This window comes from Zootoca vivipara, chromosome 9, assembly GCF_963506605.1.
Source record: "Zootoca vivipara chromosome 9, rZooViv1.1, whole genome shotgun sequence".
Classification (NCBI taxonomy): domain Eukaryota; kingdom Metazoa; phylum Chordata; class Lepidosauria; order Squamata; family Lacertidae; genus Zootoca; species Zootoca vivipara.
The window spans coordinates 60,058,775-60,112,218 of NC_083284.1; the positions used below are offsets into that span (position 1 = coordinate 60,058,775).

The following is a 53,444-nucleotide window of genomic DNA, read 5'->3' on the forward strand; positions in this document are numbered from 1 at the left end:
AAACGCCGGCTCCCTCGGCCTATAGAGCGAGATGAGCGCCGCAACCCCAGAGTCGGACACGACTGGACCTGATGGTCAGGGGCCCCTTTACCTTTACCTATCTTTAAAAAAACCGGCAACCCGGAAACAACCTTCTATGAAATAGAAACAAGCAATTTGCTTTGTATCTATCTGTCAATCATTGATGTTATGAAGGCCAGAATTAAAGCCTCCAGGTGGAATATAAAAGAAAACATTGCAATATTTTCACCAGATGGAGGTTGTGAAAAACACACCTGATGTTTTCTGTAGCCTGGCTTATCAGCTGCATCAATGGATCCTATATAGGAAAAACATCATGGGCATATCCACACTACAGACTTAAACTAGTTTAACAGTCCTTCTCTCATCCTAGGGTGGCCTGAGAATTGTTGTTTGGGGTGGGTGGGTAGAAAACTAGGGGGGACCCCTCACCACCATGACTACAATCTGCAGAAATCATTGGGAGAAGTCATTCTTTGGGGATGTTCAGGAATAGGAATGCTTTGCATGTATAAAAATTCAATTATCAACATCTCTAGTTAAAGGATCTCAGCTAGCAGGTGCTGAGAAAGCCGTGGGCTGACTCCCCAGAGAGCCTTTGGCTGTCAGGGTAGACAATACCAGGCAATGTGTCTTAGTGTAAGGCAACTTCATATGTTCATGTGGCAGATGTGACATAGGCTGGGAGTGTAGAAGATATTGCTACGGGGAAATTGAACCTGCATCAATGCTGGAAATTCAGATCACATATTCAGATCACAAGGCCCGGTGGCCACCGTCAATTAGCTTTGTGCGCAATCAGTTTCAAATCAGCTCAGTTGCTACATTTAGTCTACCCTCTCCAGATGCAGCCAAATAAGGCATGAGGAACCATCAGTCTCTATGACAAGGGGTTAACACTTCTGATGGAGTCAAAACAGCCATCTCCTTTAAGTTGACATAGCACAGCATTCGGCTGTGGCGCTTGCATCAATCACAGCACAATCTAACTCTCATAGCCCCACCGTGGTAACTCACATACACAAAAGGATGTGAAGACCTCCTAGAGCAGTTGCAGCCTCACAGCAGATGACTGTGACCTTCCTCTGGATGGCTCTGGAAGTGAGAAACTGCCCAGGTTCACTGAGAATCAGCATCTGAAGTGGTAACGGGGTCACAGTCCCAAGGACAGAATGAGCAAGTTGTTAGCCAGGTAGGGGTCTAAGACAAGAAATGGTCAAGATTATGAGATGGCAGGCTGGTTTGAAGATGGGTTGGAGGCAAGCAGGATCAAGGGTCCTGAATGTTGAAGGAAGGGTAGCAAAAACATAGCTAAGAAGTTCGTATATATGGCTGACACCCTTCTTTGGAAATTAAATCAATGTCCAGACTTTAACATTCAAAAACTTTACTTGCAGAAACCTACAGATGAATTGGACAGTGTTCTCGAAGCTACGAACATGAGTCTGACCAAACTGCGGGAGGCAGTGGAAGACAGGAGTGCCTGGCATGCTCTGGTCCATGGGGTCACGAAGAGTCGGACACGACTAAACGACTAAACAACAACAACAACAACAGATGAATTAAAACATAATATTTACAGTCACATGTCTATCCAAGCATGGGCTTACAGTCTCTTCTAACTTCCAAACAACAGTCTTTTCCTCTCTTCAGCACTCAACTTTCTGTGTCTCAGGCCATGCCTTGCAGCTCCTATGAGAGATTTCCATTTTACTGTCTTCTTCCGCTTTGCTCCCTTTCTTTCAAGCAGAGAAGAAGCACTCCCAACACTCTGTTCAACTTAGCACTGTTCACAGCGGATTCTCAAACACAGTCATCTTGCTTCACATAAAATGGAGTCTCTCCTTCACTAGATACCTCCCACATGACCGACGTTAGCCAGTGACATGAGAACTCTCTAAAATTCAATTACCAACCAATCAAATTCAAACACATGGCAATGCATACAAGCATTTACAATTTCAGTGAATTAAATTACGGTACTTAGCACTGAATCAGCAACTACCGGGAAGAAGAATGGCTAGCACAACTTAAGGCTGGCAGCGTTGTATCACTAGAAGACTCCTTGTGTAGAATGAAGGTAATGGTCTAGGCCAGGCACCCCCAAACTTCGGCCCTCCAGATGTTTTGGACTACAATTCCCAACTTCCCCGACCACTGGTCCTGTTAGCTAGGGATCATGGGAGCTGTAGGCCAAAACATCTGGAGGGCCGCAGTTTGGGGATGCCTGGTCTAGGCTCACTTAGTGGGGTTCTTAGGTAGAGCCTCCAGTAGCCTAATTTGACCTGCAGCTTGTCAGTACTGCAGGAGATAAGAGAACTGAAGGATGCCAACCAGTAGTCCCTCTTATCTTATATCGTTTCAGCCTTGCATAAGACTCTGAGGGGAGATGAATGGGATTGTGAGGTGTTACCAAAGTGAGATGGGAGGAGGCAACAGCAGGCCTGAGATGGTCCTAAGGCCCAGGGGGAGGGTTTGGCTCACCCAAGTGGTCATCCTGGTTGCGATTTGGCTATGCTCCTGGGAGGTAACTGGCAATGGATCCCCTGCTATCAAGGCTGCCGTGTGGCACTTGCGCCATGTAAATAAACAACTACAGACACCACTTCCTTGTCAAGGGATGGCAAAACCCGGTCCATGCTCGGAATAGCACCAAGGAGCAGGGCAAATGAGGAATAAGCAAAGCGCTGACGATGTGTATTAAAGGGAATCTAAGCAGAGCTTGTAGATGAATGCTTGTATCAAATTCTTGCTGATCATGCATAGTGGGAGCGATAACATTCTACTCTGAGAAATGGTCTCTAGCGAACCACAAGGAAGAGATCCATCAGGAAACGTTACCAAGCAAAGGCATTAATACACCGTGTGCCATTCATAGCAGTCCCCTTTGATTAGAGAGTGGCATGGGGGAAATGTTTGGTAATGATTCAAGACTTTCTGATGACTCCAGGGTCAGCCCTGAAAGGGCTGAAATGCACCAGGGCTTTGTAGCTACAGAAGGGATTAGGAGAAAGATTCTTGGATGGTCCCAGGAATGCAAGGCCACTGGCACACACATGCTGCCATGATTTGCATGATTGCAGGATCTCCAAAACAGAGGAGCCATATTATATTTTTTGCATTCCCTTGGGGGGGGGGTCATATGTTGGTGGCCACATGCCAGTTTTGTTTGGGGTCCTTAGCCAGGGGTAGGCAGGTTCAGAACCAAATGGGGTCAGTTGCCTTCTGTGTCTCTCTTCCTGCCACCTTCATTTTTCTTACTTCCAGCCATGGTGTCATGTTTTCTAGCCTCAATCCCCTCCGGCTTAGATGAAGAAAGACGTGGCTGGGGAGCTCAGGTACCCAGTGACCCTGATCCACTCCAGGATCCATATCCGGAAGATGTGACTTTACCTGATTCATCAAACTCAGAGGTGGACCCGCCTCTGAACCTACCGGTACATGGCATTCTTCACTGTCCCTACACAGGAAGGAGCTGACAGCTGCAGAATCAGGCAATGACCTTTTATAAACAAAGAAAGCTCCTTAGAGGGGAAGGAGTTAACAGCAGGGCCACACCAGCCCTCTTTCTAAGGCTTTTAACACAGGCATAGGCAAACTTGGCCCGCCAGATGCTTTGGGACTACAATACCCATCATCCCTGACCACTGGTCCTGTTAGCTAGGGATGATGGGAGTTGTAGTCCCAAAACATCTGGAGGGCCGAGTTTGCCTATGCCTGCTTTCACAAGGGAACGGAGTTTCAGCCAACACCTTACATGGTGATCTGTCCAGGGTCCTGACAGATTGGCCTTGTTATTATCTACATAGTACTGTACAGGTGAAACTCGGAAAATTAGAATATCGCCAAAAAGTGCATTTATTTCAGTAATGCAATTTTTTATTTTTTATTTTTCTTTTAATGTTTACAAATGCTTTCTTTTGGAAATTCCACAGTTATAAAACAATTTTTTTTACAATAATACAAAAATAAACATCGATATTACATTTCATTAATCACATTCTATTTATAATTGACCCGCCTAAAGGCAAATAATTACAATTACAACAAATAAAGGCTTGACATATCTTGCTTTGCATGTCATGCATCTATCTCATATATTGGTTTTCACCTTTTAAGTTGCATTACTGAAATAAATGCACTTTCCGATGATATTCTAATTTTCCGAGTTTCACCTGTATACCTTGACTCTGCTGCTATGAGCCTGACATCCCCTTTCTCCCATTCTCACTCCCCCTCCAGGGCTTTTAATGCGAAGGGGTAGGACTTCATTAATTTCAATGGGTCTACTCTGAGTAGGGCTTGGTTGGCTTCCTCCCTCACAATATAAATCGGTGACCCTATTGATGGGTGAAAGGATAACAAAAGGAGCAGTGGAAAGGGTAAAAATTCATACAGGTGAATACGAAATGGATGCAATACATAGCTGGTGTTTTAACCTTGTCAGGAACACAATTAACCCTACTCTTGCCCGCCCCCCAGGTAACAGCTATTTAACATCGTGTTAAGTTTTTGCTCTAAGGTTCACTTGGAATCATGCCAGTGATTCCAGCACTCTCCCACCCCAACGTGCGGTAAAAATATATTAAGCACTAATGCTGCAATGGACATTTGCTCTATTGGTCCCCCTGCTTTGCTGCTGCTTTGCTGACTTGCACTTTTGAAAGACAACTGCTTTCCTGATCGATAATCTTCTTGGGAAGGGGGAAATGCAGGATGGTTCTCATAAATTGATTTCTAACCCTGCATCTTCAGCAAGAAAAAAACAAACTGTCACTATGGAAATGAGGGAAATGTTCGCACCTGGCCAGGTTGCAAGTGGCTGACCTGATCTCGGAAATGAGGGAAGTGTTTCTGTGTCCTGACCAAAAGGACTAGACAAAAACATTTGATAATGATTCATAAATCTCCCTTCCCCATAAAAAAGGATACTTCAATTTGGTCTGGTGTTCCTTGCATTAACGTTCACTCATATTCCTGGGTGCTTGACAGAGGGGGGACAACAACAACAACAACAACAACAACAACAATTTATTATTTATATCCCGCCCATCTGGCTGTGGCTTCCAACAAAAGATTAAAATACAATAATCAAACCATCAAAATATAAAGACAAAAAATAATAAACATAGCCACAAAACCAGGGATAGGACTGTAGCTGAGTGATGGGAATATCTGCTTTGCATGCAGAAGGGCCCAGGTTCAATCCTAAGAAATTCCAGTTCGCGCTGGAAATGTCCTCTGAAACTCTGGTCAGTGTAGACAATACTGAGATAGCAGCAAGTACAAAACAGGAAGTAGGATTAAAACTGTATCTAAAAAGCTCTGTGGAGGGAGGGGGTACTTGGTGCTAAAAGAACAGAAAGGTAGGTGCCAGGCAAATGTCTCTGGAGAGAGTCTGCCACAACTGGGGCACCATCCCCAAAAAGGACCTCTCTCTGCTCACCAACAACCCCACCTCAGATGATGGGGAAGCTCACAAGAACCCCTTCACTGAAGATCTGAATGAATGGCTAGGCTTCTAAGAAGGCCTACTGTCCACTTATTCAAAAGTTCCTCATGGTAGGCAGGTACATTTAAAATTTAACTGGTTGTCATTTGCCCTTTTGGTTGATGAAAGCAAGCATTATTTAACTAGCAGAGGTCCTGCCAAATATGTCTTCCTGTGTCACCATCGTTCAGCCCATACCCTGAGATCCAGCTCCGAGGGCCTTCTGGCGGTTCTCTCGGTGAGAGAAGTGAAGCTGCAGGGAATCAGACAGAGGGCCTTCTCAGTAGTGGCGTCCACCCTATGGAACGCCCTCGCATCAGATGCCATGGGTGGGGTACAAATAGTAAAATTGCTATTATTAGTAGTAGGAAATGCTGTATTCGTGTCTCCCTCTTTGGGCTCTTCTGATTTCTGTGTGCCAGTAAACACATGGTCTAACTTTCATGGCATCTGTAATTGGCAAATATGCCACGGCAGTCATCCTCTTCCCTTCTGCAAACTGCTGGAACTTCTTGCATATTATTCAGGGCCTTTTTTGTATGTGTGCCGAAACATCAGTGGAGGCCTTCAAGGAACTGGAAAGCATTTTAATTTCCCTCCCTTAGCTATTTTAAGCAAGCAGGTCTTTACCCCATCACCACACCTCTGGCCTCTGATTTCCATAACAAGGAGATTCTAACTAACTGCTGCTAATATCATGGATGGGTCTGCATACATTTCCTTGCCTTTCAAATCCATTGCAAAAGGGTGAAAAACACTGGAGAGCAGCTATCTCCTGCTGTACACAGAGTAGATCTGCAAATTCCCTTTTGTGTATTATACATACGCATCTGGAAGCTGTCCTCCCGAATAACAAAGAAGAAGTAGAAAGGCCCAGAGGATTCTGGGAAAGATCCGGGGGGGGGGGACGGGACTAATCTGAACCAGAGGGTAACAGTCAGCAGGATATGACAGCGAGAAGCAAGGCATGGATTTCATGCCCTACGTATTAGAGGAAGGGCAACACACAGTGTGAATACATCCTGTAACGCATAAGAAGAAAATAAGAAGAAGAAGCTTTAGAAGGTCACCTGGCAGGTATATTTATATTTATGGAAGCTGAACGATTGCTATTGCTCAATGACAGCTGCCCTCGCCGCTGTGTTAAGATGACGAAAGGCACTTGGGTAAACATGTAACAGTGGATACTATTTTTGTTTAGGAGAAAAGGCTGCCGATTGAGCCTGTCCACAGCTTCCGTTGAAACATCTGGAGCACTTGGCTTCCTGCCCTGATACATTATTGCCATCTGGGCCTTTTTAGATGCTGCAGACTCCATTCACTAATTGTGAAGCTGCTGATAAATCGACTGGCCCTCATAAGAAGGGAAAATTGCTCAGACCAATCATGTCGCCATGCCTTGTTTTATCCAGGGAAAGTGTTCTCAGATATCACAAAATCAATACAGAAGCGTTTATTAGTTTAGTTAACATTGCGTATTTCCCCTCCCCTCCCCAAGCATTGGGAGGAAAAGGGAACTGGATTTAAAAAAAAAACAATGGGGGGGGGGAAATGTTGGGAATAGAACATTTTATTGAAAACTGCAGTTGCCAATACCTTTCAGGTGCTGCCTTTTCCAGGAAGCATTCTCCTCCTCTTCTATCCCATTCATTGTGATCCTTCACTCAAAACATCAAGCCTTGGCATGGGTGAGTCATCTCCAAACTTGCAGAGATGCAGGTGGGATTTGATCCCAGAACCTACTAGTTCACAGTCACTATGCAACACAGACTCATGTATGGGAGCAGAAGGCTCCATAAAACTCTACAACAGAGAGCTTCCATAATTTGCGCCACAAAATTTAATCTATGGAAGCTTCCTCTGTTTTAAATAGTTCTGACGTAGACATAAAATACCCCGAAAGAGCAAGTGCTTTCAGTCCGTAAATTAATTTGTTACGTCGAGGGGGGAAAGCGAATTTTAAAATCTCGCAGTAGCCCCACAACGAATGGTTTGGCTTTAATCTTTAATTAAAGAATGCAGGGGAGTTAAACGGGCATGAAACAATTTTGTTACTCACTGTATGGGGAATGGATGTTGGTGCTAGCTAATTTTGGGCCATGCTTCATACAAAGTGATGTGGTGTGATTTGTGATGCAACTGCTTGCAAATCCGCTTGCCAGGAAATTGACGGGGCTGTTATTTCCCTGCTGATTCAAACATGATCACCACTACAGAGAGAGATGGAGAGGAGTTTGCAGAAACGGCTCTCTTCTTTCTCCCCTAGTGCTGTCAGACGATTAAAGGTTATGTTAATTGATCAGCTGATTGATTTTAAATTTGTAACACAAAATAACCGCAAGGGAATCCTCCCACTACCACCTTCCTTATGTTTTTTTGTTTTTTTGTTTCTGATGGTCATCTAGTCCTCTTCTGCTGACAGCCTGGCTCTGTAGACCTGCGTTGTTCAGGATGTGCCTGCACTTCCTGAAATAAATCTAGTTCTGAAGTCTGTGCAGCAGTCGTGGCCCCACTAAGTGAGGTGCTGTAGAAATGCAGGTCCGTAAAGGTTTATAAATCCCTAATTAATATTTTCTGATGTGGCCACAGTGCCTCTGGCAAGTGCTTGGTAGACAAGACATGTAACAGGAAAATACTAAGGAAAATTTTACCTGCAACATCCAAAGGTATCCGCCACCCAACTCCACTTTCTCCCAGGAAGATGCAGTTAGTCTTGTTGGCCCTCTTACTCAGCTAGATCTTTTCATTGCTTTTCCTTCTTCCCGCTTGAAACCTGCCTCTCGCTCCTGCCTGATGCCAGGCCCTTCAACAGCTCTAGATAGCTAAGGGCAGCCCCAACCCAAACCATGCCAATCCAGGACTATCTCCGATGCTGTTTTTCTTAAAAAAGAGGTGCTGGAACTATTCGGGTTTTTTTGCTAAATTAGTAGTGTGAGAAACCATCAGATTGCTTCTTCACACAATCAACTCTAGGACAAGCAATTAACACTGGGCAGAAAGCCAAGGTCTACTTCTGCCTTAGTAACTGCACTCTCATTGGTTGATATCAGCACTGAGACCTGTTATCAGTGAAAGCTAGCACAGTGTGTGGTGTGGTGAGTGTGGTCAGTGTAGGAGGAGAGGTGCTGTATCGGTTGAGAGAGAGACAGAGAGGAAAGGATTTATTTTACTTTGTTTTTGAGTTCTAAAGCTGTACATAGAAACTCTGGATTTTCTTTATTTTAATAAATCCTGTAGTTTACTCTGCGTCCAGACGTCTAGTCATTTGCGTTACCGCCAGAAGCTTCCGGAAAAACCTGCGCAAACTCTGCTGTGTTCAGGCTGAAGTTACACCTGACACTTAAAAAACACTAAGAGGAACTCACCATGAACTTCTCCCTTGTTCTCAGATAATGACAATGGTGCCCACCTGAGAGGTGCTGGGGCTGAGCTCTGGTGAGCTCAGGCTGAAAAAAAGCCCTGACTATCTCCACCCCATTTGGATAAAGCCCATATTTCCTCAAATCAGCCCATTTGGTTGAAGATTTCGCTGAATCCAGTGCACAGCCCAGCTCATACAAACCAGTAGCTATTGTCCTTTCTTAGGAGATGGAGGATAAAGACGGAAAACTCCGGTTTTATAATGTCAAAACCATCCTTCTAAATGCTTCCCTCTCAGTATACTGGCTCCCCGTTAGTCTGTTTTGTATTCTTCAAGTGGTTGGTTTTCTGTAGATGTATTGTTTGTTGACGATTCCTTCCCCATAGACTGGCAGAGTGAGCTTTGTACATTACATGCTCAGATTCAATTCTGGCTTCCAGGAGACGTATTTAGGAATTACCTTGGCTCTGCAAAGGGCTGTTTCTGCTGTGACAGCAGGTGGTAGTTTAGTGGCAATTTTGGAATCAAACATTGCTGTACATTATGTACAGTACAATGGAGCTTACAGAACCATTTGTCTTGACAAAGAGAAAAGGCAACCCAATGGGCCGAAATTCACAGTTAGCTCATGCGGCGCTATAATAACATGTTCCTGTTGTCCCGTCCCATAATGTAATCCTTCAGCATCATAATAATTCCATTTTAAAAAACAAACACATTTCTCATGCTTGAATAAACTCTTTGTACAAGGCGCCAAGACAAACTTGTGCTTGGAGAAAAAGATTCCGTTTCTAATCAGTATGTGAAATCCAGCGGCTATGTGGAACTGCAGTTGCTCGTGTCTGGCCCTGGTTAGCTTTGCCTTTTTCCGTTCCATGGTTTTTTCTTCTTTTGAAGACGTTTGCCTTTCCATTCTTGACGCCAGCATCAAACTGAGATGGCAAAAGGATATTGCAAACTACATGTTATGCCCATGTAATTTGGCAGTAGCAGAGGATGGGGTGGGGTGGCAGCCATTACTGACTTCCCAGCTGTTGCTGCCTTCTGGGAGGAGAGCGGGGGGGGGGTCAGTACTATGCAAACACACCAGTGGAGCCAACATGTCCTCTAGTCCTGGCTCAGGACATCTTACCGCACCATCCAGTCATGAATTACTACCTCCATCTATTGCCCTCACCTCCAGCATAAAAGGTAAAGGGACCCCTGACCATTAGGTCCAGTCGTGACCGACTCTGGGGTTGCAGCGCTCATCTCGCTTTACTAGCCAAGGGAGCCGGCATACAGCTTCCGGGTCATGTGGCCAGCATGACTAAGCCGCTTCTGGCGAACCAGAGCAGTGCACGGAAATGCCGTTTACCTTCCCGCCAGAGCGGTACCTATTTATCTACTTGCACTTGACGTGCTTTCAAACTGCTGGGTTGGCAGGAGTTGGGACCGAGCAACGGGAGCTCACCCCGTCGCGGGGATTCGAACCGCCAACCTTCTGATCAGCAAGCCCTAGGCCATCTATTGCCCTCACCTCCACCATGGTCCCATCCAAATTTGGCTTCATTCTGCTGCACGGCAGCCAGGCCTCAGCCCTGGGTCCACACAAGGAAATTGCATCGGAAACCCCAAGATATATGGACTGGTCCCTAGAATTGCAGGATTCATACATGTGCCTTTCCCATCGTCTATAAAATACATTTTATTTTACTTTTCCTGGGGGTTTTTTAAAGCAAAGTTTTCCAGTGCCTTTTTTAAAAAAAAGTCATTTCAGCAAAAATGCTTTTAAAAGCAAACGTTTACAGCTTAATGCTTTCCCTGTGCAATTATTAACATCCCCTTCCTGGTTTTATTTCATTTTCATCCATTAAACAAATAAAATGTAAATCATATAATCTAATTTCGGTAATGGGATTTAATGCATGGTAGGTAGGGGAAGAGCAGAAAACATTTAGATGTGAATACAGAAGTAGATAGCTCCAAAAATTAATGCGTATTTTCCTGTATGCAGAATCTTTTTCATTGCCCATTCCATCTTCGCTCTATCATACACTGTCTTATTCATGTACACGCACTTACCCCGTTCGTCCTACTTGTGTACTCATTTACAGAAAATGCTCACAGGGTATACTATTCACATACTACTCTCAAACCCAGACAATATTCACAACACAAGCTGTGTACACCTTACTAGCTTAAAACACAGCTAGGTTGTCCTTTTTTCTCAATTCAGATCGAAGCTGGTTTTGGGGTGAAATGCATTAAAATATAGTACAATTGTACCTCAGAAGTCGAACGCCTTGCGAGTCAAACGTTTTGGCTCCCGAACGCCGCAAACCTGGAAGTGAGTGTTCCGGTTTACGAACTTTCTTTGGAACCCGAACGTCTGACGCGGGTTACGCGGGTTCCAATCGGAAGCCGTGCCTCATTTTCCAAATGGTTTGGAAGTCAAATGGACTTCCAGAACAGATTCCATTTGACTTCCGAGGTATGACTGTAATTCTTAAGGAATGACAGACTGGATATAGAGTGTGGCTAACGTCACAGATATGGATGAACAGATATGGATTGTGGCTAACGCCAGCTGTGGGAACGCAATGGATGGCAGAGTACACAGCCAGGCATGGTATAGTAGTTGATGTAAATGTTACTCCCTTTCCATTAACTTCATAGACCAATATGTCTGTAGACACTGTCTGCTGGCATTTCCCTCTCCCCACTTAATTCTGAGCATTTGGAATGGTCACAAACATTCTGTAGCACCCGAGCCAATGGCTAGAGAGGGCTCATGTTCATCATAATGTTAGCCAACCACTACAGAGGTTTCTAAGAACACAGTCTTTGTTTATCCATTTTTTAATTTTAAAAATGATTACATAATGGAGAGGGTTTAACGTGACACAATTCTTTCTCTCCACTCCCCACTCCAAACTCTATATATTCTGTTCCTCAGATCAACATTATGATCATGAAGAGTTGAATGAGCTAGATAGCAATGAGTGAATGCTCACCTCAATTCTGAATTGGCCTGGTAATTAGTAAGGTGGTTTTTTTTGGGGGGGGGACCGTTGTCTGCTTTCTGAGAATTCTCTCCCACCGGGAAATGATGGTGTGGTGACAGTGCTATGTGTAAGTGGATGATCGCATAGTCTCCTGGAAAATGCAATTCCCAGCGTCAGCCATGGCTAAGAACCAGCTAGAAATTCAATACACTCCCCACCTCAAAGCAAACAAATCCAGGAGCAGGTTCCAGATCTACCAGAAGTGGGAGTGGAAATATATAAAAGGTTTGCAAGAAACAAATGAAGATAATTGGCCCTAACAGAGCAATTATTCACCAAGTAAAAGAGAGATGGGTTAAGTATTCTGGCCACATACTTCGTTGCAATCAACAGACATTTCGCTGGGAGTTAAGAGGTTAACGTAAAAGACCTTGATGTACGTTTTCCTTCAAAGCAACCTTGTCAGAATAACATATTATATTCTGAGCCAAGGACAAACTTCTGGAGAAAACAAGGCTCAATTCACAATACAGCAGAGGGGGCTGTTTGTGAGGGCAATTGAGGGCGGGCATCATTGCATGCGTGACATCAGAAAGTTGGGAGGAGCTGGGGGCGGAGCCAAATCCAGCGGCCATGCTGTTTCAATGGCCGGCAGTGCTGCCACTGGGGAGAGACTGCTTTGACGCTCCTTCCCCTGTGCGGGAAGGAAACAATCAAATTGTCTCTCAATTTGACCCTTTTACATGGTTTTGTATGTATTGTGGCATTTTATGCATTGTGACTTGCAGTTATTTTTATTGATCATAGTTTAGTCATTATTTATTGTAAATGTTAAGAGTGAATTTCTGCTTAATTATTATTTGCTGTTGTTTTGAGACTTAATTTTATTGTTTACTATTATATTCTGACATCAGGAACCACAAGACAGAGAAACCAGTAGGAGAACACTTCAATCTCCCAGGACATTCTATACAAGATCTCAAAGCAGCTGTTTTATTACAGAAAAATTTCAGGAACAGACTGGAAAGAGAAGTTGCTGAATTGGAACTCATTACCAAGCTTAAAACCATGGAGCCACCTGGGATGAATAAAGACATTGGATTCTTATCTCATTATGCATGATCAAGCTTTCTTTAGCGCCTCAGCCCTTGCTTCCCCCCCCCCAGGACCAATTGCAGTCATCAGCAGCCGTTAACAGCCATCTACAGGTTTACCACTCCCATCAGCCCATCACCCCCACCCCCTCCCTCTGAATAGACATAAGGGTTTGGTGGATTCTGTTTCAGTGTATCTGACGAAGTGTGCATGCACACGAAAGCTCATACCAAAATAAAAACTTAGTTGGTCTTTAAGGTGCTACTGAATGATTTTTTTTTTATTTTGCTTTGACTCAGACCAACACGGCTACCTACCTGTAACTATTATATTCTATTAGTTGTTTTTTATTGAAAATTACTTTATTTGATATAAGTTGTTCCATTTTAAAGTTACGTTTTTATTATGACTTTCTGCATTGGATCAGATCTATCTGTAGGCGGGTTTTGATTCTGCAGTCCAACATATGGACAAGATAGCAAAGTCTGCCTGGAAACCAAAGCTCAGAAGATAGCCATGAGTGCAAAGAGACCGTAGAGCAAAGCACAGGGGTAGGCAACCAGAAACTGCTGGCCTTCCATCGACAACGCGGAAGTGAATATTTTGGAGGCTGAGAGGCTGCACCATCCAATAATGAGGAGAGCTAGCACAGTTCCGAGAAACCCCCTGCAAGAACATCAAAAAACCTACTGGTTAAGAAGAGCGGAATGAGAACACTTCCAAGAGCCTTCCTAATCACGGATGCATTGATAGCCAAGGGCCAGCGGCAAAGACAATATAACATCAAGCCAAACAAACAGAAGATGAGGGGAGCAGGCGGGAGGGCATTTTTCATTTCAGATGAAAAACAGCTTCATAATTTGCAGCTTTAAAAGACTAAGCAGCAAGTAGTAAATTAGTCAGCTGCTACCTCGTTTGTTAGAATGGAAAAAGACAAACAACCGCAGCATTTTCATCCCACAGCGAACCAGAAGCTGGCAGCAGATAAAGAGAAATGTGTGCACGGTGTAATATTTGCACTGTGCAATCCAGGGCAATGGGCACACACACCCTTGCAAATTGATGCCGGCTTTGTATCAATTGGACTGACTTGTGGAGGGAACTGGAAGTTGCAGCTTAGGGAAGGGTCTGTGAATTCACTCGTGCCACTGCCCCCCCCCCCCCGGCAGAGAAACAGTTGGCGCTTTTCTCCGGACAGAGGGAATGACGAATGAACTGGCCGAATCCTGCCATAATGATATGCCTACTATGTTAGCTTGTTGCAGGAACAAGCAATTTGTTTGTTCTTATATTTACATCGTATCCCCTTGTCCTCGGTGCAGCTTACAGCAATTTCATCAGTATCTACTGGGCAGCTTGAGGAAACAAAGGAAGGGAAAATGAAAATGATACAGAATTCATTTCCAGTTACAGGCAGGTAGCCGTGCTGGTCGAAACAAACAAACAAAAAATTCCTTCCAGTAGACCCTTAGAGACCAACTAAGTTTGTTATCGGTATGAGCTTTCGTATCTGAAGAAGTGTGCATGCACACGAAAGCTCATACCAATAACAAACTTAGTTGGTCTCTAAGGTGCTACTGGAAGGAATTCATTTCCAGTCACTAACCATTTTCTTGGTTCTCCATTACTGTTCTTCTCTGTCTCCAAAATATAGCTCTCTTGAGATACACAACTTGTTTGGCTTCCATTTGTCTCGCTCTTCCCTACCAGTCACCCCCTCACCCCTGTCCCTGCCCTTACCCCCCACCCCAGAAAACAAATCACACTTTTAAGGAAAAGTCTATTTGGGCCCTTAAATATTTTGCAGTGAGGGACACAGGTGATGTGTCAGCTGACAGAGAAGCCTCCATCGATAGGAATGGTTCCAATGCCAGTTTGTCTTCATTGCTTCCTCCTCCTCTCCTGCTCACAGGAGAGTTGAGCCTAAAGATGCAAGGTGCTATTTCATTGCCTATCTTAACTTTATATATCTATACCTATATATCTATGTACATCAGAGGGGTGGAACTTCTGTTCCGTGGGCCCAATTAGAACCACCAGATCTCCCAGTTTGTCCTGTAAGACCATTTCAACCAAGCCACTCCCACCTGCTCTACACTCAAAATCTTGATTCTAAATCTGCAGAGGCAAAAATGGGTCACCTGACATTGTGACATCAGGTGATTGATAGGAGAGTGGTCCCACCCACCTGTCAAACTCAGTCCATTCAGGCTAGGGGAGAAAAGCTAGTGGGCTAGATCCAGTTTCCTAATCCTGATGTTCATGGAACTTTAGAGCAGGCATCCCCAAACCTCGGCCCTCCAGATGTTTTGGACTACAATTCCCATCTTCCCCAAGCACTGGTCCTGTTAGCTAGGGATCATGGGAGTTGTAGTCCAAAACATCTGGAGGGCCGCAGTTTGGGGATGCCTGCTTTAGAGTGACATACAAAGGGGGGAGGAGCCACAGGGATTTTATAGTTTAAATTGTGATGGGTTCACTGGACATTTTATTTGGCCATTTTCTAAAATGGGCAACAGGTCTGTTATGAAGTCTGCCAATTCTCCAGAGTAAGCCCATTGTGCTGTTGCTGTTTTTAAAAATACACATGCAGTGCTTTATACATGCAAATGATTACATAATTAACCAATTAACTCTGCATATTGCTGTAGAGCCTGCTAGGGTTGCCACGTTTTGAAGAGCAAAAAAGAGGACGCATTTGCCGACTTCTACTTTTAACTATGGATCGCTATGACGACTCTACCCATGAAAAAGAGGACGTGTCCTGGAAAAAGAGGACATAGGGCAACCCCAAGACAAGGCAGAATTAATGGTGAAACCACTGTTTGCCATAATAAGGGAAGAAGAATGCTTTAGTATATGGATTATTGCCAGGACAGACTTCAGCTGCTCAGTGGAGTAAGACGGAAACTCAGTATGATAAAAACAACAACAACCAAGTCCAACAGCAGCAAAATGTGTTTAGATGCAACTGCTGCTTTGTAAAACGAATCAACGGGATTTTTTTTCTGCTCCATTTCCTGGCTGCAGTTTATCCAGAGCTGCTTTTGCAGCTCCCACTGTTCCATCATTGATTAGGGTTGGAGGAAAGCAGGGGTCTCTAGCAAAACGTTCCCCACAATCCTATCCTAACCTGGGCCAGAGCCCCGAACAGCTGATGCATGCCAGATATAGTTACCTGGCTTCATCTGTTGGCTATGTAAGCAAAATCCAACCTTCCTTTAAAGAGGCAGTCTACCTCATTGTGTGCTGGGAAGAGGCAACAGAGGGTACCAGGGCTGGGTGATATATCAATATATTGTCCCAAACTGGTTTGAAATATATATCGTTATATTGGTTTCATAATTTTAAATCTGGCAATATACAGTGGTACCTTGGTTCTCGAACTTAATCCATTCCAGGAGTCCGTTCATCTCCCAAAACCATTTGAAAACCAAGGCTGGTTGCGGGAGCTTCCTGCACTCAATCGGAAGCCGCATCAGACATTCGGCTTCCCAAAAAACGCTCACAAACCGGAACACTCACTCCCGGGTTTGCGGCGTTCAGGAGCGGATTTGTTCGGGAGCCAAGCTGTTGGACAACCAAGGTACCAGTGTATCACAAAGCCTGGTGTGTGTGTGTGTGTGTGTGTGTGTGTGTGTGTGCAAAAATCACAATGCAGGAAAAACCGTGAAGCCAACCAATGCCTCTACATAGCTCCACCCTCATTTCAGACAACGTGATATATTGGTATATCGCGATGTTTAGCTGGTGATATATCACAATGTTGCAAATCAGATATTGCCAGGCCCTAGAGGGTACCTGTCACTACCATGATCTGAGTATCTAGAATGAATTTGGCTGGCCGCAGTTGGAAAAAAGCATGCAAACCTAAACAGATCCAGCAAAGCAATTCCCATAGCTCTCTGTTTCCCCATTCCTTCTCTTATCCTTTCTTGTTATTTCCTGGTGTCCTCTGTCTCCGTGAAGCTCACATTACCCCTTCCTTATCATTCAAAGCAAGCTGCCAACATTTGAGATGAAACTTCATACTTACTGTAGGGAGAAAAAGACTGCGTAGGTTGATAGGATCACCATGGGCAGCAGGCAGTAGCCCAGGACGCTTGCCACACAGCCGTAGGAAACACTTGTGATGCTCATCAGGTTAAGCAAAGCATGGATTGCTGTGCAACCAATGGCACTCATGCCATAGACGTAGCCAAAGTGGACTTTTCCCGCCTGTAGAAATGAAGAAAGAGAGGACGGAATCACCATGCAAATGGTAGATCAGCTGGAAAAGAAGTGGAGGGTCTTATTTTCTGCCGAACCATGGAGGCAACGGGGGTAGAATTTGCTGTTATGTGACTGAATCCCGCCTAAAATTAGGGACAGAGGAGATGCATCCTTAAGGATGCAGAGATGCATTGATGATGAGGGAAATGTGCTGGAAAGAGTGGGGCAACATTTCATTTGACACAACATCATCAATAATCATAATCACTATTGTTGTTATTATTATTATCTAAGCTTCCCGCGAATAAATCGGAATGAGTGCTCGATAAGTAGCAGGTGTAATCTAAATTCCCCGCATTTTGTGTGCAAACAGATCGGGATGGTGGCTCATCCAATAGCCAACATTGTCTAATCTCTCTGCAAACACAGGCAAATGCTCAATAAACAGAGTGTTTGGAAGTGCCCTGAGATATAATTGACGTGTAACACAATTCCTTCGACATGGAAAGCCAACATACCAGGGAGTCAGCTATACAAGACCCTTCCTTCCATCCTGACACCTAGTTTCCTACATGGAAGGTTTCCCCTGCCAAATAGAGGAACAACCAGTCACGTAAATTCTCGCCTGGGGTCTGAAGTGATGGAGCTTACCACTCCAGTGAGAACCAGAGTCTAGTTATTGCTGACCTTGCTGGCTTGTACCCGTTCTTTTTTGCCTTCTCCGTACTGAGCGTTCTGCAAAGTGTTCAACATCTGGGTGCCCCTTTCTGTTGCAGCAAAGATACAGCATACCTCTTCATGAAAAAGCATGAAACTGTCATAACTGGATACACAAAATGAGTCTGAGCGCCTGCGCTTGGCCGTTATAAACAAAGGAATACCTAGAAAGTTTTTGTGATACCTTTTATGAATCTCCAAGCTGATGACACCAATAGTACAATTGTGATTTCTTCCCTTAATATTGTAGCCAAAAAGCAGTCACTGCTGCATTAACCTATCAATAGCCACTGACCTTTTCATGGCACTTTTCTTCTTCTTCCTTTGCTTCACCCAGTTACCATTCCCCCCTCCTTTTAGGGTGCAATCCTACACAATTCAGGGGTCAGCAAACTTTTTCAGCACGGGGTTGGTCTACTGTCCCTCAAACCTTGTGGGGGGCCAGACTATATTTTGAAAAAAATATATGAACGAATTCCTATGCCCCACAAATTACCCAGAGATGCATTTTAAATAAAAGGACACATTCTACTCATGTAAAAACACCAGGCAGGCCCCACAAATAACCCAGAGATGCATTTTAAATAAAAGGACACATTCCACTCATGTAAAAACACCAGGCAGGCCCCACAAATAACCCAGAGGTGCATTTTAAATAAAAGGACACATTCTACTCATGTGAAAACATGCTGATTCCTGGGCCATCCGCAGGCCAGATTTAGAAGGCGATTGGGCAGCATCCGGCCCCTGGGCCTTAGTTTGGGGACCCCTGCTACACATCCTTACCTGGGAGTAATACCCATTGAACCTAATGGGACTGACCCGCGAGTAGACCCACATGGGACAGCATGTTAATAGCTATAGACTCCATAACAAAGACTGCTGTGGCAATTTGAGAGGACACTTTTATCTCTGAAAGAGAATTAACGGGCCACTGGCTTTTCCAGCACTCATATTTCCAGCACTCCTCCGACGGCTGCTGACATACTGTGGGTATATAATGCCATTAGTGTAACAGATTACTATCAACAACCTCGATAGTCATTAAAGGTTTTCAATAGGTTTAGCATTTTCAATTTGGGCAGGGAGGTTTGGATCTGCAATATTTCCTGCAGATACCGCACATAAACACAATGCCAGCAATAATCAGCTAATATTTTAACTTGTTTGTTCCAGAGCATTTGATTAATTGACACAGCCATACTTAGCAGCTTAATCTAAGATTAACAAATTGCTTGCGCCAGAGGCAGGAGACAGCAAGATAGTGGCTAAATGAAAACTCTCTTTGATATACTGCTTGGCGGAGGAGAGAGGTTTTGGTGCAATAAGAAAGGGATGGAGGTAGTTGGGGAGGAGAGGAGGGGAATGAAGCTGGAACAGATCAAGTCAAATTATCTTCCCGTTTCCCATGTTCCACATGCGTTTCTATCTCCTTGACCAGGGGTTCCCCAAACTAAGGCCCGGGGGCCGGATATGGCCCAATCACCTTCTAAATCCGGCCCATGGACGGTCCGGGAATCAGCATGTTTTTACATGAGTAGAATGTGTCCTTTTATTTAAAATGAATCTCTGGGTTATTTGTGGGGCATTCATCTTTTTTTCCAAAATATAGTCCGCCCCCCCCCAAGGTCTGAGGGACAGTAGACCGGCCCCCTGCTGAAAAAGTTTGCTGACCCCTGTCCTTGACTTTCATTAGAGGCTCGTTTGTGGGGTGGGGAAATTAACTGCTTTGGAACTTAATATTTCTGATGAGGTTTATGTATTATTGTACACAGAACACAAATTACTTTCTCAGATCTAACCTTTTCTGACTTAGGCCACAGACCACAACTCTGGCCTAGAAAAACTTGCCTTCTCCAAAACTGCCTGAAATACAGACCAAGATGGAATATGCTCAAGCCTCTCCGAGAGAGATTTTGCCAGAAATTGACACAGAAACCAGCAATCTGGAAATCTGAATGTCATTCAGCCCCAATACACCAACCGCTCAAGGCTGCTCGGTATCTTTTCGGTCTCTGTTTCAGGCGGTAGAACAGGTGTGGGGAACCTTTTGTCCTCCAGAAGGTGCTGGACTACAACTCCCATCAACCCCTGCAAGTATGGCCAATAGCCAGGGACGATGGATGTTGTAGTTCATCAACATCTGGAGGGCCAAAGGTTCCACACATCTGGGAAGGATCTACAGAGATATGAAAAACACTATTAAAAAATATAGCTCCCAATGCATTTTACCACTGATGATGGATCACTGCTCCACATCGCCCTCTGGTGTCACATTTTTATAACACATTTTAATGTTATAATGGACCAGTGCAGCGAGTCCCTGCAGGGGTAGATACAACCTAAGGCTATTCTTAATGGTGTGACAGTACAAGGCTCTTCGTCTTTGTCCATTTATCTGTGTTCACCAGTATCCACAATTCTGGAACAAAGGAAGCTGTTTTATCTAGCTTAGTATTGTCTACATTGATTGGCAGTGGCTATCCACAGTTTTACAAAGAGGGATCTCCCAGACCTACCCCGATATTTGGGGGATCGAACCTGCGACCTTCTGCATTCAGAGCAAGTGCTCTACCCCTGAGCTACAGTCCTTTCCCCTATGGTACATGCGACTGTCCCCCTTGGGATGGTTCATTTCTTCTTGTACTGCTACTAATTCCCTTCCTGCTGGCTTTGGACTCTGCAATATATACCATAGACGATAGCTTCTTCAGCAGCAGTAGCAGCCGTATTCCTGGGAGGAGTGGCAATGCTGTGGATGACAGGTTTTCTTCGAGCTGATTTACCCCACTCTTTTTGCACATGCTACCAGTAATTCCTAGCCTACACCAATTTATATAACCAAATGACCACATGAATGCCAGCACCATAGAGCGGTAGGTGTCATGGAAGGCTTAAAGGACACACCAGTCAGAAAAGTAGCCAACCATGCTTTTGTTTTGCAAACAGAGAACAGGAGACTCCCATAGCTGCCAAGTTTTCCCTTTTCTCGCGAGGAAGCCTATTCAGCATAAGGGAAAATCCCTTAAAAAAGGGGATAACTTGGCAGCTATGGAGACTCCTGAATCCACACAGCGCCATCTAACTCCAGCGCCACCTAGTGACTAGGCTGTATAATGACACTACCCTCCCAGTAAATTTCTGAATGCTCTCAGCCACATATCCAAAAAAAGAGAAAATAATAGATAAATGTGGACTCATTTCTAGGAGTGCCATAATCATTCATGCCACCAGTTCTCTGTGTGGGGCACTCAGGTGGAATTTGGCAAGGCTGACCAAAACTAATAATATTAATAATAATAATTATTATTAATACCCCGCCCATCTGGCCGGGTCCCCCCACCACCACTCTGGGCGGCTTCCAACACACATTAAAATATATCACAGATTAAAAACCTGCAAAAGAAAACTGTAGCGGAAAGGCATCTAAATGGAAGCAGGCCCTCCCCTGTGTGCCATAAACTCAACCTAGCTGGCAAGATGTGCCAATTGGTGGGGTGAAACATGTCACATTTAGTTCTGTTCCTTCAACAAGGTTACAACCCTCTCCTCCAACATGTCACATGTGTTTGTGAAATGGCTCCTATTTTTGCATGGCGAGGATAGGGAGTTCAAAAGTGCACTTTCAGTACTAAAAAGGACTTGAAGGTCCTACAGGTGTATCAACTTTTCTTGGTTTATTTTCTCTATGGTGGATGCAACAAAGAATAGCCATTACTCGGGTTATCAGCAGGAGATGATGCACACATTTTTCAATGGGTGCCACCACCATGTCTTCGACTCCAGGGGGAACAAATGTGCTACCTCCCAGAGATGGTTTGGCTACAGCTCCCACCATCCCTGACCACTGGTCCACACTGTCTGGGCCCCAAAAGAGTTGGAAGCCCAATGACAACTGGAGAGAACTAAGTTGGCTCCTCTCATTCTACTCCGTCCCTTCGCCGGGAGCGCTGCTTAATGAGTAGGAAAAAATGCAGCCTGGTCTCGGGGCTTAAACAACGGCAGCTTGATCTCCAGAACTCAGCACACTGAAGGTTTTCATCACATGGGAATGAACATTATTACCTGCTAATTGGTGCTGATCCAGCAGCTGTTTAAAAGAGTTGCCAACTTTTTGTTTCAAATGTTCTGGCACCTTAGCAGGGTCAGGCCCCGAGTGAATCAGAAAGCAGAAGTCATCAGATGCTGGTAAGTCAGAGGCAGAATCATGGACAAAAGTTTCCTCTTTGGCAGGCGCAGTGAGTCAACATTCGCCAATGAGTTCTAAAACGGGACGCACCAGTCTACATTTCTGGCTCCTTTTCTCTCCCATCTTAAACCCCCTTGGAGGGCAGTTATGGAAGAATCACACAGTCTCACATGCAGCCGTGTGTGAAATTGGGCTGAAACCTAACAACCTGGCATCCTAACATGCAAAAAACGGTAAAGGTAAAGGACCCCTGGACGCTTAAGTCCAGTCAAAGGCGACTATGGGGTTGTGGGGCTCATCTCGCTTTCAGGCCAAGGGAGCTGGAGTTTGTCCACAGACAGCTTTCCAGGTCATGTGGCCAGCATGACTAAACCGCTTCTGGCGCAATGGAACACCGTGACGGAAACCAGAGCACACAGAAATGCTGTTTACCTTACCGCCACAGCGGTACCTAATTATCTGCTTGCACTGGCGTGCTTTCGAAATGCTAGGTTGGCACGAGCTGGGGCAGAGCAACGGGAGCTCACCCTGTCATGGGGATTCGAACTGCCAACCTTCTTAATGGCAAGCCCAAGAGGCTCAGTGGTTTAGACCACAGCACCACCCGCATGCATGTTTTGGGGTACATACTGAAAAGGCAGAGGGCCTTCTTGGTAGTGGCACCGTCACTGCAGAACTTCAGATGTCAAGGAGATAAGCAAATATTGAATGTCAAGGAGATAATCAAATATTGAATGACTAATAAACGCCTTTTAGAAGACATCTGAAGGCAGCCCTGTTTAGGGAAGTTTTCAAAGTTTGATGTTTTATCGTGTTTTCATTATTCTGCTGGGAGCCGGCCAGAGTGGCTGAGGAAACCCAGCCAGATGGGCGGGTTATAAATAATAAAATGACTATTATTGTTATTAATCACCTAATTAGCACAACATATCGTGTTCTAAGCAAAAGCGCTGCTGACAACTATTAAGGGAAAAAATGTCCCAATAAGGTAGTTTCAGATAACTACGGTACCTAATTTTTAATTTTTTTATTTAAAATGGGTTGGGTTGTTGTTTTTCTTTTGTTGGCTCCTAGTTCATACACTGACAGCCCTATTTACTGATGCTCTTAGCCGCTTTCCTCTCCCACTTGCAATAAGCCCATTTTGAACAGGTCAAGAAGCACAGCAGCTGCCTCGCGTCTGAGTGGCTCAGAAGATTTCAAGTTCAATGTGCTGTGCTTTATATACTGGAAGGTGCCTGGGGAGGGCACAACCGCGCACAAGGCAGCTGAGAAAGCTTTCAGTTCATCAATTAAGTTGGCTAGCTAGCTGTAGGTGCTGCGTTCCGATGTCCTTTCCCACTATCCCAGCGATAGGGAGTCTGTGGCTCTCCAGATACAGTACACTGGACCTCCGATCATCCCTGAACATTGATCAGAAGCAGCTCACTTGAGCAGGGTGCAGCCACAGGGCTAGCTTCCTAGCAGATGAGTGGCTGTTGCATACCAGGAGGGAGAGGAGTGGCAGCAGGGCATGGTGCAAATGCACTTGCAGAGTCCATCTGCGTCATGAATTGGCTGGAGTGGTGCCTGGATACTGAGGAGGGGGCACTGGGAGAAGCGGGGCTGGAGGCTTGGAAGAAGGGAGCAGTGAACTGGGGAGGCTGTAACAGCCAGGAGACGAGAGTCAGAGGCAGGAGAAGCTGCAGGACTGGAATAATAATAATAATAATAATAATAATAATAATAATAATATATTATTTATACCCTGTCCATCTGGCCTGGCTGGGTTTCCCCAGCCACTCTGGGCGGCTTCCAACAGAAAAATAAACATTAAAGGCTTCCCTAAACAGGGCTGCCTTCAGATGTCTTCTAAAAATCTGGTAGCTGTTTTTCTCTTTGACATCTGATGGGAGGGCGTTCCACAGGGCGGGAGCCACTACCAAGAAGGCCCTCTGCCTGGTCCCCTGCAACTTGGCTTCTCGTAATGAGGGAACCCCAGAAGGCCCTCGGTGCTGGACCTCAGTGTCTGGGCAGAACGATGGGGGTGGAGACACTCCTTCAGGTATACTGGACTGAGGCCATTCAGGGCTTTAAAGGTCAGCACCAGCACTTTGAATTGTGCTCGGAAATGTACTGGGAGCCAATGTAGGTCTTTCAAGACCGGTGTTATGTGGTCTCGGCGGCCGCTCCCAGTCACCAGTCTAGCTGCCGCATTCTGGATTAGTTGTAGTTTCTGGGTCACCTTCAAAGGTAGCCCTGAATGTGGACAACAGGTGCAGGAGGTGGGAGAGAGAGGTCAGGTGGTTGCAGAGTCAAGGACTTTCATATCTCCTCCTTCTGCCTTCCACTCTCCTGCTCCACTATCTCCCAGGACCAGGAGAGGATCAAAGTGGGAGGAGCAGAAGCCACTTACATGCAGGTGTAGTCTTTGTCTGCTTGTGCGCAGGTCTGATGGGGAAGCCGAGATTTGGGGTGGGGCCTCTCCGTTGAGGCAACTGCCTCATTAGGTGCATACCAGGAGTAGCTGGGAGTTGTAGGAGTGGTGGAAATGCCTTTTGCTAACTTGTAAGCGTACTTCTGCACGCCCTCCAACATTTCTCCGATGAAAACAGGGGTGTCATTCCACCATCATAATAGTCAAAGTTTTATTATTTATACCCTGTCCATCTGGCTGCGTTGCCCCAGCCACTGTTGGGTGGCTTCCAGCATATATAAAAACATAATAAAACATCAAGCATTAAAAAACTTCCCCATACAGAAATGTCTTCAGGGGTCTTCTAAAGATTGTACAGTCGTACCTTGGTTTTCAAACACCTTGGTTCTTGGACTTTGTGGCTCCCGAATGCCGCAAACCTGGAAGTGGGTGTTCCAGTTTGCGAACTATTTTTGGAAGTCGAATGTCCGATGGGGCTTCCGATTGGCTGCAGGAGCTTCCTGCAGCCAATCAGAAGCCGTGCTTTGGTTTCTGAACGTTTTGGAAGTCAAACAGATTTCCGGAACAGATTCCGTTCGACTTTCAAGGTACGACTGTATAGTTACTTATCTCCTTCGCTTGGCGGGTCGCATAACTCCATACCTTCCAACTTTTATCCTGTGAAAATAGGGGCATCCTAAGGAAAAGCAGGACATTCCGGGATCAAATTCTGTAAATCTGGGACTGACCCTAGAAAATAGGGACACTTGGACGGTTTGCTTTTGACAATAAAGAGTTAATTGTGTCACCCTCTCTGCTGCCTCCCTGCTCTCCTCCACAGTAAGCAGCAGTGACCTGCCTGCTGGGAAGATAGAATAGTGGCCCTGCACACCTGGTGAGTCTCTTCTGCTATTGATTCTCCTGTCTGGGGCTGGTAAGAGTTGGAATCCAGCAATGCCTGGAACACTGTTCAACAATCCTTTGTGCTGATTTTCATTTAAATCTAAATGTCTCCCTTCCAAAAGTTAGTTGTTTCTGATAAATCTGACAAGTGTTCTGTCTCTTCCATTTATTTCAGTGTGATAAGCTGTGGGCAAAGGAGGGGGAAGTCTTTCGACACGCCTTATCGCGTGGGGCTTTTAATCGGACTCCTTCTCCCTACAAGCCCAAAGCCGTTTGCCTTTCTACTGAGGATATTGCTATGAGAACAGCTGCAGTTTGCACTATACCCTACCAGCAGCAGCATCGCTCCAAGAGCCAGGCAGAAAACCATAGGCCCTGTCAGGTCCGTCTCGTTCATGATGCTGCCATCTGCTGGCTTCATTGGGTTGAGGACGGTTAATGTTTTTTGCCAGATGTGATCGAAGTTGATCCCCAGCTCTGCAATAGAGGAGGGGAAAGGAGTTTCAAAACTGTTAATCATCCGAAATGAAAAACTTTTGTGCAATAGCTCGCTTTAGAATGACAAAACAGTCGGCTGGCTGTAGGCAAATTATTCTAATGATGCATGCGTTGTAGCCAAGACTTAATTTGGAAGTATTGATTACTCAGTTATGCAAAGGAAAACTATTTGAACCAGATGCCATCATTGTCCTCAAATGGCTTTGTTCTCTCTCTCTCTCTCTCTCTCTCTCTCTCTCTCTCTCTCTCTCTCTCTCTCTCTCACACACACACACACACACACACACACACACACTGACACACACACACACAGAGACAGAGAGAGAGAGAGAGAGAGAGAGAGAGTCCTGAATAAGTTCACAAGCAGGACCCGAGTGCAACAGACTTCACAGCATGCTCTGTTTCTCTTGCACCCGATACAATACGTGGATGAAACTGGACATATTCCAATGTGAATGTTGATGGATATGCTCTTTATATCCATGCTACTTTTATTGATTTGATTAATGGTCTGCCCTTACAATCCCATTGCAATCCCATTGTACAAGAGGGTCGTCGTGGCTACTCTAGAGTAACTCCGCCTGAGTCCAGTTTGTCTTCAAGGAAGTTTATTGTGCTATCTATTTACAGTGTAGAGGCAGCTTAAAACTTGACCTCTCATCCCGAATCAGAATCCGGCAATGGCGTACGTCTGTTCCTACGCCAGCAAAGTAGTCTGGGCACCCCAAAACGCCGCCCCCTTGACCTGCGTTGCGGTGCTCTCCTCATTTCTGGCGCCGGAAAGAGCGATGCCCTTTCAGTTTCCTCCCTCAGCAGTCGGTTCACTGGCTCTGCAGTATCCTCAAGCGTCTGCCTGCATCCCTCTGCCTCCGAGCTTCCCCATTGTTCCTCACTCTGATTTCTCTCCCTCTCTGAGTCTCCTCCTCCCCCTCTGGCTGCTTCAGAACCACTGGTGCTCTCTGTACTTGATGAGGTGGACATTAGGATGATGGGGGCTGGCTCCCTGTAGGGAGTCCCCCTTACAATACTGCTTTGTTTTCATAAGCCAGTTGCAAATTTTCACAGACAAGAAAGTGGCTGTAGAGACCCCCTTGCTTCAGAGTAGGTGCCTTTCAGGATTCAGTAACTTTCCTCTCTCTGCAACGAGATCCTATGCAATCATCTTGCTTGTTCATCATCTCTTATACTGCTGCTGGCTCCCGTGATTGACTAAGACACTGAGTTCTCAGGTTTCATCTTTTTGCTGTGAGAGATCTCTGCTTGGGTTTCTGGGATGAGGCATCAATTAGCCTTAAACACTCTGCTTTCCGGATTTGCTAAAGACAAACACCTCATGCCTAATGCAAACCTCTCTGCACAGCATTTTAAACACAATACTGTACAGTCAAACATAGCATTTTATGAATATTAAGCTTATACTATTCACAGGCCTGTTCTACTAGTGATCCAACAAGCCGAATGCAGCCTGTCGGCTGCAAACATTGGAAACCTCTCAGCTTTTTAGGCATGTGTGTGCATATTTGGCTTGGATGAATTCTGAGCTGAATCGGGCCGATTTGGAGAGATTCTGGGCTCTTCTGAGGTGAAGCAGGTATTCTGCAAGGCGCCCTGTGCCAAACTGGGCTGCTCTCAAAGCCTCAGGGCTGCCTTAGAGCTTCGGAAACCCCAGAAAGCACAAAGAGGTTGAAACACTCTAGCCCTGTCTAAGCATTCTGTCTTTGTGTTGAGCAAAATATGGGGTGCTTTTTTGGGTGGTGGTGGTGGTGAGAGAAGCAGGCAGATCCAGTCATCCTTCACACTAGGCTTGGATTCAGTGGTTGGCTAGAATGGGCAGTGGACAAGGGTTCCTGGGCTCAGAAAGGCCCCCACCAGCCCCTCACAAAACCTCATCATTCCCCATCTTGTCCAACACTTGGCCTCTGAGAAAGAGGCAAGTGGGTCCTCTTTTTTGCAGTTATTTTGGGGGAGATGACCAGGGAAATGCCTGTGCTGCTGCTGCAGTTTTCCATGGCACCCAGGAAAGCCTTATTTAACAACAACAACAACAACAACAACAACAAAGTTTAAAAATGTATTTCTAATTGCTATGCCAAACTCCAGTGGTGGATCATAAATTCTCCTAGCCAGCTGTGAAGCAACAGGGGTGGAAGAAGTGTGTAAAATTACCCAAGCTCCCAGCAAAAAATAGCATTTTGCTTCTGATATTTTCACAGTCAGGGTGGTTCCCAGTCAGTGGTTCCCAAATCGTGGTCTGTGGGATCAGCCATGGTCAGCGAGCTTCATTCTGATGGCCTCTAGCATGCGCACACTAAATACTCACAGTGACTTTTAATTGTGTTTTATTGCTTCTTCTTTTTTAAGCATTGTATTTTATTGCTTTACAATTTGAATCCGATGGGCTGCAAATTGTAATACAATAAAATACAATTTGAGAAATAAAAGAAGCGATAAAAATACAATGAAAAACCGTAAAGCATCTAGCACAGCACACAGCAATTTCTACAACAGGCAGAGGAATTGTTAAGTAGTGTCGGCAATTTTCCAACCGTCTGGGGGGGGGGAGTTTGGGTGCCAAAAGTATGGGGGGGGAGAGAGAGAGCGGGGCATGATCCAGTCAGAACTGAGGACCCTGCAAACTCATGAACCATCTATGAACAAGCCACTGTCTCTCTTCCTAATAAGATTGCAAGGATAGAATTTGGAGACTGTTTAAGCCACTTGCGTTCCTCCCTGGAGGTTCCTCTTTGGCAGCTTCCCAGCCTTGGGTCCCTGGGTGTGGACTACAACTCCTTTGCTCCTTGAGCACTTGCCATATTGGCTGGGGATGATGGGACTTTCTGTCAGGCTTCGGGGAATCTGATCCCTCCCACGGTAGCAGCTAATAAGCAGAGAAACAATAAAAGTTCTTACCAAGCAGTTTATTCAATAATTCACAGAGAACAACGAAGGAAGGCAGTCTCCCTAAGATAATGGTGTTGCTCCATTGTCCCACCCCTTCTGTCTCTTCTATTCTACATCACCCCTGTGTCAGCTAATCTGAGCTTTTGGCCTCTGGGCTTTCTGCCTCTAAGCTCTCTGTTCTAATACCCTCAATGCACGCCTTGTCCTGGAAGAGGGGTGGTCAGGAATGCTTTCCAAAGAGACCGAGTCTGTCAGCTGTCTCTCCCCTGGTGCTTCTTCTTCTTCTTCCTGCTGTTCCTCTCCCAATATTTCCCAGCGTCTCCCCTCTGCAGCCTCTGAACTGTGCCCTTCTGCAAACCACTGTTCTAAATCTATACTGTCCTCCCGTTCTCTGGAAGGTTCGGGAGAAGTGGGGGAAAGGGTCCCCATAATTCCTCCTCAGTCCAGCCTCTGACATCTGTCAGGAGTGCCAACTTGGCCCCATGACAGTGGGAACCGGGGCTGTGGGTGCCATGCAGCGTGCATGGCCCTGACACCAAAATTTGTGTGCGCCCAAAATTTGTGTGTACCTGGCCTGGTGTGCTCTGGTACCCAGGGACCCAGGCACTTAGCACCTATGGACCTTGTAGTCAATTGGCATCTGGGGACTCTTGAGTTGGGGGAGACTGCTCAAAGGAGTAGGTTTCAAATGTGATAAGATTAGGGGTGGGTAATCTGTGTCTCTCCAGATGCTGTCACACTTCAACTCCCATCAGCCCCAGCTCACATAGCCAGAAATCTGGAATGATGGGAGTTGTAGTTCAGTAACAAACAGAGAGCTATAGGTTCCCCACCACTGAGACAGGTAGATAGACTTGGGGGTTACTTTTGTCCTCTTAGGAATCAAATGCAGATAAAAACTGTGCATTATTTAAATGTATGGGAAAAGACTATACAGTACTCTAACAGGGGAGTCCTATGGAGTGCAAATGCACAATCAAAGCACATTCAAAACACATCCACCCCCCCCCCAAAATACAGTACTGAGAACTGCAGTTTAAGGGTGCTGGGAATTATAGCTCTGTGTGTGGGTAAACTACAGTTCCCGGTACATCAGAATAAGATGCAAATATTTCCACTAGGTATTTCATGTACAGATTTTTTAACCTTTTTCATAAATCTAACACAGTTGATGTTGTTATGGTAATCTATAGTACGTTATAGTTATAGGAAATTTATCAACTTTTGCCTTGGAATACGCTGCCTTTATTTTTTTTAAAAAAGCCGGCAAATTTATTACTAGATATGTAAACAAGATTATAACAAGTGTTTATTAATTATAGGTACCTTAACATGATATCTGATTATGCAATATAAATATAGAGGGAAAGGCAATGCTATGAAATCTGAATACAAAATTTATTGTGATGCTGTCATCTAGAGGCAGTAAAGTACATGATGTATGTGCCATAAAAATGAGTTATCACCTTTATTTTCCATGCAAATTGTAGTGCTGCCCTTTCAAATATAAACATGTGTCTGTGTTACAAATGCAAGACAACAAATTAAACAAAGCTCTCTATCTCCCTCCCCCCCCCAAGTTTCTGATTTGATAGCCTGAGATTGAATATTGCTTTTAAACATACTTTTTACCTAGGATTTTGACTGTGCTGTGATCAGTTAAATTACTATTCTGGGCACAGAGCAATTGAAAACGTCTGTGCGTGAGTGGTAAGTTAACACATACCAAACTTCAATAAACTTTTCTCTTGCTTACATTTATTTATTTATAAGAAAGGGAGTTTTAATTGCAATTTGTAGTTTGATATTTTGGACGTTATGAAACGTCTATTAACAGCATGTGACCTGCTGCTTAATTTTAACTTGAAGGAAGGGCCAAAATGGATTCAAGAAATGTAGTAAAATCTGGCTTTTGGCTTGCAAGCAGTGTAGAGGGTCAGAGCTGGCCAAAAACATTTTCAACTGCTAGAGGTGAAAGACGAAATGCTCCCTCTACACCAGGCATCCCCAAACTTCGGCCCTCCAGATGTTTTGGACTACAATTCCCATCATCCTGTTCCAAAAACATTTTCAACTGCTAGAGGTGAAAGACAAAATGCTCCCTCTACACCAGGCATCCCCAAACTTTGGCCCTCCAGATGTTTTGGACTACAATTCCCATCATCCCAGACCACTGGTCCTGTTAGCTAGGGATCATGGGAGTTGAGGGCCAAAACATCTGGAGGGCCGCAGTTTGGGGGTGCCTGCTCTAGACCAATCCACATGCACAAGTCAAATGAACTGCCATTTGAACTGTGCTTTAACATTGGTAACAGGATAGCATCTCCCATCACACCTCAGGGCAGCCGACTAGGTTAAGGGGCTCAGGGCAGGCCAAGTGGCACACACAACACTGCCACTTAACACTGCCTGGACACAACTCCCAGCCCTTGAGCATCTGCTGCCTGAGGCCACGCTTTGCCCAATGACAGGGCCGGCTCTAGGAAGGATGACTGTGCGTTATTGTGTGGAGAAATGTTGGCTTCTCTTGTTGGGAAGCCAGAAAGGGGGTAATATTCCAGGCAGGTCGTTTCCTCAGCCTCAGATGAGTTCCACCCCTCATTTAGACAAGTTCTTGTTAGTAATATTATAGGGAAGGAAAATAAATTACTTCCTTGACACTGCAGTAATTTGCAATGAGTATTAAGGGATTCTGCTCCACGTATAAGCCGCCGGAACATGGGGGGGAAGTGTAATTAAGCGTTTTAATTCCGTACCTTCTAGCAAAGGCGGTTCTTCATCAAAGCTGTCAGGATAAGCGGCATTAGGCGAGAACTCTGAGGTAAACGCCGGTTGAAAAATCTGGCCTGTGTACTGCTGAGAAGACGAAGCGCTTTCTGGAGAAGCAAATGCATCTGGCGGTGGCGAGGCAACAGCCCAACCTCTACAAGGAAAACAACATCGGGAATGGGAATCAAAAGCACTGCTACTGGAGTGAAAGGGCATCTTCCTCAAAACAGTGACGTATGAATTGGGTAATTGGACTATATATACATTTCAGAAGCTGTATGTGTTGCTCAGAGCTTTGCTGCTACTGCAGCAGCAGTGCACGCCCTACGCCGCCCTGCGCTGTCATGACATCATGCATACCTGCCAAGTTGCTGTCAGAGAAATAAGGGACTGGGCCAGAAATAGCAGACCGGAAGTAGCGCTGCCGCCATTTTGGAACTGGGCGGAGCATGCTCAGAAGTGACTTTTGATGCTGCTTTGCCCAGTTCCAAAATGGCCGCCGCGCCAGAAGTCGCACTGCAGCCATTTTAGAACTGGGCAGAGCAGCATCAAAAGTCGCTTCTGAGCATGCTCCTCCCAGTTCCAAAATGGCCACCGCGCCAGAATAAACCAGGAAAAAACAAATAAATCTGTTTTTTCAGCTAGGAACAGCTGGAAAAACGGGGATTTTCCAGGGAAAACGGGAGACTTGGCAGCTATGCATCATGACGCTGCATTGTCATAACATCACAGTGTGGGGTGTGGCGCACTGAGCACCCACAGTGAGGGGTCTAAGTCAGTGCCGTTGGCTGGCCCTGAGTGTTTTAGACTGGCTGGAATGTGTCCGTGAATTTTGATAATGCCTCTTGCTTGTCTGGATGGAGGTCAGAGATGGAGGACGGAGTGAGCGTGTGTCGAAACTAGCTCACTGCAGAAAGGTAAAAATTCCATTTGTTGCTGGCCCTGCCCATCACTGACGCATAGTGCTATGTATGGTCTCCCCTGCTCTGAGCTTGAGTCTGGACTTAAGCCCTGTGTTCTGATTTGACTCATGATATCCAATTGTGCGGCATTGTCAGGGTTTGGGCTACTGGCATTGGCTCTTAAGCTCCGCCTGGGTCACGATTCACACCTTGGGGGTTTAAGCAGCCAATCGCATTGAGAGTGGGCGTGGCCCAGGCCTTCAGAAATACATATAAGCAGTTGCTTTGTCCCTGGAAACGATGCCTTATGAGGAACGGCTTAGGGAGCTGGGTATGGTTAGCCTGGAGAAGAGAAGGTTAAGGGGAGATATGATTGCCATGTTCAAATATATAAAAGGATGTCATACAGAGGAGGGAGAAAGGTTGTTTTCTGCTGCTCCAGAGAAGCGGACACGGAGCAATGGATTCAAACTGCAAGAAAGAAGATTCCACCTAAACATTAGGAAGAACTTCCTGACAGTAAGAGCTGTTCGGCAGTGGAATTTGCTGCCAAGGAGTGTGGTGGAGTCTCCTTCTTTGAAGGTCTTTAAGCAGGGGCTTGACAGCCATATGTCAGGAATGCTTTGGTGGTGTTTCCTGCTTGGCAGGCGGTTGGACTGGATGGCCCTTGTGGTCTCTTCCAGCTCTATGGTTCTATGATTCTATGTTGCTCAGTTCCTGGTGCCTCAATAAAGCCTTTCAACTGAATCACTGCCTTGAGTATTGTTGGAACTCACATATACTTCACATAGAATCATAGAATTGTAGAAATGAAAGGGACGCGGGTGGCGCTGTGGGTTAAACCACAGAGCCTAGGACTTGCCGATCAGAAGGTTGGCGGTTCGAATCCCCGCAACAGGGTGAGCTCCCGTTGCTCGGTCCCAGCTCCTGCCAACCTAGCAGTCTGAAAGCACATCAAAGTGCAAGTAGATAAATAGGTACCGTTCTGGCGGGAAGGTAAACGGTGTTTCCGTGCTCTGCTCTGGTTTGCCAGAAGCGGCTTTGTCATGCTGGCCACATGACCTGGGAGCTGTACGCCGGCTCCCTTGGCCAATAAAGCGAGATGAGTGCCGCAACCCCTGAGTCGGTCATGACTGGACCTAATAGTCAAGGGTCTCTTTACCTTTATGAGGGTCTTCTAGTCCAACCCCCTGCAAACCCTTCCCCCCAACAAAGGTTTCCACAGACATGCACCCTTCAATCTTCTATTTAGGCAATCAAACCACATTCTAGCAGCACATGAGAGGTGTGTGGACAAACGATGGTGAAGGGGTTATGTCCTGGGAGCATAGAGTGTGGTTTATGCAGGAGACATGACCTGGGAAAGTTCTAAAGACTGGGGAGAGCGTGTCCCTCCGTGATTCCTTTTATGTGCATCTCATGGACACAATGTACATTTCCAAATACCTGTAGCTCCATCTCATGCAGGGCCAGCCTGGGACATTTTGCTGATTGAGGTAAATAATAATAATAATAATAATAATAATAATAATAATAATAATAATAATAATTTATTTATACCCCACCCATCTGGGTGGGTTTCTTCAGCCACTTTGGGAGCTTTCAGCAAAATATTAAAATACAATAATTCATTAAATATTAAAAGCTTTCCTAAAGGATGTCTTCTAAAAGTCAGATACAGTGGTACCTCTTCTTGTGAACAGGATCCGTTCCGGAGGCCTGTTCGCAACATGAAAAGGCCGCATCCTGAAGTGTTGCATCTGCGCACGCACGTGATGCAATGCCGATTTAGCGCTTCTGCGCATGTTACGGATGCGCCGAACCCGGAAGTAACCCGTTCCAGGACTTCCGGGGTTTGGCACGTCCATAACCTGAAAAGACGCAACCCGCAGCGGATGTATCATGAGGTATGGCTGTAGTTGTTTATTTCTTTGACATCCGGTGGGAGGGCATTCCACAGGGCAGGTGCCACTACCGAGAAGGCCCTCTGCCTGGTTCTCTGTAACTTTGCTTCTCGCAGGGAGGGAACCGCCAGAAGGACCTCAGTAAAACCTCTGTGCACTCCCCTCCTCACTGGGCCCTGCCACTTCCTCCTGCTCCTCATCATGGCTGGGTGGCCGCCACTCACCCCTGCCAGGTACCCAGTACAGTCATACCTCGGTTTACAACCGCCTCTGTTTACAAACACCGCGGACCCATCTGGAACAGATTAATTCACTTTCCATTACTTTCAATGGGAAAGTTCGCTTCAGGTTAAGTACGCTTCAGGTTAAGTACAGACTTCCAGAACCAATTACACTCCTACTTCGGGTTAAGTACGCTTCAGGTTGAGTACTCCACGGACCCGTCTGGAACGGATTAATCCACTTTCCATTACTTTCAATGGGAAAGTTCGCTTCAGGTTAAGTACGCTTCAGGTTAAGTACAGACTTCCAGAACCAATTACACTCCTACTTCGGGTTAAGTACGCTTCAGGTTGAGTACTCCACGGACCCGTCTGGAACGGATTAATCCACTTTCCATTACTTTCAATGGGAAAGTTCGCTTCAGGTTAAGTACGCTTCAGGTTAAGTACAGACTTCCGGAACCAATTGTGGTTGTAAACCGAGGTACCACTGTACCCAAGTCGGCTAGGCGCTCTCTGCCTCTTGCTCGTCCACTGCTGTGGCTGTGCCATGTGCTGTAGCCACGGCCCCTTGCCGTGACCCACACCGTGGCCCAACCACCACCAGCATGTCGGGGACCATGGCTGCAGAAGCAGAGGAGCAAGAGGAGACAGCAAGCACCCAGCAGTGGCGATTGCCCGTGAGCCAGCCGCCCTGAGACAACCACCTCAGCATGGCTCATAGGCGAGCCAGCCCATGAAAAGGATGCGTTTCTGTAGCATTTGGAAATCGGAGGGTGTGTGTCTGGTTGGCCTCGGAATGCATGAAATGGGAGGCAGCATGTTTCCAAAAAGAGAGAATAAAGGGAGGGAGGGAGGGAGGAAAGTTTTAAAAAAATGCATTGCTACAACTGTGTTGAAGAAACATGCGGATTAATATTGAAAAGCTATTGGTGGGATCTTGTGCTAAATCTGTGTTATTACTTTTTCCTTTTAGGTAAAGGGACTGTAAAGTACCCTAAACATACATTTTAATGTATTTTGTTTTATTAAAAGTGCAGCCAACTGATACGCCTCATAAAATTCTCAAGGCTGGAACACTTTTTTTAAAAAAAAGAAAAAGAAACCATTAAATTGTGTTATTAATTGCAATTGAAATGCGATGTTAAAATTAAATCAGTAAATTTGTTCTATTTCAAGCACTTACTGTTTGCTTCCATACTCATTTCCAGGGGGTTCAGGCCTGCTATAATTTTGCTCTTGGTTTTCAGCGATGTAATCTGACTGGTAAAAATCTATATCAAATTGCTCAAAGTTTGACATACTGAAGAGAAGGAAAACAGATTACTTTAGCAACAATGTAATCTGAAATATGGCAAATGTTTGATATGTGTGCCTTTTGGAACAGAAGCTGGAAATCCAGGTTTACTTATATACTGGGCATTTTCCCTGGAATTAAAAGCATTTCTTCCGTTAATTTTTTACAGTGAACTCAAATGATGCTGCCACTAAACTATTGCATTCTATAACAAGTCTATAAAATCATGGGTACAGGGAAGAGGTATTTTTCTCTGTAGAAATGCTAGAGAAACTGGCATTCTATTTACTACACAGTGGTACCTCGGTTTATGAACACAATTGGTTCCGGAAGTCTGTTCATAAACTGATGCGTTCATAAACTGAAGCGAACTTTCCCATTGAAAGTAATGGAAAGTGAATTAATCCGTTCCAGATGGGTCCGCGGCGTTCATGAACCGAAAATTCATAAACCGAGGTGTTCATAAACGGAGGTTCCACTGTATGTAGACTCCGTAAAGTATATATTTTTTCACAGTTAACTTAGCGTTACAATTTATGGCGATGGCCCCTGGCCCTAGCTTAGAGCTTCCCCCCACTCTTAAAAAAATATATTAAACAAGTTAATGGAAAATAAAGTTTACCTATTTGGCAGGTAGGAGAAAGAAGCCAGCAATGAAGACTTGCCATCAATGCCATCTCTACCTGCTGCTGATTCATGGACCTTCCCTTGTGAAAGGAGACAATATAAGATATACAGTCGTACCTTGGTTCTCGAACGCCTTGGTACTTGTACGTTTTGGCTCCCGGACGCCGCAAACTCAGAAGTGTGTGTTCCGGTTTGCGAACTTTTTTGGAAGCCGAAAGTCCGAGGCGGCTTCCGACTGGCTGCAGGAAGCTCCTGGAGCCAATCAGAAGCCACGCCTTGGTTTTCGGAGGTTTTCTGAAGTCGAACGGACTTCGGGGAAGGATTACGTTTGAGAACCAAGGTTCGACTGTAAGCTTGTCTAGGAGAGGGGAGGGGGAAGGACTTATAGAGTCCGCTTGTTTTCTGTTTAGCTGTGGCTCTCTAGTCAGAAGTGCCACTGAGTTAATTAGGGCTTACTCTCCAGGAAGTGGGTATGGGATTGCATCAAAATAAAACGAAACGAAACAAAACAAAACACACACTGTAGAACCTAAGTGCTGCCATCCTGAATACTGTAGGGGCAAATGTCGATGTCATCCTGTTTTCTTGCTGATATGGTACCAGCAGGTTTAGGGTGTGTGTGTTTGTGTGTGCAATGGGGCAATAGGGAGGTGGGGAAGGGTTGTGAGTGATTCACCCACCACCCCTCTATCTGCTCCTAGACCAGTTGAGGGCTAGAGAATGTCCAACTAGGCCTCTAAATCAGGTGCAGGGAATGTGTGGTTCCTCCAGACGTTGTTGGACTCCAAATCCCATCAGCCATAGCCAGGAGGGCAAATTGCAACAGATGGTGGGAATTGTAGTCCAGCGACTTCCCATCCTCACTCTTATCAACAAATAAATTAAAAGAAAACATAAAGCCATGCAAGAAGAACTTTCTAAGAAAAACTTTAAAATGCGATCAGTGTTTCATTGGGCGTTCTTTAAAAAACACCACAAAACGCATTTTGTATTTACAAGTGCTGATTGATATCCTATAATCAAATCAATCTGCTTCAGCCCGATGCCTTCATTTATCAAAAATACTTAGCACAACAATTATGCCATATAGCAACTCTCTTTCCTGCTAGTTAACAAATCATTCGTGTTTCCAAATTTAGAAGAAAATCTGATTTATTTTTAATAAGTCTAGTAAATTAGGGGTTTTTTTTATTAGAAATGTGACATTTTCTATAAATTATGCGCACATAAAATTATGGAAGTACATAATAATTCTTAAAGCAACCCTGGAATATATTTTCTAATTTAATTGTCAGTGCAATTTTAACGCTTTAAAATGCCTTTAATATTTCTCAGGTGGACCCCCTCCCCCAAAAAACCGCCACCCAAAACAAAAGCCAAGCTGCTGCTATCAATTACTTGAGTGTGTCTAAAAGGTGCACAGCTGGGACTTACAACTACTCCTTCTAAACATTTAAAACTGAAGGCCCATACCTCTTCCTGCCGTCGATGAAAATTCCCTACTATAGATTCAGCTTACATGCAGAGAAACGAGCCAAGCCTTCTGGTGTCTTCAACAGGGTGATCTTGAGCTATTTATAAAGTCCTAAATTTGGCTTTCCAACAGATGCATGACAGAAAGACTTTCAGTGCCATGGACATTATTTCCAACATGATTTGTCTGGTAACAGAGCTAATAAATTAACCCAAAAGTAGACAAGGCTCTTTACTTTACAAAACAGTATTTTGGGTCTTTGAATAGTAATTTTAAAAACCCGCCTTGCCTAGCTGAGAAGGACATGCATCATAACATTGCATGAAAGAGGGAGCTTGGGAGTTGTGGCTTGTCCTTCCGGAGGGTGGGGAGCCACTTTTTCTAAAATTCTGCCTTCTGCTCAAGTGGCTGACAACACAATCCTATAGATGTCTACCCGGAGGATGTCCTAGCAGATGACCACAAGGCCTGGAGGTTCTGCATCCATAGCAGTGGCCAGAGGAGGAATGACTGCTGGGAGGGAGCACAGAGAGAAGCCCACTCTTGTGGGACGGCAGAAGCTTCACTGGAGCCCCAACGTGGGAGCTGGAACTGCCGTGCCCTTCCTGAAGCCGCCGCTGCCTATCAGGAACTGGATCCTAGCCTGCATCCTGATTTGGCAAGTGGGGATACAGGCTGGGACTTGGGCTGTTCCAGGGGATGGAGCCGATGGAGCGGGGAGGCTTCCCTCGGATTCTCCCCTTGCCGGATGGCATGCATCTTTCCTTATCGGGAAATGACATTTGCTGGTCAGATACGATCAAATGCATTAAGGCACGGGTGCAGATGTGAGTGGTTTGTTGGCGAGTGTTGCTCGGTTGGTGGCTTAGCATTGGGGCAATCCTTTGTTTTGGATGGAGGGGAGGTTGTAGTCTCCGCCTGCCCCTCCAAACGCTGGGGTATCCCGTTAAAGGGATCCGGGGGGTGGCGGTGGCCATGTCCACGTGCCCAGGCGGTGGCCAGGGCTGAAGGCACTCCCCCAAGCAGAGGTCCCTACGGGGGTCACCCTATTTGATGTATGTCTTAAGAACCCCCGCCTGGATTGACCCCACATATTTAGATTGCCCCACACCCAAGCCAAACCTCTTTCATCTGTATTCAATCAAGTTGTGGCCTGTTTTGACCCCAAACCGGTCTTATTGGTTTCTTATTGATATGGGTTGGGGTAAGGGGAGCCTGACAGCTGGTCCTGCAAGAAATGCCATGGTATATCTGCAACAGCACGTCCAGATGCCTTCATCTGCCCCGGATGCAACAAAACATGTCTCTCCTGTATCGACCTCTCCAGCCACTGATTTGCTGTAACCTTCCAACAGTTTGCCTTCACCCCAAAAAGCGCACTCCTCCATTGTCTCCAAAGACAGATGGGTGCCAACCAATGCTTCCCTCCAAACACATAACAATATAATAACTGTATTAGTTATTATTTCTGTTACAAAAGGAGTTCTTTGGGCCTTCTCGTCTGGTCTCCTTGTGTACGCCTGAACTCATTTCACCAATTGGGATAGCAGAATGAAAGCAACTAGCACACCTAGGAGACTGTGCGGGCGGCAACTCCTGTTGAGAATGATGAGAAATGCTGCAATTTCATGCTTCCCAGTTCCTCCAAATCATGACACAGGCCTGGGCAGGGATAGGGTTACCCGACTCAATAGAGGACAGGACTTCTGTGCCTTTAATTGCCCTGCTCTCTTTTGAGTCTGGAAACCTTAAAGAGAAACCAGCAGACCCTTTGCTTGGAAATTAAACAAAGGGTCTGCTGGTTTCTCTTTAAGGTTTCCAGACTCAGAAGAGAGCAGGGCAATTAAAGGCACAGAAGTCCTGTCCTGTATTGAGTCTGGCAACCCTAGGCAGGGGCTGCTGCAATTGCTTCATTTCTCGTCACAGCAACATTCATCATGGCTGATGACCTTCCTTGTATTTCTGCTCCTTAGGGCTGCCTGGACTTCACAGGTCCTTTGTTGCCAGTGTAGGTGTATATGAATTATTATAGATTGGGGTGGGGGGGACACCCCTAAATTCTAGAAATTAATAAATGGTAGGATTTTGATTAATTGGGATAGGGTTATGGTACAAGCTTCAGAACTGTGCCAGATAAGGAATCCCTGGGCAAAGCAGCCTGGCTGGCTTAGCAAAGAGCAAATCTGTTAACATGACAAAAAGGGTTGATCCTGTCCATTGGAGAGGAATCCTTTGGCCTGGGGAGATAGATGTTGCCAAGGTGTGTGCTTGAAGTGACAGGAAAAGAGAGTTTTTGTTTTGGGAAGGGGGAAGGAGAAAGAAAGACCGAGATCCATCTTGGGCAGGATGGCTGAAGGCTGGGCTGGGAAAGCAGCACTGCTATGGGGCACAAGCCCCTCTTGAAATGACCATGCTGTCAGATCTGGACTCCCTCCATGCAAACTGAAGGTGTAAAAAGGTGAACAAACAATATTTCATAAACCTATGACAGTCTCTGCCGTGTCTCTATTCTCCAAAGGAACACAGACCCGACGTGAGTGCCTGGAACCCTATGGGATGTTGCTACCACTCGCCAGAGAGTTGGGGTGGCACCCAACTTTTGTAAGAGTATATTGGGTGAGGATCTGTCAGGGGGCAAGGCCTGTAGCTCAGAGGTAGAGAGCCTGCTTTGCGTGCAGGAAGTTCAGCTTGAATCCCTGGGTCAGACTGCAAATGTCCCCTGCCTAATACAGTGCTATCTTGGTTCTCAAACGCCTTGGTTCTCAAATGCCTTGGTTCCCAAACGCCGAAAACTCAGAAGTAAGTGCTCCGGTTTTCAAACGTTTCTCGGAAGCCGAACGTCCAATGCGGCTGTCGACTATTGTTTCCGGGGCGCCTGCACCAATCAGAAGCTGAACCTTGGTTTTCGAACATTTTGGAAGTCAAATGGATTTCCAAAACGGATTAAGTTTGGCGCTTTTGTTTTTGCTATTTATTTTGCGTTTTTGTTTTTGAGGATTTTTCAGTTAGTTTGTGTGAGGGACAGGGGATATCGCGAAGTCCCTCCCCTCCTGAGTTCAAGCCCATCCCCGAGCACAGGGGAAAGCAGAGAGAGTTCCGATTCCAATGGGGAAGCAGGAAGTCGTGTCCGAGGCTCAGGCAAGGTAGAGGAGCCAGGGTCCCAGGTGGGACAGGAAGGGGCGAATAAGGGGGGGAGACCCATCCCCCCAACTCCGGAATTACGCAGAAAGAGGAGGGGAAAGAGGATGGGTCTGCCAAAGCTTTTGTGTTGGAGAAAGACGCGCCAAAAGCCATTCGGAGGTTCTGGAACCGACTGACCACATCACTCCGTGTAAATAGCAATGACTTCAGCACTGTAAATACGCAGCACCAATAAAAGAATAAAATGCAGAGCTGCGTAGCGTCGTTACTCTGAAGTAGCCCACTCCGGCCACTGTGACAGCAACCTCCGAATCCTTTTTTGGGCTACTTTGGAGTTGCCGGGATGAGCGTGTCAGAGGCGGAGAGATGGCGGCAGATCGCGGAGCAAGCCCAGCAAGAACTGCAGCAGCTGTCGCTGCAGGCGCAGGGGGAATTGAAGGCAGCTAAAGAAGAGACTAAGAAGGTCCAGGACGACCGGCTACAACTTGCGGAACAGGTGAGAGCGCTACAGGAAAGAGAGCAGGAATTAAGGGCGGTGGCGGTAGACCTCCAAAACAAGCTGGATGCAGAGAAAAACAAGGCGGGAGGGCACCCCAAGTCGAAGTGCTGCCAGGAAGGAGAGCCGGGACCCTAGTAAGCAAGTTCAATGGAGACCCGAGGGAATATCAGGGCTTTGAGACTGAGATTGTGTATGCTCTTGAGCTGCACCACGATGAGTTCCCTGATGATGAGCACAGGGTAGCGTTTATTGTGGAGCACCTTACCGGGGCAGCCAGGGAGTGGCTAAGACCGTTAATCGCAACAAAGAATCCTTGCATGAAGAATGTCAAACTATTTCTAGAATGTTTGAAAACGATGTATTCGTCCGATAGTCATATGGACCAGACTAAGGAGGAACTTCATAATTTACGCCAAGGAAATATGACAGTTCGCGCGTATTGGGCGAAATTCACCATGCTGGTGCACAGATTGGGGTGGGAACTGGAGTCACCCCCAATGCAAGCGGCGTTCTACTTGGGGTTGCATGAGGAGGTGAAGGATGAGCTCTCGAGAGGTCCAAAGCCCAGTAATATGGATCAGCTGAGCAAAGCGGCTCTGGCGGTGGGGGTGAGACAGGAATCCCGGTGGAGCGACAAGCAAGCAACGCGCGCAAAGCGGGCTTGGTTCCCACGGTCGCAGGAGAAGCCACTCCCCCAACAACCCTTTCAAGCCACGCCTGGGGCCAGCCAGGACCAGGAACCCATGCAGATTGATAGCGCGCGCGCGCGGGCTTTTCAAACCCCAGCGGCGCCAAGACGCAAGGAGGGAAGGGGTGGGAATTGCTTTCTCTGCAACTCCCCCCAGCATCTCGTCAGAGACTGCCCACATCGCAGGGAGTGGCAAGGAAAGGCGGGAACGGTTGTGCCCTCCCCCACTGACGCAGCACCACAGCAGGGAAACGGGAAAGCCTGGCTGCAGGAGACAAGGGGCAGCAGCCAGGCACAGTCAGCAGACAACAGCCCCAGCCCACCCACCCGCACAGAGAGGAGCAGAGCCAGCCCACCCCTCCCAGAGCAGGAGTGGTTCTAGAAGTGACGCTCACGCTCCCAAATGGCTATCCCCTGACGGTCCTCGCCCTAATTGACAGTGGGGCGTCAGCGAACTTCTTCTCGAGAAACTTTGCAGAAGAGCACCAGATCCAGCTTCTGCAGCTGGATTTTCCTCTGCACGTGGCGACCATTGACGGCAGAGAGCTGCTGGGAGGGGCCATCACTCATCAACCCCCCCCCCATGAAAATGACGGTGGGAAGGCACTCAGAGACACTGGCACAGCCCCAGGACGCGCAAAGATGTCCAACGCCTACTAGGCTTCGCCAACTTCTACAGGAAGTTCATCAAGAACTTCTCTCGCGTTACGGCCCCCATCACTGACTGCCTGAGAGGCAAGCAGAAGTTCAGGTGGACGCCAGAGGCGCAAGCAGCGTTCGAAAGCCTCAAGAGGGTGTTCGCCTCAGACCAGAACCTGTTCCACGTGGTTCAGGACGCGCCCCTACGCGTGGAGACAGATGCTTCTGATAAAGCTGTGGGCGCCATTTTGTTGCAACTGGACGCCAACAGAGAGTGGAGACCCTGTGCCTTCTTCTCCAGGAAGTTGACCCAGCCAGAGCGAAACTACACGGTGTTTGATCGGGAACTTCTTGCGATCCACGCTGCGTTCCAGCACTGGAGACACTTCCTGGTGGGCGCCAAGCACCCCATCCAGGTGTGCACAGACCACAAGAATCTGGAGTTCTGGAGAACTGCCAGGGTGCTCAACCAGCGGCAGATACGGTGGGCAGAGTTCTTCTCGAACTTCAACTTCTCCATACACTACATCCCGGGAGAGCAGAATGTCAGGGCGGATGCCCTCTCCCGCAAGCCAGAGTACATGGAGGAGGAGGCGCCACCGGCACCCAGACACATTTTCCCCCCGTCAGCATGGTCCTGCGGAGCAGCAGTGGTGAGCGAGGCGGAACTCACAGCACTGACGGCAGCGGATGAATTTGCCAACCGCATCTTCGGAGAACTGAGAGGGGGGGGAGCAGGCAAAAGACTTTGCAGAACGCAGGGGGCTGCTTTTCTACAAGGGTGCACTGTACCTGCCCACCACCCAGCTTAGACGTACGGTCCTCAAGCAGATGCACGACAACCCAACGGCGGGTCATTTTGGGAGGGACAAAACCGCTCACCTAGTCATGAGACACTTCTGGTGGCCAGGGGTGCGGGAAGATGTTCGGGACTATGTACGGGGCTGTGACACCTGCCAGCGAGCAAAGGTAGTCAGAGCAGCACCAGCAGGGTTGCTGGAGCCCTTAGCCACGCCACACAGGCCGTGGGAAGTGGTGTCCATGGACTTCATCACAGATCTGCCTTCTTCCAGGGGCAAGACCGCAGTGTTGGTGGTGGTGGACCTCATGTCCAAAATGTGCCACTTTATACCGTGTGCCAGGGCGGTCTCTGCAGAGGAGACAGCCAAACTGTTTGTGGATCACGTATTCAGACTGCATGGATTACCTTTAAGGGTTATTTCGGATCGTGGCCGCCAATTTGTTTCCAGGTTCTGGCGGCGGCTCATGAACCTCCTGCAGGTGGAGGTCAGCTTGTCGACGGCTAGACACCCGCAGACCAATGGACAGGCGGAGAGGGTCAACGCCATTCTGCAGCAGTACCTGAGATGCTACGTCAGCCAGCGGCAAACGGACTGGGTGGATCGCCTGCCACTGGCAGAATTTGCCTACAACAATGCGGTGCACGTCTCCACAGGGGTGTCGCCCTTTAAGGCCAATTACGGGCGCGACCTCAGATCTTTCCCAGAGAGGGAGGGGGAGGAGGAGGAGGAGGGCCCACAGGCTGAGGATTGGGCAGAGGAACTGGAGACGGTGCACCAGCAGCTTAGAGAACACTTGGAGAGGGCCAAGGAAGCGTACAAGAAGGGGGCAGATCGCCACAGGCGACCGGGGGAGGTCATTAGGGTGGGGGACAAAGTTTGGTTGTCCTCGGAGGGCCTTCCCATCAGAGGGAGGTGCAAAAAGCTGGCGCCCAGAAGGTTGGGCCCCTTCACGGTCACGCAACAGGTCAACCCGGTGGCATACAGGCTGGCACTGCCAGAGGACATGAGGGTGCACCCAGTGTTTCACAGATCGCTGCTGTCGCCGTACAGGGAAAGCAGCAGGCTCCGAGGCAGCGAACAAACCCCTGAGGGAGGGGGGGAGAGAGAAGGCAGGGAGCAACTCAATGAGGCCACGGCCATCCTGGACTCAAGGAGGGGGGTGGGGGGCCTGGAGTACCTCATGGCATGGGAGGATGCTCCACCGTCCCAGAATGAATGGGTCCCAGCCACTCAGATACAGGAGGAATTCCTGGTAGAAGAATTTCACGCCCTCTTTCCCCATAGACCCAAGCCCTGGCACATGGAAAGGGAGGGGGAGGGGGAGGAAGCACAGGAGAGCAGTTCACCATGGCGCTGGGAAGCGGAGTTTGAGGAACCAGAGGATGAGGTATGGGTGTCACCGAGATCCACCCAGTCAGAGGAAGGAGCAGATTGGCAGAACATTTTTACCCCTACCAGCTCTGACGCCACGGACTTTTTGGGATTCCCGTCCTCACAGGCGGAAGGGGGGGGCTCGCAGGACTGGGGGGAGGTGTTCACACCAACGGGCTCGGAAAGCACTGAGTTCTTAGGCTTCCAGTCGTCACCGACACCTGGGGGGGACCTGGGGAGGGGTGAAGGAGAGCTTGGGAGGGGGGTGGATGTGAGGGACAGGGGATATCGCGAAGTCCCTCCCCTCCTGAGTTCAAGCCCATCCCCGAGCACAGGGGAAAGCAGAGAGAGTTCCGATTCCAATGGGGAAGCAGGAAGTCGTGTCCGAGGCTCAGGCAAGGTAGAGGAGCCAGGGTCCCAGGTGGGACAGGAAGGGGCGAATAAGGGGGGGAGACCCATCCCCCCAACTCCGGAATTACGCAGAAAGAGGAGGGGAAAGAGGATGGGTCTGCCAAAGCTTTTGTGTTGGAGAAAGACGCGCCAAAAGCCATTCGGAGGTTCTGGAACCGACTGACCACATCACTCCGTGTAAATAGCAATGACTTCAGCACTGTAAATACGCAGCACCAATAAAAGAATAAAATGCAGAGCTGCGTAGCGTCGTTACTCTGAAGTAGCCCACTCCGGCCACTGTGACAGTTTGTTTTTGTGACTGTATGGAACCCAGTTCAGCTACTGATTGATTGATTGTACGGCTGCGTAAATGGATAAAAGCCCTCAAACCAAACAATGACTTATCATCGGTGCAGGTAAGAATTTTATTATTATTATTTTTTATCATCTACAATACTGTCTTATTTATTTTATAGTACAGTACTTTGATTATTGCTTTCATTTTATGGATCAAGGGTCTCGTTAGATAGTAAAATTCATGTCAAATTGCTGTTTTAGGGGTTGTTTTCAAAAGTCTGGAACGGATTAATCCGTTTTGCTTTCCTTTCTATGAGAAAGTGTGCCTTGGTTTTGGAACGCTTTGGTTTTGGAGCGGACTTCTGGAACGGATTAAGTTTGAGAACCAAGGTACCACTGTACCTTGCAGAAGTGATACTAGTCAGTGTAGATCATGCTGGATGGATGGACAACGTCCTATATTCTGTAGCACAGCTGGGGAATTGTGCTTTTTCCTCAAATCGTGCAGGTGCTCAAACTCTAGATTCAAGTCAGGGTGGGTGGGCGTGGGTGTGACTAATCTTAAGGCAATTTAATCCTTTGTGCTTTCATCCAAACTACTGATTTATCTCTGTGCCATTTTGCAACACATCGTATGCAAACCGTCTCGAAGATTCAGAACCTTCTTGAAAAATTAATGCCATCATGCGAGAAGGAAAACACACTTTCAAATGTCACATTACCATGTGGGAGAGGAAATGTGCGGGGTGGGGTGGGGAGATTCATTAGCAGCAAAACTCCCCTCATCAATAATATTTAGGTTTTTTTCTTTTCTTTTAAAAAAGAAGCTTTGAAATGATGCTACCTGTCATATCAAATAAAGAACTGGTAAATTGCCTCAGCTTTTCTTGTGATTTAGCCTGGCTCTTTGCGTACCAAATTATCAGGTGGAATATCGTTGTGCAACACAATGGTGAGGCTACTCCAGCCTGGTTTGGCGCACATGGCTGCTTCCCAGAAAACATGCGCACCTGCCTTGCACCTGATGTCATATGGGACATCAGGTGCAGGGCAGGTACAGATGGAGCTACAAAAGAAAAACTGGCAACTGAAAGGGAGCTGCCAATTGTTTCTTTGCAAAAGGGGCTCCCTGTTGGTGCCGATCAGCTGATCAGGACTGACAGAGAGCCCCTGTGAAATGGCTCACAAACATCAATAGACCATTGCGGGGGATGCATTCTTAATTGCCTGGTGGAGCAGAAAAGTTTCCAGTAGGAGTTAACGCCCGTCACCACAAATTTTAAAGTGTGTTTTGCATCACTAAACATTATGGGAATAGTTGACATCAAGAGATTGAGGCATATAATGACACCATCCAAGCCATACTCTTCTTTAATCCAGCAAATGAAGCGGAACAGACGGGGAAGGGCACCACTTTGCAAGTTTGTTGTGGTGCCTAAATTTCATTTTCAGCCTTTATTTGGAAGTCAGTGTTGAGTCCGAGCCAGCTCCTTAAGGAAGGAAATGTTGAGCCATTTCTTTCAGTGACCCGTTCATTAGCTTACACGCTGACACGAGGACTTGTGATGCCATCCTGAGATTCTGCAAACAAGGTCCTACACCAACTTGATTGACAGAAACCTTTTGATTCTGCCCTTGGGAGCCTATTCCTGCAGATGATTATGTTCAGCCACTATTCTGCCTTCAGCCTTAATCACACCTGCTTGACCAGATGCTGATGAGATGCTTGAAGCACATTCGCATGCGACAGAACGTGCCTGGTAATAACATTTTGAGCTTTCTCTTGAAGGGTAAAATTATTTTCATATTGTGCACGTTACAATGCCATTTCCTTTTAGCATATACTCAACCAGTGACTGGTTGGGCTAGGGAATGTTCTGTGGGATATTAGCACCACTGACTTCATTTCAAATGCTTTTTTGACTGGTGCCCATTCAGTCTGAGTAGGAAGAAAATACATTTCAGCCTTTCCGTGTGTGTGTAAATCATAGCAGCATATTAGTTAGCAGAGACACCGTCAGTTCTATGCAGTGCTTTTGTTTTCTAAAAAAATGTTTATGGGGTACTCTCATTTTCCTTCTCATATTGAAATACTGCCCCTCAATGAAGCCAAACGTAGAATCACAACATGTTTAGGGGTACGCGTGCCCCCCCCCCGGTAAAAAAAGCACTGGTTCTATGAATACAGTGGCTTCAGAGCCCTAATAGATTGTTAATAGTGTACGTAATTACTTGAAGTCTTTGATCCTTACAACAACTGACTGAACTTTCACTATCACTTCATGGTATAACACAAGACATCTGCTTGGCAAAAGATCTGAGAAATTAAATCAATGCCTCTGCATTATTGGGGTGTGAAGTTGGATATAATTTCTTAAATGCATGGGGTTTCACATTTAAATTTCAGGGTTTTAGCCAATGCATGTGATACCTTGCATTTCATCTTAAAGGTTTCACTTTCTGCACAGTTGACAAAATGCAGAGCAGAAATCTCCCCCCCCCCCCAAAGCCTCATTTGTGTTGACAGTCCAAGTATGTGCAGAGTAAGTATTAACTGTTGTGAAGCAGATGTAAGTATGATCGCAACATTATCAAAATGATGAACAGCCCCAAATTTCAGCCAGGTTGTATTCTGTACACAGTTGATCCTCATATTCTTTACAAGGCTTTGCTATCACAGAGCCACCTTCCCCACAATGTTTTATTGAATGGTGTTAGTGCAACGTATTATGGGACTCTGCATTGGTACCAATGTGAGCTTCTCTCTATCTCTCTCCTCTCTGTGAAGGCTAACAGCAGCCCGGAGAGTGGAGGTGGGTGGATTATTTTGTCAGGACTTTGGTGGAGAAGAAAGGGGTTAAACCTCCCCTCCACATGGATGAAAATGCCCCCCCTCCACTATTAAGAAAAATAATCCATGATTTGCCTCTATGTGAGCTAAAGGTTAAAGGTAAATGTAAAGGGACGCTTGACCATTAGGTCCAGTCTTGACCGACTCTGGGGTTGCGGCGCTCATCTCGCATTATTGACCGAGGGAGCCGGTGTACAGCTTCCAGGTTATGTGGCCAGCATGACAAAGCCGCTTCTGGTGAACCAGAGCAGCACACGGGAAACGCCGTTTACCTTCCCGCAGGAGCGGTACCTATTTATCTACTTGCACTTTGAGGTGCTTTTGAACTGCTAGGTTGACAGGAGCTGGAACAGAGCAATGAGAGCTCACCCCGTCGCGGGGATTCGAACTGCCAACCTTCTGATCGGCAAGCCCTAGGCTCAGTGGTTTAACCCACAGTGCCACCCGCGTCCCACCTCCACTATTAATTAAGAAAAATAATCAGTGATTTGCCTCTATGTGAGCTAAAGGTTACTTGGCACCAATTATCTGCTACTAATGAACTTAGGAAAAAAGAATTATTTTCTGCCCCACATCACTAGGGTTAAACACTGTGCCCCTGTTGTTTTTATTCTGCTTCCATATCCTGATAGGATGTGTCATGTGTAATATACAGTTAGAGCAATGCAAAAAGGGGTGGTTTGACAGATGTGCTTATTGACAACCTCTCCATATTACTTTATCATGCATTTAGAGTCTGGCTCCAGGAGAATGGTGCGTCATGCAATTATGTCTCATTCAAGGTTCCTCATCACCAGCATATAATGGAAGTTTTGAAAACTGTGGCAGGCAGTATTGTTTCTTTGAAATCTCTGGACATTCTCCTGTGCAGACATTTTTATAGGGCCAGGTGTTAGTAAAAGCAGGTGCAATAGCACAGAGCTAGTGATTTGTATAATGTTTGCTATAATATTGAATCACATTCTTCAGCTTTATATTTTGCTATGCCAGGCAACATATTATTCCTCGCCTTGCGTTTCTGCGTTCAAAGCACCTTGTCATTTACCTCATGCTCAGGTACATAAAGTCTCTGGCATATATGCATAAATTAATAAATCATCATTTGAACTACCTTTTGGTTCTTCGGGGAAATTTATCTAACAAAACAGCTCAGATAAAGGCGGAGTGTGTTTGAGGGGACTAGTGTTAGCTGTGGGAATCTTGATTTGAAATCAGGATTTGAGTCAGAATGATGGGCAATTCATGCTTAAGCAGCCTAGTCTACCTCTCTGGACTATTGTGCAGGATAAAGTGACTTAAAATATGTGTAGCATCCTCAGCAATTTGGAGAAAAGGCACGATATATCACAATGGACAAACCATCGTGCTGTTAAAAACAACAGCCCACTTACAGTTATTTACAGCTGTGACTCCAAGTACAATTTAAGTGTTGTGCTGGCTAAGCTAAAAATTGTTTACCTATGTATTGTTTTAATGACTCGGTTCATTTCTCAATCATGCCCTTGGCCATTCTGTCAGAGGCATTAGCAGGCCATTACTGTGCACACCAAGGCCACAAGTTTATATTGGGAACCATAAAACCAACCGGCAGGAGCGTAAATTCAATTTCTGTTCTATAGTCTTTTCTGCATTTACAACAGTCACACGTGACACAGGCCTGCGACTCTCAGGCAGCAAAATAAAACAGACCCTTCAAATTCCCCTATTTTCCAGGAACAGTCCCAGATTTACAGAAGCCACCCCAGTTTCTGATTTGATCCAAGAATGTCCCGCTTTCCCTTAGGGTACCCCTACTTTCATTGGAGAAATGTTGGAGGGTATGGAGTTATGTGACCCACAAAGCAAGGAGATAAGTAACTATACAACCTTTAGAAGACATCTGCAAGCAGCCCTGTATACGGAGTTTTATGTTGTTTTTATATGTGCTTGAAGCTACCCAGGGTGGCTGGGGCAACACAGGGTACAAATAATAAAACTGTTGTTGTTATTGAATAGGACATCCCTACTTCCTTCAGAGAAATGTTGGAGGCATCAATAAAATGGCAGAAGAGAATATATCACTTCAGGATGCATGTGATTATTTTTTTTTGGGGGGGGTGCTACCCTAGGGTTGCCATATTTCAAAAAGTGAAAATCTGGACAGAAGAGTTGTTGAGGGCGAAATAATGGGATGTTTTTGAGCTATTTTTTTTGTGGGAAATCGGCAAAAACAAGACTGCCAACATCCTAGACATTTAGCTGAATTCCACCCAGACACTGCTTTCGACTGCAGTATTCTGGATACGTCCGGGAAATTCTGGACGTATGGCAACCGTATCATTACTGCCCATGCCCCTGAAAAACCCCTAACACAAAGCCAGCAGTTGTTCATAAGGGGTGGGTGGCTAGAGGTAATGTCATCGTCAATGCAATATAGTTGTCGTGCTACTAGCTACTAGGAGGGAGCCATGCTTCTAAATCCCAGTTGCTGGAAACCACAGGAGGGCAGAGGGCTCTTGCGCTCAAATCCTGCTTGCTGGCATCTAGTTGGCCCCTGTGAGAACAGGATGCTGGGCTACCTTGGCCATTGGCCTGATCCAGCTGAAGGCTCTTATGCTAGGCTTATCAGGATACTGGGGTGGGGTGAGGCAACGAGGACACAGCAACGGATCTGGATGACTCAGTTGGCTAGAGCGTGGCACTGATAATACCAAGGTTGCAGGTTCAGTCCCATTATGGGGCAGGTGCCTATTCCTGCATTGCAGGGGGTTGGACTAGATGACCCTCAGGGTTCCCTTCCAACTACAATTCTATGGTCTTCCCGCCCTATCTGCATCCGGACGGTGGGGAGGGAAGCCACTTCACTTCCTCCACAACCAATTTCATGCTGACATTGGCACTAGCCAAGAGAGTTCCTTGCTCAGCTAGGGCTTTTGAGTTTTATTTATTTATTTATTTGTTTCATCAGATTTATATGCGGTTTGATTGTAGGGGGGGGGAAGCCTCGAGGTGGTTTGTTTACAAAAAAATAAAACAATAAATGTATCACTAAAAACTTAGAACCATAATTAAAAACGCGGAGACCTTTGAGGGTTTTGGGTTGTCTTTTTTTTTAAGCAATCAGTGTATAAATTTTACGAAATAATAAATAAAATTAAAATAAGAATAGAATGCACCAAAACAAATTAAAGCTTCAGTGACAATTAAAGCAAGTGTTTTATTAATCTATTCAGATATTGGATTCTTCACTTAGCACTGCCCTCTCTTAACATTTCTGCACTAGCCCCAATTTTACTCTATGGTCTTTCGCGTGGATTAAAAATAAAATAAAATCCTGCATCACTTGCAGTTTTGAAGGACAGGTCACCCTTCCCCCCCCCCGGCAAATATAGTAAGGTTATACCCATCACATGGGCCCGCGCATGCGCCCCACTTTTTAAAACGAACTGCCGCAAGAACCTCTCCTCTTCCCAGGACAGCCCTGCCCAAGAGCTTGGCCAATCAGAGGTTTCCCAGTGCCTAAAACGCACGCGCAGTACTTTCCTCTCCCTCGGAGCAGCAAGTTTTACTGTGCAGAGCGGTCGGTTTCTTCCTTCCTTCTTTCTCTCCCCTCCCCGCTTATAGCCTGTAGACTTTTAAAAGGATTAGACTGTCAGTTTCATAGCCTGGAAGCGCACTTCCGGGTTAGTTTTGATGTTTTGATACCCTTCCTCCCCGCATATTAGAAGTGACACCTCTACGTGGGGCATGCAACTTATTATTTTTTTATTTTATTTTTACAAATGCTTTCTTTTGGAAATTCCACAGTAATAAAACGAATAGTTACAATACTACAAAAATTAACAAAAATAAAAACCGCTATTGCATTTCAGTAATTACATTCCATTTTTAATTGACCTGCCTAACGACAAATAATTAAAATTACAACAAATAAAGGCTCTACATATCTTGCTTTGCATGTCATGCATCTTATCTCATATATTGGTTTCACCTTTTAAGTTGCATTACTGAAATAAATGCACTTTTTGACGATATTCTAATTTTCCGAGTTTCACCTGTATAAGCTCTTTCTTGAAAGAGATTGTGCGGTGGTGTGTGGCTTTATGTATGAACGCGCAAAACAAGAACTGTACTGTATAGTGTCAAGATGAGGAAGAACTTCCTGACAGTAAGAGCTATTCCAACAGTGGGACAGAAGGTGCAGTTTTTTATGGAAAGGTTGGATGGCCCATCTCACATGGACAGGGCCGGATTTAGGTTTGGTGAGGCCCTAAGCTACGGAAGATAATGGGGCCCTTTTATATCCAGCTGTCCGTTGTCAACATCAAATTGTCGCTGTTTTTTGTGTTGAAATTATGCTATATGGTAATTTATGGACCTAATAGGTATCTTTTTGCACATAGCAAAATATGTATTTTATCAAAGTAATTGTTGAACTGAGATACAATTAAGAAGGAGGATATTAATAGTGAAATAATTATTAAGTTCTAACTTAAAATGATTTTTTTATTCATAACAAACTTAATAATGCAAACACATTGGCATTTGGCAATGACAAAAGTTCCTTTAGAAACACAATTTACAAAGACTCATAATCTAGTCTCTAGAAATGTGCTATAACATGAAATAATAATAATAGCAAACCAGTGATATTTTAGGGAGCAGGCTAGCAGGCGGGGCCCATTACGTATTACATCATAGGAGCCTAGGCATGTATGTTGCTGTATGTAGGTTTTATTTTATTTGTTTTTTATCTTGTATTTTGGAAATGTACATCCAAAATACATTTGGATGTACATTTTTTTCCTTTAAATTTTCC

General features: G+C 46.0%; 1 protein-coding gene across 2 annotated transcripts; it reads right to left on the minus strand.

Moving 5' to 3' along the window:
• Positions 1–13,136: 13,136 nt before the first annotated feature.
• YIPF7 (Yip1 domain family member 7) lies at positions 13,137–38,036 on the minus strand. Of its 2 annotated transcripts, none has more exons than XM_035112447.2 (6): positions 37,964–38,036; positions 35,753–35,869; positions 31,527–31,693; positions 25,703–25,848; positions 16,992–17,173; positions 13,137–13,621 (listed from the first exon to the last, which is right to left on the minus strand). In XM_035112447.2, exons 2-6 carry the CDS (start codon positions 35,866–35,868, stop codon positions 13,459–13,461), a joined length of 774 nt encoding a protein of 257 aa, XP_034968338.2. In that variant the 5' UTR covers position 35,869; positions 37,964–38,036; the 3' UTR covers positions 13,137–13,458. The 2 variants fall into 2 exon arrangements, with proteins under 2 accessions (XP_034968338.2, XP_060135122.1); XM_060279139.1 differs by lacking the exon at positions 37,964–38,036 and adding an exon at positions 36,486–36,566.
• Positions 38,037–53,444: the final 15,408 nt, after the last annotated feature.

Bases quoted from the DNA above. Each gene is read 5' to 3' on its own strand.
- YIPF7 (XM_035112447.2), bottom strand. From the start codon at position 35,868: ATGTCAAACTTTGAGCAATTTGATATAGATTTTTACCAGTCAGATTAC. The intron at 25,849-31,526 runs GTACGGAATTAA...CCTCTATTGCAG, and splicing joins AGAACCGCCTTTGCTAGAAG to AGCTGGGGATCAACTTCGAT. The intron at 13,622-16,991 runs GTAAGTATGAAG...ATGTTCTTGCAG, and splicing joins GCAGTCTTTTTCTCCCTACA to GGGGTTTCTCGGAACTGTGC.